Genomic DNA, 72,089 nt, shown 5'->3' with positions numbered 1-72,089 from the left:
GGGACTTCAGGATTGCGCCCTGGGCCAAAGGCAGGCACTAAACTGCTGAGCCACCCTTGGATCCCCATCTTCCACCCCTTTGAACTACCAGAACCCTAACCCCTTCTTCTTCTTAGGTCAGATTGCATATGAGCCTCAATTGCCTAAGAATCTCACATTTTTGGGGTTCCCATACATATGAAATTAACTTGTTTTTTTTTGTTGTTGTTTTTTTTCTGTTAATCTGTCAATTTAATTATTTGGCCAGTCAAAGAACCTAGAGGGGAAGAAGGAAAATGTTTTCCTCCCCTACAGCTGCATCAGTCCAGACATATCAGAGAGCCTGTTGGTGAGAGACAAGTACCCAGTGCTTGTGCAGGGTGACGGTTATGCTTCTTACCAAGAGTGGAGCATTGAAACCTCCATCTCCCTGCTGCCTGCGTGGAAGTGGTGGTCCTTGGCCTGGCCCCAAAATACAGCTACGCTGTCCCTGCCTGTGCTGACTCGGCCCTCCTCAGGTGCTGATGAAGACACTGGCTTCCTTTGCAGCTACTTTTTCAAATCAGCTCCATGGGGGCCTCAAGCAACATGAGAAATAGGTCCAAGATTCTCATCATGATGCAGGTTTTGTATCAAAAATGCACAATCAACCGACTGGAACAGGAAATAATTAATCAGGACATTACAGAGCAGTTAAGTATAATTAATTCATACAAAAGAATGTGAGTGTGCAGTTTTAGCTGCCAGAGTGATTTTATTTCCCTGCAAATTTAGTTCAAGATAAACAAACACCAGAATAATCTTTTCAGGTTTTTCATGACTCATGGGTTATTTCCTCATTTCTAGTTACAAAAACTATTATTAAACTCATCCACTAACACCTCTAGGTTGATCATATTCTGGAGAAAGAGCTCCCTGCTCCTAGAAAATAGGAAATTAACCCTGTCATAGAAATCCCTTCCTGCATTTGTGAGAATGTGTGTTGGGAGGTAGTGCTGAATAAAAGCCGGAGGGAAGTTTGATTTCTGCCCAAACATCTTAAAAGCTAAGCAGAATGCCTAAAAAATTTATGTTGTGAAAACACCATCTAAGAAAGTGACTAAATCTCAGGGGTAAACTTATTGATACCATGTGGGCTTTCCTTTCCTCTTATCCATTTTTCCCCTGGCTGGGAGTTCTTTATGAGAAAAGAGGTGAAAAATGTAAGGCAATGGGAGTTGGCTGCATGGAGTGTTATTGCTCTTCCAGTCAGTTCTCTTGTCATCATTGGGACATTAAAAAAGCCAAAAAGACAAGCCCTATAAGCAGGGTTTTATGTCGAGGGGGAAGAATTTATCATGCAGGGATATTGGAGGGAATATTTTCTCCCCCTTTGTGGCTCCAGAGGGCACAGTGTGCCTTGTCGAGCTAGAACAATAGAATTGGGTTCATGTGATGGATGCTTATTGTTTAGAAGTGCAGATCTGTCACAGAAGCAATCAGAAGCTGGGCTCCAGATGCTTGCAGGGGGCGGTGGGTGCTCGCCCTGATGAACTCACTCCCTCGATCAACCGGATCACAAATGACACCCAAAGAGCTGTGTCATCACCTAAGGTTGAAATAGTAGCGCCCTGTTATGAGACAGACATAAACCTGCTCTGGCTTCTGATCTAATTCACAGCGTAATGATACCCCAGTCTCCCAAGAGTCTAAATTCTTACATTTGGAATTGGTCTAGTTCCTGAGATCTTTATTTGTGACCTGCCTTGATTTCTACCTTCGCTGCGGGGTATAGCCTTTCGAGATGAAAGTCCTGACCCATCAGCGGGTTTTGAAATAAATGTAATAGGCCACACCCAACGCTTTTTAAACAAAGGAATAGAATTTAAAAAATCAGAATACCTCACACAAAGCAAGGGTGAGAGTGTGTGCAACTTTAGTCTGAATGATTGTATATGTGTGGAGCGGATGTGTGTGCATCTCTGTATCTAAATCACAGCACACACACCTACCTACACACCTACAGATTTGTGTGTACTTGATTATGATGAAAATTTATTAAATGGTGGTCAAAAAAGTTTGAGTCTGCTGTATGTATTGGCCATTCTAATGCCTGACTCGCTCACAGAGATATGCCGAGAATAAAGCATGACGAATCTAGTCCACACGGGGAAGAAAAGTGTACGGAGCCAAAAAGAACTGAACACATAGATGTGTACACTAATAGTGGCTACTCTGGTCCCAGCAGGTGTCTCGGCCCCAGACGATGCCCTGGGAGGTCTACTCGTACACCTGGCCCTAATCCTAACCCTAACCTGTAAGATCCTTAGGCTTCTTACTGCTTTGTGTGTCCACTGATGAATTTCATACAATATATGGAACACAATGTGACTAACCAGGGGACATATGCAGACTCTTATGACTAATATAGAAGTAGATCTTGTGGGCACAGGCAAGGATCTGTTGCTTAAAGGTCACAACCCTTTTGTTGGGTGACAGCGATGGAAATGTAGAAGTGCTGTGCTGGTGATGGCCTATGGCATGATACGACCAAGAGCTAGATGGAACCCCCTGCTGCATTTTTACCTGTACGTTTAAGTATCCCAGCTCTACACTTAAAGCTACAAACAATGTTCCGTTACAGTGATTTTTGGAATCCCCACCCCACCCCCATTTTTTTTTTTTTTAACAGAAACACAACTTTCCATAATGCTGTTTAGTTAAGGGAAATTTGCCTGGGTACACGGCTCTCACATGACTACAGACAACTGTGTTTCTGTTATTCGGGTCAACCATGTAATCCTTCCATGTAATCAGAAGGACCTAAAGCTGAACTGGAGCATATCCAACATCTCAGATTCATTATATTTTATGTAATATTTTTGAGGTAGTTTATGTAAATGGGGCAGTCATTTCAGAAGCACTGGTTTTGACTTAAGCAATCATCATCAATAACCGATTATATCCAAAGATAGGGACAATCAGGAATTCTGTAACTCCTAATGCAAGTACAGAAAAACAAAACAAAAAATCCCCCCAAAAACCCAGTCAACTCACTAAGTTTGCCCAAACCTCCAGCTCTTTGTACCTCTTTACAGGAAATAGAGAAGAAAGGGAAGGTCATGAGGGTGTCATCAGTGAATCCAAACTGGGGGAAACACTTGGACAAAGAGGACTGGTCCCTTCAACAACAACAACAACACAGTAAATAGGGAAGAACAGCATGCACTTTATTTGGATCTTTAGCAAAGGAAATATGAAGAAATAAAAGAGAGCGAGAGTGAGTACAAGAGAGACTATAGGATAATCGGGGAAATGTAAATACTCAATGAATATTTGATCATATTAAGGACATATTAGTATTGATTTTAAGGGAGTATGATGATTTTTGAAGAGGTGTGATAATGCTGTCATCACTTTTTTTTTTTTTTTAAAGGGTGATCTTTTACGACATATGTGGGAACATTTAGCAATGAAATGCCCCACCATCTGGGATTTGCCTCAAAATGATCTGGGGCAAGGAGGGATAGAATAGGAAGCAAGACAGACCGGAAGTTGAAAATACTGCGGCTGGGTGATGGGAGTGCATTATAATGCGCTATGCTTTGTTATATGTTTGAAAATTTTCCTATTACTAAAGTCCAGTGCCTCTTTTATTGAGGTATTTGTTCTTTGAACAGCACATATTGAAATCATATCACACACACAGAGTATTAGGGATGTAAGAACAGATTGGTGTTCTTCTGGCCAAACTTCTTATCATTACCCTGTATTTTCTCTTTTCTAAGATGCCGTTGATTTTGAGACACACAATTGTTTGAATTGCAGCTTTTGAATTTGCCTGACTCAAAGGTCAGAGCTCACGTGGGGTGTGGGAGGAGAAGAGAAAAGATTGCCGTGTTAAAATCACACATTGATTTTAAGACCCACCTTGATTTCAGAGTCTCCAAACTATGTATCTTAAAGGTAGAATGGTGACTCTTATTTTCTTTTGGGTCTAGAGTAAATATTTGGTTGTAAAACCTGAAGGTTTCCTTTCTTGAGAGGATATTATTGTGTTCCGTGTAACTGTGGTTTTTGTCTTTTATGGACTTTTTTTTTAAGTGTGTCAGAATCCAGCCATCAAGTTGAAATAGGTTAATCTGGTCTTATCACCAGCAAGCATGTCTCAATCATCTGGAAGAAGAGACTGACACAAGAAGTAAACTACGGGTACTCTCTCTAGAAACTATGCTGCTGGTTTAAAAGGTTTCCGGTGATTCAAGGTGAATTCAACAGTCTGAGACCAAAAAAGGTCTGTCCCACACAGCCTTCCCGGGCACAGCTGCAGAGACAGAGCTGGGGCTTTGAGCCAGAAAGAACTGGGTTGAAACCTGGCTCTATCAGTTACCAACCAGGTGACCTGGGATTGTTTCTTACCCTCTGTGAGCCTCCCACACCTCAGGAATAAAGTAAGCTGGAGAAACCTACTGTTGAGGGTTTCGAGATTTAAATGAGATAACGGCATATATAAGAGCACCTACGGCAGTGCTAGGACACAGTAGAAACTTAAGCTCTTACTGTTTTTCTAGAACCCAGTTCAGGCTCCACTAGCACACAGTCCAGGTGAAAGCTTTTGCTGCCTTTGATGGTATCTGGTCATCCTGCAAAGCTGCCATCTGGTGGGCTCATTGCCAAAGGACTGAGTTTGGGAGATGTCCCATCAGCTGGGGCCGTTAGAACAAAATGCTAGAGACTGGGTGGCTTCACAACAGTTATTTCTCACAGTTCTGGAGGCTGGGAAGCTTAGGTTCTGGCAGCTTAGGTATCCTGTGAAAGCCCTCTTCTGATTTTGCTCTTCTCTTTTTATGAGGGCGTCACTCCTACCACGAGGGCCCCACCCTATTTCCTAATCTAACCCCACTCAGCTCCCAAAGGCCCTGCCTCCCACTACCATCACATCAGGGGGCTTCAGGGCTTCAGTGGATGAATTTGGGGAGCTACACTCAGTCTGTGGCAGCTGAATCAGCTGCTTCCACACTGACTTGGAACTGCAGCCATAAAAACCTCAGAACTTTCTTGGGATTTTCTCCAGATCTGACTCATGCTCTGCAAATATGCTCCTCTGTGGATCATGTGCCCTTGGCCAGGGACGCTGGGGAGCCTCTGTGCCTGTCTAGGAACGTAACACACAGCAGGTGCTTATCAAATACGGATTGAGTGAATGGGTCTGGAGAGTGGGCCCCCAGGATCCACAATCCAGGGCAGGACTTTTGTCCCACCAATGCCAGTGCGGTGTGTTGCTCTTTTTCCAGGGCGTTTCTATACCTTCCATGCCTCATCATATTACTGATCTTGCGTCTCTGCATCCTAGTAGAGTGGTCTCACTTCCATGTCAGAGCTCGGATGAACGTTTACCCCTTTCCCCAGGGAGCCAGGTAGCACTGGGCAGTCCTACTTAGAAAACTGGGGAGACCTTCTGACCCGTCCTTGGCCAGTGGAGCCAGTGCCCTGCTGAGGACTCCAGGTCCCCCGCTCTTCATAGTCAGGCTCGCTTGGCTGTGGCCACCCCCAGGCAGCAGGTCTCTGGAGGGCGGACACCAGCAGGCCCCTCTCCCTGCACTGCCCCATCTGCTAGATGAGGGGGGACTTCGGAGAGGGGTGGGGAGGAGCTGGCCAGCTGACCCCCCGAGGGCTGTGGGTGCATACTGCGCACAGCATGGGAGAGGGGGCAAGGGGCTTGCGGGGAAGGGCACCTTGCTGTCCTGGGGGAAAGGAGCAAGGAAACGTGCCCCCCTCCACATCCCTTCTAGTCCCACTGGTGCTGGCATTTCAGCTTTTCAGCAAGTTCACTATCTGTCTGAGCCCGAGTTTCCTCATCTGTGTGAAAGACAGAGAAGATCATAATAGAAATTCATGTTATCAGAACTTCCAGTAAACAAGCTAAATTAGCTTGCCAAATCCCACCTGCCTTGAGACTGCAGGATGAGGTTTAAGTTTGCTGCAGGTGGTGATGAAGCAAGCAAGGGCTAAGGACAACCGAACTCCTGCCAAGATTAGGAGCCAAGGCAATCCTGCCCTGACCTTGGATAATTCTAGAAGAGGAAAGGCTGGATAGAAGTCACAGGCTATCTGCGGATTTCCTTCTTCCTCATTCTCCAGGGAGAGAATGAGAATAAAACGCCTTTAGGACCCAGGCCAGGCAGTGCCAGGGAGTGGAGCATGCCGGGGATGTGCACGGAGAACCGCACATGCCCTTCCACACAGATGCATTCTCTACTTGCTGATAAAGCAAATGGTCCTCTGGGTACGTTTTATTTTCTCACTTTTCGTGGATTCATGAGCACAGAGCAATTATTTCTCTATTACAAGTAAAATACTAAAATGCAGGCTCAAGTAGCAGCTGCAGAAAGAGCTGTGAAGACCCGGGGAGTGCGAGCCCCACCCGGAAGGGCAGAGGCTGGGCAACCCCGGCTGATCCATGAGGCATCAGCTTGTGCACCCAGTGTGGCCACATCTTCCCCTTTAACAGCAGCCGAAGTCCAGATTTTTGAAAATGTAGACTCTCTGGTTTTTGCTGGAATTTTTTTCTTCTTTTCTTTTAATGGTGCACCTGTTGTTCAAAACTCTATATATACCGAATAAAACCCACCTGCCTGTGGGCCATTTGCATCACACCTTTCACATAGCATCGAATGTTGGAGGGTTCTTTTGTTTTGTTTTCGTTTTTGTTGGAGGGTTCTTGACAAATTAATCCAAATGTGGCATTCCAGGTGACCCTCCCGATGCAGCTGGGAGCCTTTGGAATCCTTGGTCACTGGGAGGGCCATGCCTTTGACCTTGACTTGGGCCTTGTGTCCTCAGGGAATCCCAGGGGGCTGGACAGAGGGGAAATCTCCTTACCTCAGCAGAATTTATTTCCTGGGGTATTTATGTCACCCTGGCATAGTTGTTGGGGCAACGGCTCCTTCTGTAAGCCACCTCCTGACCTCTCTTTGGGTGAAGATTAAAGAAGAAACACCTTGCTGTTGTCCTGACCAACTTCATGGCAGAGATGACAGGCCAGCAGTGCTGGGGTGAGCCCTTGCAGCCTCTAGGCCAAGCCCCCAATTTTTACATATGTACAAGCTGAGATGCAGAAAGCCCAATCAGCTGTTGGGGCCCCCAGTTCCTCAGGGACAGCTAAGGGGTGAGATCCTAGGCTTCCTGCCTCACTGTCAAACACTCCACCTACTAGAGCAAGCCATCTCTGCCCCCCCACTGAGCACACCTAGCTCCTCCAGGCCTTCTCAAGGCCAACTGGGCATTGGAATGGACGAAATGGCCAGACCTCAGAGCTGAGGCTGGGAGAGCTGGGGAAGGCCAGAAGGAAGACAGGTGGGGATTTTTGGAACATTCTCTTGTGGCTCTCTGCATGTGAGCAGCATTTGCCTGAGACCCATCCAGAGAAAAGGTATGTTGCTTATTTTCTCACCAGGATCTGGAGTCCCCCATGCCCCTTCAACCGTGCCAAGCAAATCTGGCTCGAGGGCAGGCCTGGTGGAGGCGGTTCGCGGGGTCTGCACAGGTTTCCACAGAGTTGCTCCCGCAGGTGGGTCAGAGAGGCAGGCTCAAGCTCTGCAGAGTCTGCGGCCCTCCCTCCATCCTCCACTCAGAGGGCTTCGAGCCTGCATGCTTCTCACTCTGGCCAAGGGTTCACTTCCTCTGATGGAAGGTTTCCTGGAGGGGGTGCATGGCCTGAAGAGCTGCTCATCCTGTGGTTCCTAACCTATGATCTGCTATTTGATCCTAAATCACTCACTTTTTAAAATCAAGGGCTTAGGGACACCTGAGTGTCATAGTCGGTTAAGCATCTGACTCTTGGTTTCAACTCAAAGCTGATCTCCAGGTCATGAGATCAAGCCCCAGGTCGGAGGCTTTCCCCTTCTCCCCCTCCTCACCATCCCCCCGCAAATAAATAAATCTTTTTAAAAAGGGAGAAAAAACCCCAAGAGTTTCACCTCTATCCAACAACAATCTTTTTTAAAAAGGTATAAATAATCAAGAAATGGGGAATTGTTTGGATTAAGATTTTTTTCTTTAGCTGCTTATGATGGCGTGAGTAACATTAATGAAACCCTAGTTATATTCCAGTAAACACCCCTGTGTACCTTATTTCATGGAGTCCTCAAAACATGTCTGGAGGGAGGGATTCTTATTTTTTGTTTTTATTCTTTTTCCTATGGAACCGTTAGGGGAATCAAAGCTCAGAAACAGTACGAAGCTTACTAAATTACCCACCGCAGCTCAGGGGGTCTGTCTGTCTGATCCTGGCCACATCCCCAGGCCCTCGCATGGTGCCTGCACCGAGCAGGTGCTCATAGATAGTTGCTAATATGTTGTTATTTCCCAGGTTGAAGAGCAAGTGGGTGATGGACCTTTATGAAAGATGAACAAAGACCTCGTGGGATGAAGAAGGAAAGAAAGAGGTTTGCATAATTCATCATGAAGTAAGAAAGGACTTTGATTTATATGTCACAACTCCTTTCTTCTAAAGGCTTTGAGGGGTCTGAGAGTTACCTGGCTTATCTGTCCACTGATCCTGACAGCATTCCTGGTGTGTGAGGAGACACGAGCCCAGTGTGCAACTCAAGGATCAGATGCAGTGGTCGCCTGCTTCGATTGCTCCCGGGCCCCTGGAGTCTTCAGGCGCCCAGAGTGGGGGGGCCTCTGCCTCCCCGACCCCCCTCACTTCCTGGAAGCCGCCCTGACTGAACTCGGCGAGGAAGATGAATGAACTCAAATGTCACTTTGGGCTCTTAGTAGGTGGAGAGAAAACAACTTAAAATTGACCGTGGTAGGGTATGTAGACAAAGGACGAGGGAACAACTCCCCAAACCTGTCTTCCAATCAAAATCTGACCTTTGATGGATACTATGATTCCTAGAACACTGAAGGAAATTGAGCTGAAAAGAAGCAAAACCTCAAGTGCATGCTTTGCTACACATTTCTGTAAGACTTGTATTATCAGAAAAACTACAAACTTAACCATTTTAACCATAGCTATAGAGAGAAGCTTTGCTTATATTAGCCTGATATGGTACCTTTTTCATCAAAATCACAGGGTGAAAACAGGCGATGTGGCTTTAGAGTCACAAGACTCCCAGGAGATTTCTATACCAAATTGGAGATCTAGAGACCTATAGAAGGAAGCCGTGGGAAGTTCACAAGAGACTCCTACAGTCATCCTTGTGACGACCTGTCTTACAAATTTGGATGAGACACAGAAGTCTTGATTAAATGCAGGTGACAAGGTGTCCTGAGTTGGTTTTTCTCATTTAACATTAGACTTCCTTAATTTAAGCAGCTCAGCAAGAAACAAGATATAAGAGAGACTTGCTTTTAATTAAACATACTGATATATATTTATTTATTTACTAGTTTCACTGAGATATTGCTTCATTTCCATTAATGCTGTCAAAATTTTTTTTCTTTCTATAGAACACCATCCTTGTTAATCTTGCTTGGATGCAATTAGTTGTGCTGTGTTTATCTCCCCGGTTCCACAGTTAATTTCAGCGCAGAACCAATTTATTTATATTTTTCGCTGCTCAGAGCATCCTTCCCACTGAAAATTCATTGACCGTGCCACGATCCATGTTGTACTTTTCTTTGGGGTGGAAGGAAGTGAGGGATTGGTTTGGAGGAAGAAATGAGAGGGGGGTGACTGTAAAATGCTCCTCATCGGGTGGCGTGGAATGGCGATGGGCCTAAAGGAGGACACGGGCACCCACTCTTTGGTGTAAGTCTGGTGCTGTGATCGGCTCTCCGCATCACTTTCTGTTCCCTCGGAAACAGACGACAGACTAAGAAAAGACTCCAGGATAGTTATTGCATTTCTAAACACCCAACAAACATAAACAGCGAAGCATCTTTTAACAGACTGTGACATATTGATTCGCCACACATCTCTTGCCAAGTTTGGAGTCAGGAGCTGAAACATCGACATAGGACAGCTCAGATTCCCTCTCTATGGAGAGTGTATAATATTGTAAGCGTTAAAGGCTTAATAAAAAACCAGACCTTCAAATGTATTTGGGGCCTTTAATCAAGCACTCTTTAAAGCAAGGTTTCTGCACCCTGCACACAGGCAGGCCGTGTCACCTCCCCTGGCGTTTGATCCTCCCTTGAACTGGGCATCATCCGTGGCCATACGAGTAGGCGGAGAAGAAGGAAACAGAAGCTTCTTCCAATTCACAGCATATCTCCAGCTGCCTTTCTTTTCTTTCTTCTTTTTTTTTTTTTTTCTTTCTACAGCCACCCAGGATGGAGCAAAGACTCTAATCATTTTAGAGAATGGGCTGATTACAGTATAACCTAAGCCTTATCAAAATCCCCTGACTGCAATACTTCCATTTGTGAAATGCTATTTACCAGGCCTCAATATTTCCAACATCCATCTTCACTCCTATATGTCTGGATTTAGTTTCTACTGGTTATTAGCCTGAAGGCAGCTCTAAGTTCTTAATCTAAGTATTCTATCTAGCGTGATTGGAGGGCCTGCTCTCAACACGTTTTGAGAAGTCTTGAGAAATCAGCCACTGACACGAATGCATAAATGGATGAGCTGAGTAAAGGTGGCAGAAATGGGGCTCCAAGACCCTCCTCATGCTACAAGGACAAGGTCCTCCTCTTCCGTCTTCTTTGCATTGTAGGACAGGGTAAAGAGGAGTATCTGATGCCTTTCTCTACTGTCCCCTCCTGTACTCTGGCTTCATTAGGGGAACCAGAAGGTGTCCTAACAACAAATTTTGCTGGGAATGCACACATAGCTGCACTTGTCATATCATTGTAGACTCCCAGTCCCATTCTATTTGCTTCTTTGGCAATAACCCTGCATAGGAAAATACATACATCACTTGATGTTACGTTCATCTCTAGACTGTCACACCAAGTTATTTTTCCCCCCTCCTTCGCCAATGTTTATTAAAGAAGAGGAAAAAGAGAAATGGCTTATAGTTCCTGAGTGTTTACATTGGGTTAGGCGCTGTGCTGAGAACCTCAGGTGCTGGATCTCTTTCAATCCTCACGTTTAATCTTCATTTTACGGATGAAGACCCAGAGGCACAGAGAAAGTAGTTCACTTGCACGGGGTCACACAGCTGGGGTGCTCTGACTCTGTAATGCTGCCGCTCGTCTAAGTGTCTGCACTGAGAAGGCTCCAGGAGTTCCAGCAGCTGCTCAGATGAGATGGCATGTAGAAGCAGAGGAAGCATCTCTGCCCCATAGAAAAAGAAACTACCAGAAAGACTGAAACCTCTGTGGCCTTGTTTCAGGAGTAAGAATAAATGTGCTGAACTATGTACTTGAAGGCCCTAATAACTGGGCTGCTGAACAACGCCATGGCAAGTACTGTTTTCCAGGCTGACATGTGGCTGGTTCTCTCTCTTCTTTACTTTCAGGCTACTAATTAGATTTAAATCCCTGACAGGACTCTAACTTTAGTCACCCTGGGGGGTTCTAGATTTCTTTACTATTGCTTGCGAAGATTTCATTTTTAAAAAGCCCTTTGAAACCATAAGTAAGTTACATTCAGCAACAGCTTTAAAAAAAAAAATCTATTATCTGGTTGGGTCTTTTGAAGAACACATGCTGCTCTGTCTCTCCTCACCTTGAGATGTCAACCCTTATTTTTATCTCCAATTTGAAGAATAAAAATACCCGGGAGGACCAGGGAAGGCAGACTCCTAAAACGCTGCTTTCATCCACACCTGTATCTCTGCCAGGTTCATTTGGACCGCATCCAGGCACTTGGAATCTGTTGACTCAGGAATTTGGTTTTTTTTTCTATTGTGTTTTTTTTTTTATAAATTCTGCATAGAGTACAAATTATTGTGGTGGCTTTGCTTCCCCGGGGGGAAAAAGAAAGAACTGCTCTTTACATGAATGAATTAGTCTCTTGGCCTCTGTGCCCACTTGCTTTGAGCAAGGCATTTAGAGGCACGGTCTTGCATAGAGCTGTTTACCCACCACCCGACACCCACGGCAATTTGTGGCAGCACCAAAGTGTGTGTGATCATAAAAGCAGCTTTTCTCTGCGTAGGGGTACCTGACCCAAGCGGGCATTCTGAGTCCTTTGAGGAGCAAGATGGAATCATAGAAGTAACTGGCTCAGGTGGGGATCGCCAGCCTCATTAACACACGTTAAAGCAACTGAGTAGCCTCCCCAGGGATCCGGTCACTCAGCAAAAACCTGTTCTGAGACCTTCCTGTTGTCACTGGATTATGGCTCCTTTGGAGGCTCCCAGCTGCTTTTGAGGAGAGAGCCTGTTGGGTCTCTCTACTAAGTCTAGTCCATTCGTACAACAAAGAAAAATAATTCTAGCCAGAGGGCCCAAGGATGAGGTTTGGACATTCTTCCAGTCAAACCCTTCAGCCAAATGTTTTCCAAGGGATTGTATTTAATTCTTTGCCAGAAACATAAAAATACAAGAACATTCAATTTTTTTACTGTGATGTCTTTGAAAAAACAACTGAAAAATTGTGTGTAATTTCATTCACAATTTCCTTTAGGCAATTAAAAAATGCCCTACAATCAGCTCAAAGCATAAAGAAAAATTCCATGATTTTTTGACAACGGTTTCTGAGTGAAAGTGAGGACAATTTACACTTGTTGATGTTTTCAAATATATCTCTACGGAGGATCCAGAGTCATATTTTCTATTCCATTTAGTAATAGTTGTTACCAGAACCATCCCTGTTGATAGCCAGGCAGACAGCTAAAGATATGAGATGTGGACTCTACTGAATCCAGGATAATCACATTTTAAAAAAATCCAAGATAGATACCCAACCAGTTCAACTGTGAGAATTAAATACTCGATAACATTGCAATAAAAAAAGGATTTTTCAGGTAACCAAATATATATGCACCCTCTCGCTTGCAAAAATGGGCCTTATGAACATTACATTCTAAAAATGTCTGGTTGAATTGGGGGTGGAAATTCCCTGGAGAGTGAGAAGCATTCCTTGGGGGTGGGTGTGGTAGGCCTGCCACCACAGGACTCTCACCCAAGGCAGTGAGGAACTGAGTCCTACGACGGTTAGGGAACGAGGTGTAGCAGTGGGAGGAGCAGAGTCAAGTACTTTCCAGTTGTCCTCAGCGTGAGAGAGATCTCCCCCCACAACCTTTTACATATCCCAAAAATGGCTAAATTACTATATATCTAAAAAGTAAATACGTAGAGAGGTTCCATGGAAGATATATTCCATATTTTAAGCAAATTACACTTAAATTTTACCGATGATCCATTTGTTTACGATGTCGATCAGCTTATGTATATTGTCGGTTTAATCTTGAGGAATTTTGCAGGCCCTCAAAGAAAATCAGAAAGTAAAACAATAGTTGTCTTTTCTGGAAGGCAGGTCTAAGATCCAAGAAGACTGTGTTGGGAGGAGGATCCTCGAGCCCCAACATCTAGAAGGGAACCGTAGCAGTTCCGCAGACCTGCTCATCTAGCACGCTCCCTGGCATCAACACTGACATCAGACTGCAGTTTTCAGACCTCTAAATCATTTCTCTCCAAACTGGACTCCTCAACAAGCATGCTTCATCATCCAGACCAGGAAGAGCTACTCGGTCCTCCAGAACTGCCTATTATCAGAGCTGAAATGCTGCCTTCGAGTCAAATGACTGCCAACAGGAACAGGGGGCTTCGAAAGTGCGGTTCCAAGGAGCAAGTCCACTGTCCCTTCCATGCAGTCAGCAGCGCTGTCTTCCCATTAACAATCATCCAATGATCCGTAACTCAGGGTTAAGCACCCACCACCCCCTCCCCTGCCACTTTGGGTGGATGGGTGCTTGAGCTTGAAGCTTAGCTACACCAAGTAAACGCTGGCTGGAGAGTCCTGGCACAGCCTCGCTGCTGCCACCAACAGTGTCAGGGGTGCTCAAGTCTCGGAGCTACTGGTGAAATCATGTCCTACATAGATGGTGTTACCATAATCCAGTGTTTTCTAAAGCTGTCAAACTTGAAGCCTTGAGCTGGAAAGGCGCCGCACAGAAATGAAATCCAGTTGCATCTGGAAGCCGCCGCCTCCGTGGGGGTCCTAATCAGGTTGAGTACAGCTCCGTGCTGCCCAGAGCAGCCTTCAGCGGAGGTAGGCCATTTAAATGCTTTCTGAACTCCATTAGTTACTCCTGCTGAGAGTGAAAAAGTCCTCATAAATGCATAAAAAACTAAATTGCCTATGTGGTAAGAAATGAGGTGGTACCTTGCTGCCAAATATTATTTTCCATCCAAATAGTCTACAATCACACATATAACACAGAATCACAGAGCACATACCTGCGAGGCATGCAGTGCTGACTGGGAATGCTGTGCTCGAAAATCTAATGACATCTCATCATCTGCTAACAATCCCGACTTGGCTTCAAGTTTACTTCTCCTCGGCTCCCACCCCCACCCGGGATGGCACCCACAATCTCCATTCCAGGCTAGATGAGGGCATCAGGCCAGCTCAGTGGGAGCAGAGAGATGCCTGGCATCGGTGAGTGAGACAGAGAGGCCCAGGGCCCAGTCACAGCACTGAGGTGCATATGGGGTGAACAGGACTACTGAGAGAGAGAGATGCACTCTTTTTTTCCTCCCATGTTTCCTGACCTTGGCAGCAGGTGCGCCTGGGACCGCAATTGTCTATTTTGCCATCACAGGCAACCTCAGAAGGCAGGCAAGAGCTAGCTTGAGAGCTGGGGAGACAATGGATCCTTAGGACACCGTTTTGAGGCCCAGGATCCAGTCACGCACCTGAATTTTCAGTTATATTAGCCACTAAATTCCATTTTTCTTAGATACAAGTTTTCTTTCACTCGTAATCAAAATAGTCCTAATTGACAACCAATTAAAATGGAGAACTATTTTAATTTACATTTTGGTCTTGGAAGAGGTTTCTCTTTACAGGTGAGGAGGGGCACCGAGATGCGGGGAGGTGCTGCTTGCCGAGGTTCTCTGCTAGTCAGCAGTATAGCCAGGACCAGAAACCCAGGGCTCTTGCCTTCTCATGTGATGTTGACATGAGACCATGGGAAAATTCAACACAACACCGACGGACTTGTTTAAAACTGAGTTAAAACTTTGCTTCAATTTAAAGTTTACTTATTGGCTAATATACTTTAAAAAATAATTTACAAGTTAATATTTTTAGTGATCTTTTGCATTGTTACCTAGAATACGGACAACATGAAAATGAACTAAATTTCTTAGAAATGTGTTTGTGGTCTGCTTTGACAGCAATAGAAATAGCCCAACAAAATAGCTTAAAATGTTTTATTAAGTATATATAATATTACAGGGTAATATTTACAAAGTTATGTTTTTAAATAAAAAAAGTATCTTGGCAAAGATTGCAGATATTCAAAGCTTCAAACAGTGATAAATTGATTTAATACATATAAAAAAAACCTTTAACGGTAACACAGCTGTAAAACAACTTTGGTCTTTAAATCACTGCAAAAAATGGCTACTGACAAATAGCACACCTTTAATTGCTATGGAAAAAAGCCCCAAGAGAGGATCTTGCACATAGCAACACTGGAGTTTTCTTTATTTAGAATGGTTAATGGATATTTATATGATGTAGGACCTAAATCTCAACAATGGCTTTTTGTAAATAATGCTCCATTTAATAAAAACAGAAATGTTTCCTTCTCTCACCAACCCTGATAACAACACTTTTAAGATTCCACTGATGTTGCCTTATAGAGAAGCTTGTTGCAAATGCTCTTTTTTTTTTCAAAAGGCTAAATTTATGGGAAAGCTGGTCTTAAATGATAAGTAAGAGCTGTCAAAAGCCAAAGGCAGGAAACTTCCTGTTCACTGCTTATCTCTTAAAAGTTACCTGGATTATCCCTATTAGCCATGGAAAATGACTAAATAAAGGACCCCAGTGGGTGATGGCAGTTAGTGATTTTGAAAATTTGACACATGTGAAACTAACATCTCTAAACAAACTCTCCATTAAATAAAACATAATAAAAAGATAAAGGGTTGCCCAACAATCATTTTTCCAGTTTCCGACGGTAGGTAAATAAAGGAGTATGTATTTCCATGAACACATTCCACAGATCTGTTTTTGAATACCCCTTTTAGGAAAAAAAATATCTAGAAGGTGATATAGACCTTGATTCTTAATTAATGAGATGGAGGAGTAGTAAACTTATCACTTTTGGAGCTTTAGTAACTCAAATCACAACTCGGCTGGCCATTTATTAAATTGACTGTAACATCCTGGAATGAGCAATACTCTCAAATTTTGGGATAGCCCTATTATTTTCGTTTTGACCTCAGAAATTTAAACAAAATGGACCTGGAGTTTCCAGGTGAAAAAAATCACCTTTTAAAGTTTTCAAATTTACATGAAATTTGCCAAAAAAGAAATCTAGATCACTCTACTGAAAATAGTGGGGAATCTGCATACAGTTAACTCTCAATCATCCAACTTATGTACCGAACACCTCATGTATGCAAAACACTGCAGGAAGAGAAAGATGGGGGGAGAAAAGCTCTTGCCATAACAGAATTTCAAAATTGAGAGAAGACAAGAAAACAAAAAAACAAAGCTGACAGAAGTCAGCAGACACACATGGTGGACTGAGTGAGAAAGGTGTTTGTAAGAGATGAGAGAGGCAGCTGCATGGGTGGGGGCAGGGCTACAGATGACAGCCAGGACGGGATGGAGGGATGGAGGGCAAGATTTTGTAGGAGATGGAAAATCGGATTTGGCCAAAAATGTAAAGATTGCTGCAAAAATGACAAGTGGCACCAGCAGATGTACCATAAATAGAATCCAGTGGGAGAGTTAATGGCAAAAATTGGGAGTAAACAGCAGGTTGTTGGAAGCTGGGGGGCAGAGACATGATGCTCAAGACATTGTTAACAGTTCTAATTTGATGTGACAAGAGACTGGGAGCCACTGCAAGTCTGATTTAGAGAGAAGGAACTGGCCCAGTGATGCCCAAGAAAGGGGGCTCCTGCTGATATGATCCCTTTTCCAGAGTAGCTGACAGCTTATAAGAGCAAGAGCTGATGTCACCTGGCATCTCACCTGCCATCTCTGTGCGTCGTCTAGGGCAGTGAGTGCCTCAAAAGACAGGCAGCATTAGAACACAAAGGGTGATGGGCAGGTCCCAAGCCTGAACCCCAAATAAATGAGAGCTTAATACATATTAAAAGGTACAACTTTAGTATATATAAAAAAGTTTACTATAAAGATTTTCATGCCTGACTTTTTTCTTAATAGAGAATAGGTATCTGGATCTTTTTCAAGTTCATCTGCTTTTCTCCTCCTTTCATCAAAATTGATTTCTAAAGTAACAAACAATATTAGTAAAATATAAATATTTTCAGAGGGAAAAAGAGCAGCAAGAGCCATCAGATTTATATAAAGGAATACAGCTCCCTCGACATAGGATAATATTTTGGACAGCAACACAATTAGGAAAGAAAATGTGTATTTTTTTTCCCAAGAAGGGCTGTCTTCATGGTTTGCTTAGTTTTCTGAGAAGCATCAGCAGGTCATAAATTGAGGCTTGCCACAGGCAAACCACTTGGTCCCAACATGAAATATGACAGTTAATTTGGCATAAAAGAGGCACATGGGAACATTCAGTGGACTAAGAAGTAACTATTAGTAATTTAACTACAGGTACAAAGGTCTTATTATTACACAGACAGGAAGAGTTACTAGTATTTTTAGAGGGTACTGTGAGCAGTCAAAAAGCTTGACAAATTACCTAGAAGTTTTTGAGGTTTTAAGTGATCAAATATTTGCATCAAATATAATCCCACTCAATAAAGATCTTTTTTAATGTTGTTACTAAAAGCATGAAATTACCATTTGCTCTCCTGTAGGTACCCCACTGTTGTCCATACAGAAGATGCATGTGCCTATCTTATACATGTGCACACACACACACACACACACACACACACACACAAAGGAGGAAAATGAGAGCTAATAATCTAAAAGTACTCCAGGCGATCACGACTGTCAGAATGTTAATTTTCTTCTAACAGGGATAGGAAATGGGGGGGGGGAGGTTGTTTTACTTTCCAATCTTAGAGTAAGGGGTTTACGGAGGCAGGACTACAGGAGGGAGGGGATGAGTGTTTATCATGCAACACAGATACAACGCTAACGAAACCACCAACAAGGCGGGCTTGTTGGCCTGACGGTGACACACAGTATGTTGCCATGCAGGAGACTCATAGTTCAAATCTCAATCTTGGTTTTTCATGCCCCAGATCAGAAAAGAAGTGAAGAAACACTGTAGATTGTGCCTTCAAATCCGAGGAAGGAAATACATATGTTACAACCATCGCTATTTTTGCTGAAAAGTGTGAACATAGTTCTCTGAGAATAAGTCTGGCTCCTTTCTGCAATGATGTACCGTGTCACTGGACCATGTTCAAAGAGGAGAAAAGGTGCTACATCTTGTACAGCAGAAGCAAATAACAGGAGGACAAGACAGGGCTTAAAGGGTTGTGTGAATAAAAGAAAAACACATCCATCAGTAAAATTACCCTAAATCTGAAAAGGATTCATTACACTGTATGTCGAAGGAAGAATGTGTGAATGGCAACCCCCAAGAATGAAGACCATGATCTCCTACCGTATCGCATCACATGTAGGCGGCATTCAAGATGTTCCCAAGTAAATTCCTGTCTGTACTTAAATTTGCTATTTCCTTGACCCAGAACTGGTAGAAACTGTATTCAGCTAACACCAGCAGCTGTAACTGCCAAAGTGGCTGCGAACCTAACTTTGCTAAGGTTCAATGGAAGCCACTGTTGTTCCCAGACCTCTCTGGGAAACCACGAGGGCGTAGCACCAGGTAAGTCTCACCTGGAACCAATTTAAACTGGTGACCTAAAGTCAAGAGGCCCTAGGATCTGAAAGGCATCATTCTTGGAAGTTGGCCACTCTACTCTTGCCCCTAATTGACTAAAAATAACAACAAAAAACTGGATCTCAATTGGGCACACAACACAGATAATAATTCTTTTATTAACTAAGTTACAAATGCTTTGAATAAAAACTTAACTGTAACAATAATCATTTCAGGGTCAATGATTTACTTTCTCCCACAGATGAGAACCAGTTATTTTTCTTGTTTTCTTCTCCTGAACAGTGAATCAAGGCCATGGTGCTCAAACACAATTGTATTCCTTTCACGTCTTACTACTTTCCAAATCAGAGTCCATCACTTCACTTCAGTTACTCTGGAAAATTGAAAACGAACATATAATTGTAATTTATGTCTATTTTCTATGCATTAACAAGTTGATGTATTTTTTTTTAAAAAACTGGAATTGTCACATATAAGGTATCTAAAAATAAAGAAAAAGTATTTAATCTTTGATTTGCAAAGGTCACAGACATAAAACTGGCAACTCATTAGCCCTTTTAGTTGTAGTAAGTAAAAGGCTAATGCCAAGTGAAAATAAAAGTCAACAGTCTGATAATCTCAGTTTGCTGGGTTAGCTGAGAAGCCAAGAGAAGTTGATTTTTCAAAGCAAATGATACTGATCGCAGAATAATATTCTATCACATTCATTTCAGACCCGTATCATTCATTTGATATAAGTGAAATAAACACGTTGACTTGGTGTGAGTGGAAGAGAAAATGGCACTGTGATCACTAGAGTGGTAGTCTGAAACTTACTGACGAGGCAGATACACCGTGAGCATCAAGCCCACCAGAGACACAGGTTTTTGTTTTCTTTTTAAACCAACAAATTCTAAACAGCTAAATATTAGCAAAATTAAGGGAATTTTAAAGGTCGTCATAGATTTTGTGTGCTACAAACACACAAAAACTACTATATCTACTGATACAGTGGTTCCAAAAAGAAGAGGCATTCAAGGTTCTTACACCAGTTTTCTGAAAACAGAGAAAAGGAGTTTCATTTCTTCAAACTACTACAGAAGAGTGACACCACAGTAAGAAAAGGGCAAAGAAATTAAAAAATAAAACATGAGAATGTAAACATGGACAAACCCTGCGACAATTCCAGGTACCAGTTCTTTTTTTAAATGTCACTTAATTTATTCCTACCAACCACAGTTTTTTTTTTATTTTATTTCTTCTTTTAGGAGGGTTGTGGTGTGGTCAGCAAACAAAACATACATTTTTGTGATAAACGCTGTGGCTACGACACAAACTTACAAAAGTGGAATTGTTCTGTGATTCCTCGTGAAATTTGGCCTAAGCATTGTTTTAAACTTTGTCCATCAACATATGATTGGTTATTTTTTAATCTTATGCAAAAACTAATTGCACTCAGGGGAATATAGCCTCTTGCACTCTGCCATTGAGGTGAGGAGGTGGGTCACAGATGTTACAGCAGTAAAACAGCAAACTACATGATCAAAGAATAACTGCAAATATCACAGGTATGAAGAAATTTTTGATAAGATAAAAACATAGTTATTAAAATGTTAACAGAACTGAAGTATCGCAGCATCTTAAAGTAAAATCAAAATGAATACTTATAGTACTCAGTGTCTCAGGCTTTTAAAAATTAACAAACATGTCTTTGAAATATTCAGTAAAAATTAGAAATTAGCCCAGAGTTCCAAAACAAGAAGCAAAAGCTCGAGTGACAGAACATTTCTCTTTTAAAACTGCCCCCCAAAAGAACTGAATCCTGCTTTAGAAAAGCAGATAGTAAGTCCCTATGAATTAAATGCAACAAATTCCCAACACAAGCACCAGAGAAACTCTGTCACGATGATCAAGGTTGGTGCCAGATTATCTATGTGTCTTATAAAAAGCATTTAAAAGTTACAGTCACCAGATGCTGCTGCTGAAAAATGTTTTTTAAAAAGCACTAATTTCTCTTTGCTATGAGCAATGTGACTGGAGGGTCTGATTAGTGACACCCTACAGCTTTTAGAGCACTTGTTTTGAAACTCTTAAGAGTAGATTTAAGTTTTATAAATCAAGACATGCAGACCTTTAGAATTTTACAGTGTCCCTTTTACATATAAAAAAGAGCATACTTTCAAGAAGCCATTTGATTTCTTTTCAACGTTCATATTTTAACCAATCTATAATGTAGGTGCATTTTATACTTACCATCATTCATCATTCCTTTTGATTCTTTAAATGCTAAGAATTAGTAACAAGCCAAGCAGGCAGTTAGTAAGGTTCCACAATTAGAAATCATTTCTAAATAAATAAATATGCAGTAATATCATGCTAACTATTCCACAGCTCTAAAGCCAAATTAATTTTAAGTCTATTACTTTATTACAGAAGCCTTCCTGTGGATCATACCCACAGACTCCACAAAGGAAACAAATTCAGTTGGGAACATAGATCTAGATTTAGGGAGAAAGAAAGTGAGATGCTTGGGTCTCACTCTGTGGTAACAGCCTGAATCTGAAACTTATAAATGAGAAACTGAAATTAATTGAGATTCTTCTCTCCTGGGGGTGTTATGCTTCATCTTGGCTAGTACAAGGCAATGGTCCCCTTGCTCAAATACTGCTTAGCCGGTGCAAACAACTACTGGAGGGATACTGAACAGTGCATTTTTCTCAGAGGTAAGAACATTACAATAGCAATACTCTGAACAATCAAGAAAAGAGGGGTCAAGGCAAGGGACAACATTCTAACTGCTTTGGGAGCCTGTTCAAATTATGATCTGGTAATGGATCAAGAAGAATATATAAGTTTGTAGTAACCACATACCATTAAGGGGCTCCTCTACAGCTTTCTGGAAAATATTTAAAATACATTTACATAAAATGGAACTTAGTTCATGTGCTCTTATACTAAAATTTATATATGCTAACATTTAAACTATAAAGAGTGAATCTTACAGTCTAAAAGCAAGGCAACAAAGATTAGAAAAACAAAACTTGCCAAGTTTACCTAATAGTTTAATAATAGCTGTATTAGTCTTAATATTTTTTCTATGCAGAAATTCCCATCCATTCTGCCTCTTTTAGTTCAAGAAATTCTAACTTCTCAAAAAAGTGCAAACATAAATAGCAACACAATAACAAATAAAAGAGTTAAGCAAGAGATGTGACCAAAACAGAATCATTTTCAAATCATGCAAAGTGAATTCAGTAACAAGGAAAGAAAATGTGTTAAGATTTAAGGGTTCAATGGTTGGATTATTTCCAACAGAGGCACTTTTAATACTGCTGGCTGTTGGTGACCACTGTAGCTATAGCACCAATCTTTTTAGGAAAAAAGGCATGTCTGCTGAGGCTCGTCAGGACTCAGGAGTATATGTAATCTCCACTTCCTGCCACAGACAGGAGTCTCCATTTTGGCATTCAGATAGAGCTACCATTATTCCTTTCTAGAAAGGTGACCTCTCCAGATCTTCTTTTTCTTTTTTTTTTTTTTAAGATTTTATTTATTTATTCATGAGAGACATGGAGAGAGAGAGGCAGAGACACAGGCAGAGGGAGAAGCAGGCTCCATGCGAGGAGCCTGACGTGGGACTCAATCCGGGGTCTCCAGGATCAGGCCCTGGACTGAAGGCGGCACTAAACCGCTGAGTCACCGGGTCTGCCCAACCTCTCCAGATCTTCTTTCCAGAAAATAGTTCTTACGCCTGTCACATGACGAGTCTCTACACAGGTTTTTTTTTCATGTGCTCATTCATCCATTTCAGTGTATCTCCTAAATTTGCTCCTTTTCTTGGAATTTTCTTAGATAGCTTATTAAGGAATCCAAGGCAGAGTGAAAACTATAGTACTGTTTGGAGGAAGAAAAATACTTATAAAATGAGGGAAGAAGGGAAATAAATTATAATTCAGAACAGATATGTTTCAGTGAGATCTACATTCATTTTATAAATTATTTTCAATGAAATCAATTTCATATAAATCTCTCTCCCTCATTTTAAAGACTGAAATACCATTTTGTATATGCACATCAAATGGAGCCAACAGGTGAGGCAGTATATTGCAATCCGCTTCCTTCAGCAGAGATAATAACCATTATTCTTACACATGAACTTTCCAGTTCTGAGAAAGTAAGAAGTCACTTGAGGTATCAGCACAATCTTAAGGAATCACAGATTCTATCCTATTGCAACTAAAATGACCAAACATATGTTTTAAAATAGAGTTGGAACTATTCATGCAAAGTCATGAAATGACTTCCGTATTCTCTCAATCTGTGTTATGCCACTAAACAGAGAGCAAAAGGCTTCAATATCTCAATTACCATTCCTTACTCAAAACCATCAAGTGATCATTCCCAATTCATTTTAAGAAAGTTTAACTTACCCTAGGAGGTTGTATAGTCTTCTGATTGGAAGCTGATATAATTAAAAATTGAGAAAATGAACTGAATAAATTAAACAAATCAAGGCAATATAATGTTTCATTTCAATGACTACATAATGATTAATTTCAAATAATTATATGCACTGATAGAAAAAAATGATCAAATAATCCACCTACATAAAATAATAAACAGCTACATTCTCTCATTTGTATATGCTATATTTCCACCAAATCAGCCATCTGTTACATTTCTTAGTGAAATATGTTATGTATTCACCCCTCACTGTGGACTCTACACCCCTCCCTATTCAGCCCAATCAGAATGTAAACAGAATGTGGCAATGACCAATCTCCACCCTACTCCGTTGTCTGTCCTTAGCTGACTGTTCTGGTTCCTTGCAGCCCAGTCTTTTCTTTTGCTTCCATCTTTCCAGTTTTCAAAGCTTCAAATAGCTAACACACTAAAGAAAATATTCAGATCCTTCTGAGTTTAATGAATTATTCTAAGCAGCTAGTTTTAGCCACAATCACCCTCTTCTCTATGTATTCCTTCTCAGCTTTCCAAGTTACCCTTGGCACTGCTTCTGAATGGACTGGTTAATGGAGATTAAGGAATGTAGGGCATGAAGAAAGTGGCAAAGGGAAAAAATAGTACTGTAGTTGCATAGAAAAAAGAGAGAACTTCCTTACAAAAACCAAGGGAGGTCCCAGAGCAGCTCAAGCCAGTCTTAAATACAGAATGAGTCCTACATACACAAAAGCATCAACCAGCAACATTGTGTGAGCCGGTTGATAGGAGGGTGATGCTACAGGAGAGTCAATTATGCTGTCCTGTGGGTTGGAAGGAAGCCTCGGTTTGCTTGAGAGTAGACTCAGGCAAGCCCCTAGAACTGCTCTAGTGTTCTGTGTTCTTTACTTACTGCTACTCCTCCCCACCCACCCCTATCAAGTTTCCAAAGCTGATGGGCAATGGGAATGAGATCCTACACAAGGGCAGCCAATGTACAAACTAGTCAGAAACTGACAGGCTCTCTCAAACAGAGACCATAGTGACTGACTAGCCTGCAAAGTTTCTCTCCCCTTCTGGAGCCTGAAGGGGAGAAACCAAAAGAAGACCAGAAAGTTGGTGATAGAAAGGTGACCAGGAGACAGCAAACTGGGAGAAAAGCTCAAGGCTTAAAGACAAAGGTAAGACAAACTATCAGTGAGAAGACAAGAATAAAATACAAGATGAGGGCATAAAGAGGAGGATAAGCTTGTAGGGGAAGAACCAGAGAGGAATTCAATAACCAGCAGATGGGCACTGAGTAAAACTCCTATTAGAGGCAAGAAGATGGCTCAGTTCTTAGGCATTGGATCCTTCTGATTCCCAAACTGCTTACTGTTCCAGCCCCCATGAGGCCTGGCTGTGTCCCAGCTCTCAGGAGAGTCCCACCTCTGTTAGTGTCATGTGTGGCTTTAAAGGAAATCTCCCTTCCTAGAAGCACTTGGGGAGTGGTATAGTCCTGGCAGCCAAATAAGGAAAGCACTTTTTAAAGTAGCATGGAATGGGGCGCCTGGCTGGCTCAGTCAGTGTAGCTAGCATGTGATTCTTGATCTCAGGACTGTGAGTTTGAGCCCCATGTTGGGTGTAGAGATGACTTAAAAAATAAATAAGGTCTTAAAAACATAAGTAGTATGGAGTGAAATGGTTTGGGAATATGGGTGGGTTACATTTAGCAGCCTCCCAAAGAAGCCAAGGAACTACATTTCTGTCTTAATAACATGTAAAAAGAATAGTTTCTGAGTTCCAATTCTTAGGTCCAAGGAACACCACAGTTTGGCTAGACCATTCTGAAAAAGAGCTCCAGAAAGAACAACGATTTAGAGGGATATCAATCAGCTGTGCTCCCTATAATAGTATAAAACCCAAAAGTGCACAAGTTAATATCACTTGAGTTAATCTTCTTCCATATGGGCATATGATCTATGTGATAAAATAACTGGTTTATCTGCTGCTACCATGGGCCTAAGGCACCGACAACTACACATATATAGTTTAAAATATATATAAAACATATTACAAATATATATGTTAAATATGGTTTTATAATATATATTTGACAATCTAAATATATTTTATATATCTTATATAACATAAATATATATTTATATGCATAAAATATTTTATATATTATACAAATGTATGCTTATATATAATACACATTTTATACAATATATTTTATAGAACATATATTGCATGAAATATATATTTTATATAAAATATATATTATATAAAATTATACCTATATACTTATTATTATATAAAGAATATTTATATAATATATATTTATTTATTTTTAAACCACAAGCCTTAAGGATTCCATATGAGCTCCCTATAAAGTTTCATTTTGATTTTTACTCCCTGAAACATCTGACCACATTGCATCAATGTATTTCTAGGTTCTGAATTTTCAGGAATATTTTTCCTACCGGTATCAGACTCACTTCTCCCTAACAATGGGCTACAAAATATCACTGAATTTTATATATACATTCCATGTCATTCTAAAATAACTAGGATGTTGTGATAAATATGGTTTCTGATTACTGGTAGGTTGATCTGTAACAAAATATTTTATATGCACTTATGTTGAAGTGATAATGGCTTAAAAAAATGAACAAGTATTGACTTTTATAAATAATGGATATAAATGCCCCATACAAACAACAAGCCTAACACTAGTGAGTTAGTTAGTCCTATTTAATTTTCTGTATGATCTCACATTGTTACTGTTTCTAGCCCCCATTTTATTTTGCAAAACTTAAATGCTTCCAGTAACAAAATGAAATCCAACATGGTTTAAAAAGGCCACAGAAAATGAAATTTAAAATCTTATTTCTAAAGTAACGATTAAGGCTACAAATTTAAACTTGGAAATAATAAAAACAACAAAAGTTAAAATTCTCATAGGGCCATTAACTTACTCTTACAGAGATAGCTTGGATTTTAACAACAATGACAAAAAACCCCTCACAGAACGCCCCGAGGATTTTATTGCATTTAAGTCAAGACACATTCATTAAGCTTTTCCAAAACAGAGATGAGTAAAATATATTTTGGAAACATTTACAATTTTTACCTCCTGATAAAAATGCTACAGTTTGCAACCTTAATGTTACATATACTTGTATTTACACATTCAGATTATCTAAGGAAAACACAACAATTTTCCCATTCTACCACATTATCTAAAGAGCAACTTTCCTGTACCTTTTCTCTTCTTGCCCTTCAACTGACCGAAGGTGTGTCTCTGAATTCTGGCATTAGACAAGTTGATTTCGAAAGTTAATTTAGAATATTCTCAAAATGTCAATAAAACTGGACTAAATTATTTACTTACATGATATATTTACATGTTAAACCATGATAAATAAAAAATAATATTGAGAACTTTTCAGGATTTCACTTTCACTTTGATTTTTAAGGTGAGAACAGTATGTGTATAATTGAAGTAGTTTCACAGGCTGCTCTGGGATGTAAACTATGGAGAAGAGAGAGTAAGGCCAAGGAGGTGGTACTTAGATGACGCCTATTTCCACCTGTGTCAGCACTCCAGACCCACTGGTGACTCTACTGAATATCATTCTTCAGACATGGAAGGCATGGGGGAACATGGGAATAAAAAGGGAGGATGATGCAGATAATAAGGAATATGAAGAACAAGAGCTGACCATTAGTCAACGATATCTCATACTACATCATGTTGCAGGTCACATGCTGTTCTCATGCATTTAGGGAGCAACATAACCAGCAGTGTCATCTTCAACTACACAAATACACAAATGGTGACAGAATACTCAACAAAAATAGAGTATGTATTGGCATTCATAATGTGAGGCTTCTGACAGCTACCAAATGAACACCATTCTGCTGAGAAGTCTTCATTGTGTTTTATGGACTTATATGAGTCACGAACTAAGAAAATTTCACTGAGGAAACGACTCTGACTTATGAACACGTGAACCAAAGATAGGGAGATTTAGTTAAGTATTTTAATGGTTTCTCTAATAAAAATTAACTAAATAGAGACAAAGAGTATGCAACGAAATTAGACTCATCAATCAGTCAGCCAAAGCTGCGGTTCAGAAACAAAGGTAAAATTTCTTTGAGAGTATTATGTAAGTCATATGGAAAACTGACTGTAACAACTCAAGGCTTAATTTCTGGAAACACAGTAAAGTCCACCTAAAGCAGAAACTTGGGATTTTTTTTTACTCCATTATTTGGCAACTTTTGATTACTTTGCCAACTGTTTAAGAGCTTGCTTTACCTCTTAAATAAAAAACAAATTTTTCTAAAAGATACTAATGTAAACCGATTATAGGGAACATTTTTAGCTTAAGTAAGACAACATATGAGGTAAAAGCACCTACCGCTATATACAAAAAATTAGAACTTACATAGAAATATGTTATTTGAAAATTGGCAGATTAAATATGAAGTTCAGAAACAATTAGCTAATTTCAGTTACTAACAATTGATTTTAAAAGTAGTAAAAACAATATGGATGGCTCTAGAGTGTATAATGCTAAGTGAAGTCAGTCTGAGAAAGACAGATACCATATGATTTCACTCATATGCAGAATTTAAGAAACAAAACCAAAAAGGAAAAAAAAGAGACAAAAAACAAGATTCTTAAATGTAGCGAACAAACTGGTGGTTGCCAAAGGAGCTGGGTAATACAGGTGATAGGGATTAAATTAAAGAGTACACGCATCATAATGAGCACTGAGCAATGTACAGAATTGCTGAATCACTATATTGTACACGTGAAACTAACATAACACTGTATGTTAACTATACTGGATTTTAAAAACAAATCAATAAATATATTTTTTAAAAGATAGGAAGAGCCTATATTTTAAAACTTCGTGTTTTTATTATATTAGTTATAACTAAAAATATTTGAAAGTCAAGTGAAAATCAGAGGACATTGTTCTTTAACAAAAGTCACAGATTTTGAATTTCAACCTGTCTACTTAGGGGAGTCAAGGTCTGTAAACAGTCTGCAAGAACAGCAAGTAACAAATAGGTCTCTGTGAAAGAACTCTCTCATAGAACAAATGGAACAATTAAACATGTTTTTCTATTAAAATGAATCCTCAACATTCTCTCCTTTTAGTTAGTATAAAAAAGTCCGTACCTTCTAAAACAAAGCCATTTTCTTTTAAACTAGTTTATAATCTAAACTTTTCATTAATTCGTATTACTCTTACCCCCTTACATCACCACCAAATCACTCCAACTTTATTATATTTTATTATTTAAAAAATACAGCTGCTGCATTCACAGTATTTTCTCATTTCTGGAAATACTGATAAACTTCTTTAGTCATAAGTTTTAAGAGCCCATCAATAGAATTTTCCAAATAATGTATTTGAAATTCTTGGCACAGGCTAACAAAAATAAGATTGACTTACCAACAAGTTTCATATAAACTAATCCAAGTAATTCTGCTAGAGCTATAATACCCAAACCTGAAATCAGAAGAGGGCCATGCACTGGGGTGCACTCTGTAAAAACAAGTGAAATTTTATATTAGAAATCTGTAGGAAATAAGTGAACTTTTCAAAAGAATCAATGATAACAGTAATAATATCAAGTTTTAAGGAGAATAATTTTTTTCTAATTATTAAGAAATAAAAGTTATCTACATATATTCATTATTAACTCAATCAGTGAAATTACTCCAAATTATTAGAAAAAAAAGTTTTCATTTGCATAACATGTACCTATCACATCAAGACTAATGCAAAATAGCATGTAAAGCCTATAGTTCCAACCAATTGGAGCCTGGTTATTCAAAAAATTCTCCCATGAATTTAGGCAAAGCAGTTTGGCTGCTAGGATAATCAGTCCACATACAGCCATATACAGCCAATATTCTCATGGAAATATGGAAAGCACTATTCTCAGAGAGAAAAAAATGAGAGTTAAAAAAAGAAAAGCTCACAAAGCTCACAACACCAAATGCTGGCAAGATGCAGAGCAACAGGAACTCTCATTCACTGATGGTGGGAATGCAAAATGGCACAGCCACTTTGGAAGACAGTTTGGCAATTTGTTGCAAAACTAAATATATTCTTAACAATCCAGCAATCACACTACTTGGTATTTACTTAAATGAAGTTGAAAACTTATGTCCGCACAAAAAACATACACATGGATGTTTATAGTAGCTTTATTCTTAATCATCGAAAACTGAAAGCAGCCAGGCTAGGCTGTCCTTCAGTAGGTGAATGGATAAAAAGGAAGAAGGAGGAGGAGGAGGAGAACTCTGTCCTAGAGAAATTCCTAATAAGATAAATTGGGACTAGAGAAGAATGTGACTCTTACCTGAGACACAGAGGCTTAGTCCAACCACAGAGAGCACATAGCCCAGTACCTGAAGGATTAATATGGCAATGGTGAAAGGAGACATCCAAACACCTGGAGGAAGAAAGAGTGAGTTGAGAGCATTTAAGAAGCAATCACACCCACTTGTATTCTGTGCAACCAAAAATTACATCCAGTGACTAAAGACCAACTCTGGATTTCCTTGTCAGATGGTAGATTCCTTCCCAATGATCTAAATTTCACCTTTTCACACAAGTAGTTAGTTTCAGATTCATACACCCAGCAGTCTTTTATATTCACAGTGAGCTCAGCTGGACTGGTGCTTTTCACCCAAAATCTTAGAACAGTGCTGCTTTTACCACACTTGTGCATTTTACAGTATGAATGGCTATTATGCATGACTCTGCCACATGCACATAAAATTGTTCTGTTGGAGAGAACAGTGATACAAACATGTAAACATCACAATCTTTGTCTTGTATGTCTAGAGCTGTGATTTCATAACAAGTTAATAACTTTCCAGTGTACATCAAGCCAGGGATAAGCTCTAAGACCAAGAGTTAAATCCACAAATAGAAAAAAAACATAGACTGTGATAATGACAAAAATACATTAGTGATTGACTCCAAAAAAAGCAGTAATGATTATATCAACTACAGGCTGGGTATCTGTATCATCTTTTAAAACTAAAATGCTAAGATCTGCCAGTAATTAAAAATGATATACATTTCCACTATTTTAAATTGAAAACCTTATTTTGTAAAATTACTTTTCTTTTGCCTATGTTTAATATCTACTTATAACTTGAAAAACTGAAATATAAATATGAAGATAATCATTAAGAAATTATATAACACAATTTGAAAAATCCACTGTCTAGCATCAAATATATATGAAAATTGCTTTCTACAAAATAACAGAATGCCTTGAAAACTGAAGCTCAACTTAAAATTAATCCACATGGGGAAAATGTCACTAAGAATAGCTTGGAAAATCTTTTAATAAGCCAACTTTTATTGAGTTGCCAAAAAAAATCATATAAGAACTATTGTTTTTTTGGTTGTTCTTAAAAAGAAAAAGGTGGGCAAAAACTCATGCTATAACAAATACTCACCTATCATAAACACACAGTACTGAAGTAATGTTAATATTACTGTAGGAATTACAATTAAACCAAGTCCACAAGAATTCTTTGTTGAATATTCACCTGTTAATAAAAAACATATTTAAAATATTAGCCTACATACTTCCTACTCTATAGGAAGTTAACGTACTTAAACTTACTGAATGTATTAGTCTCAATACTCCTCTTAAAAATATATTTCCCCCAAAGCTTCATATAAAAAATGACTATGTTTGGATTAAGACACTTCAGGCATCTAAATGCCAACATCTAAGTCTCAACATGTCAAATCCTTGAATTGGCTTTATCTCCTCAACTACCTTATAGAATTTCAGTGAGAAACTCTGGAGTCACTTCTTAGCATTCCCTTCACTTGCTATGTTCAATATGTCCCATACATAGTCAAAAATGTTATTCTCTCAAGTTATCTTTAAAATTCATCTTCTTCTTCCCTGTGTCCTAACTCAAGAGGCAAAAGGAGTTGCCAAATTTATGTTCCTAAACGTTACTCTATTACACTATCCTCTATTCAGCCCCAAAATAACAATGGCTCTCTCCAGTCTATACTGTAGGTCCCAGGCTATTTCTGCTGTCCTTCCATGTGCCACACAGACTTTCTCTCCACTCCCATCCCCATCCTCCAAATGCAAGCAGTTTCAGACAAACTTCCCACATTCATTCCCACTTCCATGTCTTGGCAAATGAAATCTGCCTCTGTAGTAGGTTGAATGATGGCCCTAAAGATATGTCCACCTTCAAATCCCTGGAATCTGTGAATATTAACTTATATGGCAGAAGAGTATTACATTATATAGCAAAGGATGATTGAGTTAAGTAAGGATCCTGAAAGGAGGAGTTTATCCTGGATTATCCAGGTGGGCCCTAAATGCAATGACAACTGTCTTTGTAAGACAAAGGCAGAGGGAGATTTGACAAAGACACCATGGAGAAAGAAACTGGAATTATGGTGCCACAAGCCAAGGAGTTGCAGACTGCCAGCAAACGCCAGAAGCTAGAAGAGTCTAAAAATGGATTTCCTCCTAGAGCCTCAGGAGGGATTACAGCACTGATGACATCCTTACTTCAGATTTATGGCCTCCAGATCTGTGAGAAAATTTCTACTGTTTTAAGACACCCACTTAGTGGTAATGTGTTACAGCAGCCCTAGGAAACTAACACATGCCCCCACCCCCACCAAGCCCTCATCTACATCAATCCTGTCTTCCTCATATATCTCTGTATCTTACCTGGGACGAAAAGAATGGCTCCGACAATGACAACTATAGTGAGCACTAGTCCACCAACAAATAAAAAAATGGTTTTCTCCTTCATAATACTGGATTTATATTTAATTGCTTAAAAAGAAAACAAAGAATTAAATGAACCCAATCGCAGAAAGTAAAGCCATTTCTGTAACTTATAAAGTGCACAAACTGATAACTTACTATAATTTAATAATCTTTGAGGAACAACTCCTTTGTATGTCAAACCACCTCAAATCTTTCTCATAATAAGTCAAACTCTAAATATTATCCTGTCAGTATAAATATGGATACTGAATTTAAAGGTAATGCTTTGTTCCCTTATACTTTAAGAAATAAAAATTATGTATATCAGGCTTTCTCAATTAAGGCCTTATTAATAACATTTTGGGCCAGATAACTGCTTGAGGGGTGGGATTGTTCTGTGCATTATACAATGTTTAGTAGTATCCCTGGCTTCTACTAACTATATGCCATTAACAGCTCCTCAGTGGTGTCAATCAAAAATGTCTCCAGACATTGCCAAATGTTCCCTGAGGGGCAAAACTGCCTCAGGTTTACAAGTGACATATATAACACTGATGAAAAATAACTGGCTACTTAGTAATATTGAGAAAAAGAGAACTTTATTTCATCTTATAGAAAATTAGGGAAGCATATGGAATTCTAGGCAATTTTATTTTGAATTAGAATAAACACTGGACAAATCATACCTTCTTGATATCCTGGCAGTAAAAGTGCTCAACTTGTTCAATTAAAATAATTTCATGAAATTAAACTATAAACAATAGCATTCATCATACATGTTACTGTTTTTGATGCTAGCTCTACTGACAAGTATCTGGTACCTTCCCTGAAAGAATAGAATAAGCTTAAAAATATTATAGTTGCTCCTTAAATAACATGGGCTAGGGGCACTGATCTCCTCTACCCTGAACAGCTAAAAATCTGAGTATAACTTTTGACTCCTCAAAAATTTCAGTACTAGCCAATGTTGACCAGAATTTTGCTTTACCAGTAACATAAAGTCGATTAACACATATTTTGTATGTTACATGTATTACATACTGTATTCTTATAATAAAGTAAGCTAGAGAAAAGAAAATGTTATTAAGAAAATCATAAGGAAGGGAAAATACATTTATAGTATTGATCCATAAAAAAGATCCATGTATAAGCAGACCCAGAGTTCAAACCATGTTGTTCAAGGGTTAACTGTATTTCTTTTCCTATATATTTACCTTTTGGGTTTTGTTTTGGCTAATATTAAAATTAATTTTTCACCAGGAAATTTGACAAGAGTAACCTAAAAGCAGACTGAGTAGCAAACGTATTACTGAAATTCTGCTGTGTTTCAGACAGATGATATTTTTCATGTCATTAACCAAGGAGTGTCCTGAGGGGAAGATTTTTAAAAATGTTATATTTAGCATTTAATTGGCTCCATTAAAATGACAAATAGGTCAAATATACTAAAAAGAATAAGTAAACCTTTAAATGACCATAATAAAATCTATGTATAAGGTATTAAAACCTAGGATCCATTATAACCTATGGTTAAGATGTTAAAGTACAATGCAGGCACCTGAAGATTTTTTAAATCTCTATCTGTTTTAGGTTGCATTCATACTTTAGATTGTAACCTCAAATTTATTCTCTTTAGGGGCAGATGGAGGGTTAAGCAATAATCGGTCCTGAAGCTGAGTAATCGAATTCACATTCACCAGAAAAGAGTGAGAATCAATCTGGCAAGTTCCCCAAGCTTTCATTTGATCCATCCAGCCTTGAAACTTATAGGACTAGACTCAGTTATGCTCCTGACTTATTATAAGGCAGATTTTCACATCTTCCTTATTTTCTAGGCTCAAACATGGTCTAGGATGCAATTCCACATGTAGTCACAAAAGGCACAAATACAGTTAAGAAAAAAAAGAAGCTTTCTCTAGACATGTGTCAGGTTTTCCATTTAATCCTATGCATACTGCTAACTAAATAGAACTTGAGAGTTCTGCAAAGAGGTCATAAAATAGGAGCTGTGTTTCAAATGTACTTCACAGTCAATCAAACATTCATAAGAAACTCTTCCAGGTTTAGTTCAACGTATAAAAGAGCTGCTAAGATCAAGCAGCAAGAATTCACCATAGAGTACAGTAGAAGTTCATGCAAAAAGGCAGACATATTACTCTTAACAAAAATCAGAGTGTGAATCTCATATAAAATTCCACCGTCACTCACCAGAACGGTCATCTTCTACCAAGGATGACCTGTACTGCACGTCATAATCATCCAAAGTCCCTGGTTTGTCTTAGGGTTCACTCTTGGTGCTGTACACTCTTAGATTTGGACAAATGTGTAATAACATCCATCCATCATTATGATTCCATACAGAGTATTTTCACTGCCCTAAAAATCCTCTGTGCTTTGCACCCCTGTCAACCACTGATCTTTTTATGGTCCCCACTGATGTGCTTTTTCCAAAGTGCCACATAGAGTCATACAGTATGTAGCCTTTCAGATTGATTTCTCTGACTGAGTAATATGTATTTAAGGCTCCTCCATGTCTTTTCATGGCTTAACAGCTCATTTCTTTTCACTGCTCAATAATATTCCATTGTATCGATGTGCCACAGTTTGTTTATCCATTCACCTACTGTAGAGGAATAAAGCGGCTATAAGTATCTGTGTGTAGGTTTCTATGTGGATATAAGTTTTAAATTTCATTTGGATAAATACCAAGGAGCGCAAGTGCCAGGTCATATGGTAAGAATATGTTTAGTTTTGTAAGAAGCTGCCAAGCTGTCTCCAGAGTAGCTGTACCATTTTGAATTCCCATTAGCAATGCATGACAGTTCCTGCTGTCCTGCATCCTCATCGGCATTTGGTGTTGTCAGTGTGTATATTTTTAACACAAACTTATAACCCTAGTCCCACCACAAAGGAATACCAAATATATGGGTAAACTATCACATTTCTGACAACAAATTAGGAATTCTAAAATTTTCCTCTTTTACATCTTCTGTAACTATATAGCAAACTACTTCTCAGAAATGAGCTAGATTGATTAATTCATTTGTTTTAGGAATATTTACCATGTACCTACAATGTAGCAAGCCCTTTTCTTAGCCCAAATCATGCCAACTGAAGGAAGGTAAAAGTAGAAGATTATGCAATGATAACTGATTGTGCACCTATGTGCATATTACCTATGTGATAATCACTATTCTAAATGCTGGCACTGAACAAAAAAACTAAATACTCCTGCCTTAAGGCCCTTATACCTTACATTTCAGTGTGTGTGCGTGTGTGTGTGCGTGTGCATGTGTTGGGAGGAAGCAGCAGGAGTGAGGATAGAATGTTACTCCCTGATCTTCTTTCCCAATTCAAGAAATAAAAGGTATGGGTCTACTCTAGACTAAAAAAAGCCCCAAATTAATGTTAATAAAAAATGACATGTCCCTCTAGCCAACTGACGCAACAGCTAATGTTATGAATAGATACTCCATTTAAGTTTTCCTGTCTCCTTGTGACTGCTATAAAGGACATATAACACAAAATGTAGGTTGTGGTTGATAAAATCTAGTGCAATTACCATATCAACCTAGAGATCAAATAAAATCTACCATCTTAGTTTTCATGATACTCCAAAGATGGGATTCAATATGCCCATATAGGTCTATGCAGACCTCAATCTATCCAATCAACAAAACCTAAAAATCTAGTAATTCAATACCTGCTTACAGACAGGACATTTAAATGGTCCCTTACTGAGAAGAAATGTGTGGGAAATATCAGAAAGGGAAACAGAACATAGAGACTCCTAACTCTGGGAAACGAACTAGGGGTGGTGGAAGGGGAGGAGGGCGAGGGGTGGGGGTGAATGGGTGACAGGCACTGAGGGGGGCACTTGAGGGGATGAGCACTGGGTGTTATTCTTTTTGTTGGCAAAGTGAACACCAATAAAAAATAAATTTATTATAAAAATAAATAAATAAATGGTCCCTTACTGAGTGATTAGTGAGTCAGATAAAAAGGCTAACCAGTAAAGGGTAATGCATACCAGATTAAGAATAAATCATAAAGGGAGACATGTTTGATTTCATTATTACAGTGCTATTTTCTGCCATCTCCAGGAGAGTAATTGTAGGATATTTTTGGTATCTGTTAAGTTGCAAATCGATATTATCTTTGAATCAGGATAAAGCACATCTGATTGCTTTTAAATGAAATTACAATTTCAAAATTTTTAATTTAAATTTAAACTTAAATTACTATTTTATAAATGTTTAACATACTCATTTAAAAAATAATGAAGGCTATGAATCTGGTGCTGGAGAAAAAGAAATATTAATGCCAATTAAAAACTGATTACTGTCAAAAGGCAAGTAAATGAATCTTACAATAAACTCCATATACTATCCAACTGGCTTTAATGAAACAATTTTGTAAACATGAATACCGACACATTCCTGATCTATAGGAACCAGAAATAAAAAATGTCAAGCCACTGTGCAGTAAGTACTTTGAATACAAAAGATTAAAGAAGTGCTCGCTTCGGCAGCACATATACTAAAAAAGATTAAAGAAGATGTCCAACATGCTAACTGCCTTTCCTTGGTTCCAAATGTTCCCTGGTCCTGTGGATGGTGCCATAACTTTAGAACGTATGTAGTAAGTTGGGACGTTTGAATTTGGAAAGGGTCAAAGGAATAACAACTACATTTCTACAAGATTTACACTGCTGAGCTGTAGTTTTGTTCAGTTCCACCTACAACAAAACCAGGGCATAGAAACATTTAATAACAGAACTGTGATAATTATGTGGAGAGGACTACTGGAAGTTCAAGATTATTGAACAGAATTGAGTAAACTTAATAACAAAGTCCTATTAATAGAATCCATCAACCAGGTCACAGAATGATTCTTTGTAATACTATTTATTGTGATGATATTTTTTACCTTCCTGGACAGAAGTTTTCTAGTGCAAGTTAGTAGATGTCCTCACTTCTTCAAAAACGATTTTTCTAATCTACAAAGAAATTCTCTGTTCCATTACATTCTTATTATGCATGCTCATGACCTAATTACTTTCAGTGTTAATAAGCTAGTCCTAAAAATTGGATTCAAGGACTTAGTAGGATCTCAAAGCTGTTCTGAGGATTTTTTTTCCTTGAACTTCCCAATAATGATTTCTACAGGAACATATAACCAAATACTTCTGAGCAGTAACCAAAATCTTTGTGGAATAATCTTGAGCAAGGATTAGAAAAGTTAGAAAAGGACACAAGGATGCCTAGAATGCATGAATCTGAAATAAATTAACAGCAGTCCTCACTTGGCCTACTTCCGATAATCATGAATTTCAGTTACCATGGTTTAAATAACACAAATGCCCCCAAATCACAGTACAAATTTCAGCCATCACAATATATTAACTGAGTACTTGCATGAGGTGCAAACTTCACTGCCATCTCTTCAGTCCATAAATCACCCTGTTAATATCAGATGCATATCTTGATCAATGACCAATCATGTCACTTCTTTCAAAGACTGTTGGTGACTACTCACTGAATATGTGTTACTCAGTTCATGCACAGACAGCAAAGCATGTGTTGTATAACTTCCTTGTCTCCCAGTAACAAATCAATGTGGTATTTTATAATGGATTATCAAAGGAGGAAATTGGGCAGCAAGGAAGAAAGAATAAAGAAATAGAAAGGAATAATGTTGGAAGAAGGATTCAAATAAAACGTAAATGATATCACAAAATAGCTGAATGTGGGAATGTCAACATTACTGCCATTCAAGAGACTCTAAATAGTCAGAGAAACTCGTAAAAGCGAACTTGTTGACATAAACGAGGACAGTGAGTAGGTTGTGACAAAAGGAATGCAGATGTCCCAGAAGTGGTGACTCTGGCAAAAAAACTTTACATACAAGAAATTCTTGGAGATATTGTATAACACTATAAATGCAAAGGATAAAATGCTGGAATCTGATCCAAACTTAAAAAGGAGTATGACAATTCACTGAGGCATAAAAAAAGATGCTTGCTCTGTATTCAAAGTTATATAACGAGGAAGGCAAGCACTGTTCAAACTACTCTTGATGAAACATTTTAATTCTCAGTGTTTTTAATGTTTCAATTTGCAATGTATTAAATATCTTTACTTTTTTTCCATTTCCTAGTAGTGTTATTACTAACAGTAAGGAGTTTTTGTCTTAACAAAAATTTTAAAGGGCATGGAGCAACAGTCATGTTTTGCATTTATTTTAGATTGCTCTTGCAGAGCTTCAGCTTACATGATCATGTTTATGGTCTCATAGTTTTGCGTAAAGACAAGTTCAAAGGAAGGAATGGTAAAATTGATATGCCTAACTCAGAGAATTTCAGAATGTTGTAAGTCCCTGGGATGGAACTGAATCTTCACCCTAATGGAACCAGAGATCTTGGTGGGCAACACTTGAAATCACTTATCAAGCATCTTAATGACAGAAATGACCTGGTGTACTGCCAAAGACCAAAGAAGAAGAGCCCTGGAAATCAGCTAGGAACTTAACTGCCAGTGACATGGGGAACGGGGAGGTGGTATAGCTTTCAGAACAAAAACAAAGTGCCCCTGAAATGTAATACTACTAGAGATTTGTGACTTTAGTTAAGACTCAGTGTTTGATTCTAGTTATCTCTGAGCGGTTTGCTAAGCATTAAGATTCTGCTTAAAAGTTTGTAAGTTACAGATAAAGGCAAAGGTATTTAGGAACATTTCCCTGTAAGAAACCTTTGTCTTCAAAACATAGTCTAGGGCTCACCAAGTCCTGGCTTGGCTTCAGGAATTTAAAAGTCTTCTCAGGCTTCTTCCTCAGTAGGATCAATGGCATCCCGAAATACAGTTCAAGACACATTTCTGGTAGAAAGTAATTCTTTCTCCTAAAAATGAAGGCATAACCTGTTCTTTACCACACATTTAGCCTATGGAAAGTCCAAGTTGAATCCTGGACCACCAAAAGATTGACATGCAGAATCAGAGAAACCACTAAGGGAAACTTCCTTTTGTAAATTATAGACCATAAATGGTAATCTGAAATAGTTAAGGACAACTAGAAATCTAGAAAGTGAAAGTCATGGGTATGAGTTAGTATGAATAACTCAGGGGCTACACGACACCACACTCTAAAAAAACACATAACTGAGCAGCAAATGGAAAACAGAGGGGCTTTCCTGTTTGGTGGAATCCCCAGGCCATACATAGGAGTCCTCATAGAAAGGGTACCAAAAAAAAAAAGGGGGGGGGGATTGAATTATATCCATGACTCCCAAAAATGGGACAAAAGGCATATAATATGCACACTTAACATGTCTCAACTGAAATGTGAGTGCTACAAAGCCAGGGACGATATACATTTCACTTCCACATCTCAAGCCTATAAGCTGGTGCCTAACAACTACTAGGCATCCTGTCAACAGATGAATAAATTAAACAAAGTAGGTCTACATTCTGCTCTGTCAATAACAGTTTCATTTACCCAGATATAGGTTCACTCAAAAGAAGTTCAAGACAGGGAGGTAGTATAGTGTAGTGGTAAAAAGTACTGTTTCAAATCCCAGTAGTACTAGAGAGGATCTGGGCGATTGTGGGCAAACTGTCTAAACTACCTGCACCTCAGTTTTTTATCTACAAAACAGGAATGGTAACAATGGCACCTATCCCCACTGAGTTCCTGCGAGATGTAAATGTGACTGCAGATGCTAGTGCTTTCCAACATCTATCATACGTAGCAAAGGTTCCACAAATACTTAGGTACTCTTATCAAAAACACTTTTACATGTGAGTCCAGACCAGGTGAATCAAGTATAAGGCCCTCTTCCACATCCACCTCCCACATTTACTTGTTTTAAGGAGAGCCTACATAAAAAATTGCCACCAAAATATTTTTTAGCTTCATAACCATGTTCTTTAAAATATTATCAGTGAAATAAATATTTAAAAAGAGCTTTCAACCTAACAACTGAAAATTAAAACAAGATTTTTTTCACCCATCAAATTATTAGCAAAGATTTTAGAATTATGTCAGGATTATGAGGTGAAAAACAGATATTCTCATCTGCAGTAACTGATACAAAGTTTTGAGAAAACATTTTGGCAGTATGTATCAAGAGCCTTAAAATATCTCTACCATTTCCAGTCTTATATATCTTTAACAGAATTCCATAGTATCAAAAAAAAAATTGGAAACATCCTTAATATCCATCAAGATGAGAATTGAGTAAATTAGAGTGCATCTATAAAAGTGGAGCAGAGGCAGCTATAAAAAGATTTCTGAAAACAAGGAGGGAAATCAGGATATAAGTATGTAAGTTATATGAGTCCATTTATGGCTTTCTTTTTTAAAGGAAGATAACAAAAAAATGCACAGAAAAAAGAAAGTGAAGGAGGAAATTCACTAGAATACATTATTTCTAGGTTGCAGGACTTCAGATTTTTGTTTTTTCTCTATAATTTCCTATATTGTATATGGGTTTCTAAAGCATATTTATTATTTTTTAAGTCAGAAAAAAACTGTAAAGCCTATTTTGTAAAAATATGGCTGATAGTGAACAGACTAACTCCTGGTTCAGTCAATAAAAATAATGTCACTAATGATAATGCCATGATCAGCAAACTTCAACCACTTCCATGCAACAAATCACACTACTGTGAAATAATTTCATAATCCTAAAAAAAAAAAAAAAAGCTATTCTCTACCTCAATCATATGACATAGGCCTAAGTCTGCCAATAAAGATAAAGGCTTTCCCTAACATCAGGAAAGCCTGAATAGGTCTTGATGGTCTATCAGTCTTTTTCGTGATATAAAAGGCTTACCAAAATTCTAAGAAAATTTCCACAAGAAGTCTAGACACTTTTTTGAAAATAAAAGTTGTGAAATATCTTGACAGTTGTCACTGTTAGCCCTTTTTTCCCTTTCTTTGCTTTTAGACAAAAGTTGAGAACACCTTTGAAATCACAAAGCATTTTTCAGAGTGCCATACATTGAGAAGAGCCCACAGAATACATAATCGGTCATCTCTCTTCCATTTTCATATCACTTTAGATTTCTGAGTAAAACTCATGAAATATACAATAGACCAATCCACTACCACATTTTACTAGCTTTCACTTTTTTAAAGGTTGCAGAATGAAATAAATGAGATTACCATTATTCACACCTTGCCTTGTATAAATGCTAACTGGCCTTCAATGACTGACCATTTCATTGTACAATAGAGAGATAAAGAATAAATCTTACATGTTAAAAGTTTAAATATTTAGACTGTCACCTCAGAACTTCGCCAATTTAGTAAATTTCTGTTACCAATCTGGTAGGGAAATAAAGTATAAGTATCAACCAGAATACATAATACCTTTTCACCTAGGAGTGACAACTCCACATCGTAGATGCTAAATCTGAAATAGCACCAAGATTTACCCTGAGAAGTTCAGTCACATGATTATTATAGCAAAACATGATCAAAAACCACAATTCACCTGTGGCTACTTCCTTAGAGGCTGCAGACTCCTAGTGAAGATGACGAAACACAGTTCAAATGAGGCTTTTCCTAAAATGAACACATGTACATAGACAAGTGCAAACTGGGAAAATAAAGAGACAGAAATCTTAATGCTCAAAAGTGCAATATCCTATCCTAATACTAATGTAGGGCTATGATCATCTCTTGGCCAAAATAATGTGTGTGTGTAAATGCTCTGAAAACACCATAAATGAGTTTAAGGTATTGTTATTATTAGGATTCCTACTATTCATTCTTAAGAAGTTAAAAAAAAAAAAGTGTAGGAATTAAAAGTAAACTGCAGCAAACTGTGGGGGACAATAAACACTTCAAGAAGAATACTGAGACTGTATATTATTATTTATCACATTATCACACTTCCTAATACAACTTACATAAAATATTTCACTAATATTACTTCCCAGAAATAACCTTTTCATCATTAAAACATAAATGAAAAATAGAAATACTTACTCACAATACCAAACTGTCCCCAAGACAGAAGTACAGCCAAAATTGGGAAAATAACAATGAGGATATTTTCATTTGGAGAAAACCATGAAACTGGGAAGAGAACAAAAATCACAATTAATATTTACTATAATCATGTTAAGTCCTGCCACTGAATAGTCAACAATACTTTTATTGTGAAGATAGAAAATAAAAATAATTTATTAAAGCTGTGGCCTTAAAATAATTACAAATTACACAGTTTACTTACACAACAAATTCTATTTATGAAACAAGAAGCTAGTTTGTTTTTTCCCACATTTTTCCTAACCTATGATTTATGGAAGCAAACAGTATGGCAGAGGGGCTGAGAACAGGGCTCTGCAGTCACACGGCCTGGATGGATACCTAACTCTACGTTATAAGCTTTCTGAGATTGGACAAAGTGTTAACACTTCTCTGTTTTCAGTGATCTCAACTGTTACACCAATTCAACATAGTTCCTATGCCTTGAAGGACTATTGTGACTATTAATGAGCTACTACATGAAAAGAGCTTAAAACAAAGCTTGGCTCTGTACCACATACTCAGTCAACCTTCACTACAATGATTATAACCTTAGGTATTGAGGAAACTTCTGTTAAGTGAGTCACATGTTACCTAGTGAAAACAGCCACACGGTCTACATGACGGAAACTGTGACATTAAGACTTCACATAATTTGAGAACTTTTAAAAACTTAAGTTTCACTACATCTTAAGGCACTGATTTTATCTATGAAATTTCTTAACAATAAAGCCAAATAAATGCACCAAAGACATTTCAAAGTTTGCGTGTATGAAGGGCATTTGCTGTTTGAAAAACATTCCTAAACACTGCCCAGAGCAAGCATTCCTCTGAAATCAACCCTATTCATTCAAATCTTCTCCAGCTCTGCCATTCCATATTAGCAGGTAGAGAACCTTGTGGGCTTTCATACCACAATGATGCATTTCTTGTATTAACTTTATGCTAAAACCTGGTCAATGTTCACAATAATATAACAACAGAATATAATTACATTATAAATTCTGTCTTAGAGATACCAGCTTTTCAGAATCCAGCATTTTGTCCTGTACACAGCAGAGACTCAATAGGTTTGCTGTTGAAGGTTCTAATGGTCATGAGACAGTTCAGTGAATGAATGGAAGACGGTTTCATTTTTTGCAGATCTCTACCAAGAGACAGATTTTTCAGATACTTTGAATCAATACCTTAATTTCCAACTGTATTACCGAGTATCTTCCTGCGCCAAAGAAAACCTATTTTAATTTGGCCTCAAATCCTACCAGGGAAAAATTTTGTAAATAATGCTTAGGTTTTCATATCTAATGCCCAAAGGATTTGATAAAAGCTCTATGATCTAATGACTAGTCCTAATCAATTTATTTTCTCTATCCACTTTCTCTATTATTTTGTTTTGTCTACATTAACTCCTCAAATTCTCGCAATTATTATGTGAGGAATTATTAACTCCTCCTTAATGCTGAGGAAACAGAGGCACAGTGAACCAAGGATCTCAGGTATCTTAAGTTTTCATGTCCCAATCAGACTTCTGATACCCCTCCACCTACTCCTCCACCAAATTTCCCCTCTCGGGTTTCTTCATTTTGGTAGTGCTGAATTTTCCAATTATTCAGACCAAAAACCTTAGAGTCATCCTTGACTCTTTGGTCTCTCACACCCCATGCCCAGTCTCAAAGCAAATCTTGTGGGCTCTACATTCAAAATGTAGCCATTATCTGATCTACATGATCAGTAGATGTTTAAGATGAGCTGACAATGAAATGTTCTTTCACAGACCTCTCTTCCTATGCACCAAAACAATCTCAGGATATATTGGTTGAAACCTATTAAAATGAAGTGTGTTTGACCATAGTCTGACCACTCATTTTTCACTTCACAAATACTTATTGAAATCACACCATGGATAGGGTATTCTAGATACTTAAGGTCTGAGACAGTGAACATGGTAGGTGGGGCCATGGGTTTGAACAGGGGAGGAATTGAAGGTCAGATTTTTGTGGGTAGTAAGGAGAGGTCTCTGGGGTGTGAAACTGGATCTGAGCCACATGAAGACAGGGAAGAAGAGATACCAAAGGAATAGTTCAAGCAACTAAATGGTGGCCACTGTGGCTAGAATTTAGTGATACAAGAGGAGATGGGAAGAATCTTGCTAGGGCAAGATCATGCTGGGTCTTAATAGCTTGTTATGAGAGTTTGGATTTTATCGTAAAAGCAATGGTAAGTGATTGGGAAGCTCCAAACAGGAGAAAAATGACCATGATTCATCTAAAATCTTTGCCAGCCAGGTGGAGAATGGAATACAGAAGCAGGATTCATCAGAAAGTTGCTGCAGCAATCGGGTAGTAGCAGGAAGGTAGGATGCAATCCACAAACAAAGCCTTGAGTATAGTGTTACTCATCACATTTAAAGACGTAACAGGGCATTGTTCCAAAGAAGGTGACTAGAATGGGAATCCTGAAACCATAAGCAATGGCTGAAAGAACTGGGGATTTCAACTTTATAGAATAAGAAGCTTGGGAGAGAAATAGCACAGCTCTCCTCTTGAGAGAGCAACTACAGGACTGCAAATTCTAGCCTGACTTCAGTTAGAACTGGAACTCCCTACTAATAGATCAAGATCCATTGGGAAGAGAGTTTCCCCATATCAAGCGTTCAGGTAAAAAAGTCTGAATAACTTCCTGGGGCATGATAGAAGTAATTCATGAATTAGACCATGAGAGAGACTAAATGCCTACTGGAGGACTCCAAACCTCTCTGTGGAAATAATAAGTGTGAGAGACATTTCCATGACATACAAAGGGTGGGATTATAGAGCAAAAAGTACTATGGCCTAAGTGATTCTTAACTGAAACTTATCAGAAGGTTTAGTCAAACTTGAAACACTCTCCCCTCTCAGCCCCCACCCTGAGATTTTAATAAATTCTCCATGGTGAGTATGTGTGTGTGTGTGTGCGCGCACGCGCATGTGTATGTGCATGCATGGACGGAGTGTTCAGTCATTCTTTCAGTTCAATATCACTGGTGTACACCTCTGGCATCGTTTATTTCCTTTCACTGCCATGAATGTGTTCCTTCTCCCTAATTTGTTAAGGTGGAGAGTCTGAGGATCACCAAATTGGATATTCAAGAACCAAATGAGATGCTAGGAGAAAAAAAAGGGATGTTTTATATAAAACCACTTATATGCCCATTAAGGTATTGATTTGTTTTGGTACTATTGTCAGATGACTTTAACTCTTGTTCCTCAAAGTGAGAAAGGAGACAAGATACTTCTCCGAGGTCCTTCTCAATTATGAATGTTTATGGCACTACGAAATAAACTTAAAATGGACTAAGAACAATATCAGATATTTTTCCACCTTAGGATTAAGAAAGATCATCCAAAGGCAATGTTCTTCCATTGAAGCTTTGTGGCTGACAACTCTTCCCATTACTCTTCCCCAATTCCTGTTCAGGTAGCGTGGGTCTCAGGAAGATGAACTCATTAGTGGAAAAGCAAAGAAATGATATTAAGAGGGTATGGTCTATGAATGAGTGTTTAAATTTTGTTTCCTAGACTAAGTAAAAACCCAGTACTTCATTTCCTTTATCACTGTGTACAAAATGGGATAATTGGAAAAAGTGAAAAGATCATTCTAATCCATATAAGTGTGCCTTTCCTTCAGATAGACATGTGGTAAACCTTCACAAACACCAGTTTCCATAAAAGAAGATCACAATAAAATATACAACACTAAAATTCGAGCCAAAATTTTACTTGATATTTCAGGATTGTGATGATTTTTTTGATGTGTTGATTTGACCCAGCTATAGTCCCTGGTTACTTAAACAACCCAAAATTCTAAGGTGGTTTCCCAAATCCCTGCTCCCTGCAATCAGCCTTTTGTAATTTCCTCCCCTTGAAGAAAGCATGGGATAGTGAACATGATGGATTTCATTCCCATGATTACTTTGTGTCATACGTCAAATGGGATTTTGATGATGTGATGAAGATGCCCAATCTGTTGGCTTTACAAAAGAGCAACTGCCTTTGGGAGAGAGGGGGCATCTAATCAAATGAGCCCTTAAAAGGGTCTGTGCTATTCCTGGAAAAGAACATATGAAAGGGATTCTATAAGAGGATGGATCTTCTCTGCTGGTGATACATATGGAAGAGGCCGTGTGGCAAGGAATGAGGCCACCTCCAGGAACTGAGAGAAGCCTCTAGAAGACATCCAGCAAAGAAACAGAGACCTTGGGATGCCTGCGTGGCTCAATGGTTGAGCAGCTGCCTTCAGCTCGGGGCATGGTCCTGGGGTCCCAGGATCGAGTCTCACATCAGGCTCCCTACATGGAGTCTGCTTCTCCCTCTGCCCATGTCTCTGCCTCTCTCTCTGTGTCTCTCATGAATTAATAAATAAAATCTTAAAAACAACAACAATAACAACAACAACACAGAGACCTCTGTCCTATAATCACAAGGAACTAAATTCTGCCACAATCATGTGAACTTAGAACAGGACCCTGAACTCCATATGAGAGTCTAGCCAACACCTTGATTTTAGCCTCATTAAGACTTGTGTGGGGAACCTAGTTACACCATGACCAGAACTGTGGTCTACAAAACTGTGAGCTCCTAAGTGGGTGCTGTTTGTTACACAGCACTAGAAAACTAATACAAGGATCTTGCAATGCCCTCATGTCAACATTATGAGCATAATGTGTATCATGTTGATGGATGATGGAAATGGCAACCCTACTGAACTTGAACTTACCTTTTTAAACAAAACCTTAATAACTTACTTGGAGAAATGTAAGATTTTAAGCCTCCAAGTTTGTATATTATTAATATAGATATCAATAACAAATTTTTAGAACTATTATTTACATTTAGTATTTTATTATTTACAAGGTGTTTTCAAAGAAACCATAACTGAGGTGGTAAAAATCTTGGGTTTTGAAGACAGATCTAGGTTAAAATCCTGGCTGTGACTCAAACCTTGAACAAGTAGTTTAAATCTCATCTGTTTGCTCATCTGTTAAATGGTAAGACCTATATCTACCTCCTAGAATTCTTGACAAGATCACATGACATGACAGACATATGTGGTATGTGCTCAAATAAATATTAGGTTATTTTATTGCTTTTATTTATATTGTTATCATTTCCTTGAAAGTCGGGTCATATCTTAGTTATCACTGAATCCATAGTGTCTCGTACAGTGTCTGGCACATGGTAGGTACTCAATGAATCTTTTTAAGAAAGAGAGATATTAACTTATATACATCCCAAACAATTCTGTCATGGAGATGGTATCTTCATTTTACAGATAAAAAACTGAGGACCAGATAGGCTGTTTTCTCAACCAAGTTTTCTTAAACTATAAAATGGTGAAATAAAGGAAAAGCTTTCTAAATTCAAGTCCTGTGCTCCTTCCATGGTATGATACTATACACAGATACCAGAGGTATATAAAACTCTAATTCATATATGATGTTTCCATATATTCAGTCCTAGTGATCGAAAAAAGGAACACAAATGGTCACTATTACTCCATATTCCACCAAGTAGATTCTCTATGAAATACTTTCTATTCCTTCTTTATGCCTACATTTGCAAAAAAGCACAATATAGTAAAAATGGATTCTATTGCCTAAGTCCCCAAAGTCCATATGATGGGTAAGTATCACTACTACAGTAACTCTGTTTTCTACAGTAAGAGTCCTGCCTCAAATTAACATTTTTGAGCAGAGGAGGTTTATTTCTTCTTCTAGTCAAAAATGGGTATAAAATAGAGACAACACCAGATGCTGGCAAGGATGTGGGGAAACTAGATCGTTCATATGCTGCTGATAAGAATGTAAAATGAAAAAACCACTCTGGAAAACAGTTTGGCAGTTTCTTTAAAAACTAAGCATATACTTACATATAACCCAGTAATTGTACTTCTGGGCATTTATCCAGAGAAATGAAGAAGACTATGTCCACATAGAAACCTGTACACGATTGTTCACAGCAGCTTCATTTGTAATAGACAAAAGCTGGAAACAACCAAAATGTCCTACAATAGGTGAATGGTTAAACAAGCTGTGATATACCCATACCATACTAGTACTTAGTCAAAAGAGAGAGACAGAGAGAAAGAGAGAGAGAGAAAGAGAATGAACTATTGATACACACAACTTGGATAGTTTTCAAGGGCAGTGTGCTGAGTGAAAAAAGCCAATCTCAAAATACTGTATGATTCCACTTCTACAACATTGTTGAAATGACAAAATCACAGCTACAGAGAACACATTAATGTTTGCCAGGTCAGGGGTAGTTGGGGGGAAGTGACTATCAAGAGGCTGCACAAGGGAGATCTTTTTGTGTCAATGGAGTAGTAGTTCTGTATCTTGACAGTGGGGCTACTTACTTAAATATACACGTGATAAATGACAAAAAAATATACACACGTCGTACCACTGTGAACCTGCTAGTTTTGATATTTTACTACAGCTACATAAGAAATCATCATTGGGGGAAACTGGGCAAAGAGTAGACAGCACCTTTCTGTTCTATCTTTGTAATTTTCTATGAATCTTCAATTATTTCAAAAAATAAAACTCAGTACAAGGCCCAACGTCTGAGACTTCTGGTAGAGTTTTCTACTTTCTCTGCAACAAAACAATACCTTCTCATTTTAATGGCCCGAAAGGTAAGCACACCTCATTTTTTTCATAGAGTACTTTGAAAATAAGCCAAAAAGATAAAATAATCACACTTTTATAAAATTATAAGCTTCATCTTACATATTGATATTTCTTTCCTATCTTCATTCCATCATCTAGCTTTTCAAATTTCATATATAGAGTTTAGCAGTCTGCCTCTCAGTGACTGACACTACACTCCAAAATTACTGCTCCCTGTCTTATTTCTTCGATCTCATGAAAGTATTCCTTCAGAAAAATTTCAGCTAGGTATTAGATTATCTAATTCCAGCCACTCACAGTGCAAACACTGTGATTAGACCCTGCTGAAAGGTATATGTTTTTTTTAAAAAAGCTCCTTAGTCCAAATTAATATCAAATTAATAAAAGTTACAATATAAGAGGAATAATAATAATATAATAATATATATAATATATATAATATATATAATATAATAATAATAATATAAGAGGAATAAGCAGAAACACCTTCCATATTCTGCTAGCTAGCTCTAAGCTACCTCCTGCCATTCGTCATTGCACAAAAATCCCTCTCACAATATCCCAGGCAAGCTTCAACAACTTGATATCTTACTTTATAAAATAAACATCCCAGGAACACAACCAATATCTGCAAAGCATTTTGGTTTACATAGAACTTACAAGAAAACTCAGTTGATGCTCATTACATTGTAGAACACATAAGAGCAGGTATCTATTTTCATCCCCATCCCAGAGATAAGGTAATTTGAACTCAGAAAAGAAACTTCTCAAGATCATATAGGCAAATAATTAAATTGCAGAATAGGGGATAGAATTCAGATCTCCTGATTCCTAATCCTAAACCATGTCAAAATATTCCATCAAACTAAACAGCCCATCTCAATCTAGTAACAGACATTTTATAACTATGAACACTACTAGAACAATAGAGGTCAAAGAGTTGATCCAATTAAATTGTTCTGGTCCCATCTAAAGCAGAGGTTCTCAATGTATGGTCTAATCCTAAAATCATGTCTAGTGACTGTAAACAAATATTTCAAAACAGAGAGTCATAATGCACTTGTATGTGGTTGAAGAAATCAGCTGGCACAGAAAGAATAGAAAAGAAAGCAGGCTGTTTACTTCAGCTAACTATTGCTTTATACAACTCACCAAGCCAACTTTGTGAAGAAAGGGCAGACTCATGGTGCTATAATCAAGGCTGAATTCAAATACACTGAATTGGAACTCTAGTTCTTCTGAATCTTAGCCAATGAAAAAAACACCAAAACAAAGCTAAGCATAGGAAACCTCAAGGACTCATCCATGATAATCTGATTTTTTAATCTCCTGATTCTTCTATTCTATTCTTTGCAAAGGGGACATGTCTGGGACTTGTCAACCCTTGATCAAAGTAAAAGGATTTTTAAAAAGGCCAAATAATAGGTAAGAGGCTGGAAAATAAATCACATGAAAGAAAGTACTTCAATGACCTCAAGACTGCTCACCCCAACAGAATAGTCCTTGGACTAAAAAGTTTGAGAACCACACAATATACAAATTAACAACAAAAGTTTTACTCTGGAAGATAGAAGGCAAATACAGTAAACCTCATGATCTTAAAGGTCCTAAACATCACATCAACATTTATTATTAATAGCCTGCTTTTTGATTCAAAGGAGTATCCAGCCCTATTTTGCCCCCTTTCTAACAGGATCAGGATGCTACAGGACAAATAAATGGAAAGGTTTTATAGAGATCTTACCAATTCGATATTTTAATTCTATGATGGTTTCGCCTTCTCTGCTTAATTCAGTAACTTCACAAGTATAGTTTCCTACAACAGCTTCTTCCTTACTCATCTCCAAAGAGGCAATGCCATTCAGTAATTTCTGTGGTACGATTTTTGTACTCTTAAACTTATCACCGTGAGTGGTCTTTTGTACAGCTCCATCAAAGGTGAAGATGTCTTTTCCTCTAAATTTCCACTTTACATACATCTCATTAATGTTTGTGGCCTCCACATTATTAACAAAGCATGGGATGATAACACTTTCATTGCAAGCAGTGTATTCTACAGATTTGGTTATGTTAAATATTAGCTGAGCCGAACCTGAAAAAGAAAAAGAAAATTGTTTAATTTCATTATAGGATTCTACACTTTAAGTTGTTACAGATACTTAAGATAAAGAGCAATATTTCACTTGTTCATTTAAGCAAACAGTAAAACTATAGGGAAGACAGGCAAGGTGAAAAGAAATCCAAATTATTTTAATATTAATGTGCACAGCTGGTAGACAACATTTTAACTTTTCCTTATTCAATCTCAGTAATACAAAGTATACATTGCCATGCATCTTGGGAATAAATTCAGCAACTCTGTTGGAACATGCAGGTGTAGTATCTGGCTTTGGAAGCTTTGAAATAATCATTACTGCTTACTGATATATGTAGAAAAATACCGTTCTTACCATGGGAAAATTTTGAACAGAAAATCAAACCAATATTATATTCAGTCTCAACTTTGTATACTTCCTCCAAATAGAACTTGCTGAACTGATAGGAAGTTTATCTCTATCCTTATGTTGCATTTCCAAAAAAGATGACTGGGTCTACTAGACTTTAATACAAAAAAGTAAACCAAATGAATCACATCACATCTCTCCAGAAGGAAGGAAAGTCTTAGAATGCTAAGGAGAAAAAACATTCTCTGTGCCTATTTTCCCATTGCAAAATACAGACAGCAATAGTCATTTTGTATGTAAGTATTAGAAAGGATTATATACAATAGAAAGGCATTTTCCCACCCCTATATTTCACTGCAACTACGGAACAATAATTTCCAAATATATATTACAGGTATTCTTTCCTCCTAGAAACCATAAACCACTGGAACAAAAACTAAGAAACGAGTTACTACCAAGAGCAGATACTGCTAATAAATAGGGTATACAGTAGTCCTCTCTTACCCATGGTTATGCTTCTTGTGATTTTAGTTACCTGTGGCCAACCTCAGTGTGGAAGCAGATTATCCTCCTTCTGACACACGGTCAGACAATCTATAGTAGCCTAAGTCTAGGTCACATCACATTGCCTACATCCTTCATCTCACCATGTAGGCATTTTATCTCCTCACTTCATCACAAGAAGAAGGGTAAATACAGCATAATAAGTAAGTACATTGTAAATAAGTACAATGAAAGAGAGAGACCACATTCACGTAACTATTATTACAGTGCACTGTTATAATTGTTCTATTTTATTATGTTATTGTTTATCTCTTACTGTCTCTAATTTACAAATTAAGTGTTATTATAGATACATATACAGTATATTTTGGATTGGTACTGTCTATGGCTTCAGGCATCCACTGGTGGTCTTGGAACGCATCCCCTACCAAGAAGGTGGGCTACTGTATTCCTTCAACTCTTCCCTCTAGAATGAACTATCGTCGCCTTATAAAAGAGGGATTGGAAAAGTAAATCCAATCACTTACCTTTCATCTAATGTACGAGAATATGGAGAAATTATAGCTGTCTTCCATACTGTTCAGCCATTTATCAACTCTTTTACCTAAGTAGTTAGCTGGCTCTTCCCTCAAAAATAAAGCGCTAACAAATACAAATAAAACATCAACTTCAATAGTTCGTCCTTAAGATTTCTTCTTTCCACGTTTATAAAATGGGAATAAAAATCAAGGGCATAGGATGTTATTATCCTAGGAACATAATTATTATTCAGTAACTGAGATGAATGCTAGGATGCATAGTAGAATAGGACTTGGACAATCAGAAAGCCTGAGTACAAATTAATGAGTTTATTTAACTTTTCTATGCCTTAGTTTCCTCTCTGTGAGTGAGGGTCAAAAACGAACACTGGGCTACTTCATGGAATTGTGATGAGCATCAAGAAGAAAATACCTGGGCAAGTGCTAACAATATTATGCTATAAAAATGAGGATCAATACTGTTAAGTTAGGTGATATAGCATTTTAATGTAATGATCTGGACTTTCTCTGACTGGCAGGTCCAAACTGTTTTATTTCTGGGGATTTGCAGTTTGAACTAGCCATGGGGATGCCCACAGCTCACCTCTTCCCACTTCTCTACATTTCTTGCCATCAAAATATTAGGAAGTGTCAGGCAAAAACTGGACTTCCAGCTGCATTTTTCAAAGTCTTGGGCTTGTGAATTATCTTCCCTGAGAAAGAAGCACTGGGGGTGGGTGGGTGGGGGGAACTAGTGTGTACAATAAAGGAGAGAAGTCAGGGCACCTGGGTGGCTCCGTTGAGTATCCGACTCTTGATTTTGCCTCAGGTCATGATCTCAAGGTTGTGGGATCCAGCCTCGAGGCAGGCTCCACACTAAGCCAGAGTCAGCTTGAGAGTCTCCCTCTCCCTCTGCCCTACCCTGCCCCCCAGCCCTCAGCCTAAGGCTCTCTCTTAAAAAAAAAAAAAAGAATAAATCTTTAAATAAAAGGGAAGGGAGAAAAAGTAAGATGTTGGAATCAGAAAGAAAGGGAAGTGTCAGAAAATATAGTGAAAGCTTTTGCAATGGACAAAAAGATTACTGAGTGTCCTTTCAATGGAGTGCTGGGAATTGTGTGACAAATTCCTTAGGAATATCTCATTCTGTAGGGCCCTGTGCCTTTCACTGTGTTTATCTGTCTGAGCTATTTTATAATTTTGGGAGGATTAATGGTAATGCAAATGATTTCCGTCCACAGAGATGCAAATAAACTTTGTTCCACAATTCACTCCTCCCTGGTGGAAGAAGAGACTTCAAAAAATCATGTTTTATTGCCATGAGGATAATATTGCATCTATTTGAAAATTCATTTCAGCATTCCTGATTGCCTATAATTGTGTCTGGTCTCTCAATTTTCTTTTAAAACTGAGAAAGTTTTACCATCTTCCTTGTTTACTTGTTAATTAATGTGTAAAATAAAATCTTTGATACATGGTCATTTTGTGTCTGAGTCAAGATTAAAAAAATTATTTCTAAAAACCACCTTTTAATAAAATAGATACAAGTGAAGAGCTCAGTTATCCTAGCAAACTTTTTTAGAAGGCTCCAAGTAAGGAAGTGGTTGGTGAAATCTCCACAATTTCATTTTTTGTTTAGAGAATGAATTTTCTAAAGAGTACAGAAAGCACTAATTGCACTACATTATCTGTTGCAATAAAAGAATCTTATAGCTGAAGCAATTTAAGTAGAATAAATGCTATCAATAAAATTCAAAGTAAAATTGACCTAGATAAGCTGTAACTTGAATAACCCTTGCACTAATTAATATAGTCCAAAAATGTCACTCCACCAGCTGTTAACTACAACTTCATCCTCTATAAACATTTATCAAAACAAACAAAACAAAACAATTAAGTAGTAAAATTATCTGATTTGAGTTTTCTCTCTCTTTTGCCTACTGCTTTCTGTTGAAACACCAAAGTGAAAAAAAGATTTAAAATATAGAGAGCAAATAAAAGCACATAGATAATTAATACAGATAAGGAAACTGAATAATCAAAATATGCCTATGGCTCCATGACGCAAGAGCTACACATAAATTAATAAATGAGGAAATAATTTTATATAAAATGCCAAAAATAGTAGACTTCACAACTTCTGTAAATACAGACCACCAACAAACCACTTCAGACTGCAGTCCTGAAAACAGCTACTGTATGTTGCAGAGAAGGCTCAATAATACATGGTAGTCACAGCAAACAAACCTAGCTCAGAAATGTACAGATGCAACATTTATTGAGGATAACCTGATCTGAAACATTGTGATATGATGAGGGGATACAATGATGGAAAAAAGGGATCCCTGGGTGGCGCAGTGGTTTGGCGCCTGCCTTTGGCCCAGGGCGCGATCCTGGAGACCCGGGATCGAATCCCACATCGGGCTCCCGGTGCATGGAGCCTGCTTCTCCCTCTGCCTGGGTCTCTGCCTCTCTCTCTCTCTGTGACTATCATAAATAAAAAAAAAAAAAAAAAAAATTAAAAAAAAAAAACAATGATGTTTTTAGCTTTCAATTCTCATTCTGAACAATGATATATACTTTTTATAACAGGAGGTCGTAAGTGCTATCCAATGGCATGAGCAAAGTGCTAAAGATGGGCAGGAGGGTAATCAGTCTTATAGATTTCTAAGAAAATTTGCATTGCTACTAGGGGAACAAGAGAAGATTGTCATAGCACCCATCCATTTGGGTCTTGAATCATTTATCTTTTTACATGTTCCATGCAAAACCTATCTCTCCTTCATAACCCTTAAATCACTGCCCTTTTGCAAAAGCTTATCCTATACTCTCCAAAGAAGCTATATTTCTTACTTTGAGTCCTTTAGATGAAAAGCCAGAAGCTTCCAATACTTCCCACCTATAAATTTACCTGCAATCCCCATTATCCATATCCCTCTCATCTTCTTTTTACAACTGCATCCCTTCACCAGTTAGTTCTCATTTCCACACCCACTAATCTCCCCAAAGACTTTCCCTAGTTCATGATCAGCTCCTACATCCCCCATACATTCATAGGTGTTTTTTTTAACATATAAATAAAATGCTTATTAGTCAACTTAAAAAAATCACTCATACTTGTTTCCTCCCTAGCATCCTAAAATAATAATCTAAATGCATTTCTTCACCTGATTCACTTCTTAAATATCTGCTTCCCAGCCTCTATCTCTTCTTCACTGCAATAGTTCTTACCGAAGCCCCCAATAATCCCTTGGGAAAAACTGAATGTGCAGTTTACTCTCTTATCTTGACTACTCTATAGGTCCTGAACCAGTAGGCAGCTCCTTTCTTGCTCTTATCTCTTGGCCTCTGTTACAGCTCTTGATTCTGAATTTCCTCTGCTTTGTCCACCTCATTACAGCTTTCCTTCTTTATTGAAATCTATTCCTTGATTTACAGTTAATATTAGGGTTCCCCTTAGAACTTCATATCCAGCACCGACCTCCCAACTCCCAATTCCCCTGGGGCTCAGCATTCTCTCTTACTCCACAGTTTTAACAACCTATACACTTTTAAACTAGGCCCCAATAACTGCAGACCTAGACAGCCAACTGTCTGCTGTGTACTTCCACTTCAATGTACTACAGTTAATTCAAAGTCAACATGTCCAAAAATCAACTTACCCTCCACCTAACCTCCTCCCAAATCTTCACCATCCCAAGTATTTTTTTATTATCAGTTAACCAGACCTGGACCTAATAAGAGTCATGCTAGATTCCTCCCTTTCCTTAGCTATGAGAATTCTTAATAGGCTTAATCTACTTAATGGTTCCTCAATGTCTGTTGTATGAATTAATTTATCATCTCTCTTTTAGGATATTGCCATAACCTCCTAACTAGCTCCCTAACTCCAGCCTCAATGTTTTCCCATCTCAGCCCCAATATATTTTCCACAGTTCTCAAAATAACTGTTCTAAATGCAAATGTGCACTCTTTTGCCTAATATACTTTAACAACTCCCCCCTCCCTGTTTCAAGCTAAATTCTAAGTGCATTAGCATGGAATACAAACTAGGTCTTTCATGATCCTGTCCAGTTCCACCTCCTGTACTCCCTCATTTCCAAACCAAGCTCCAACCCTAATGACCTCCCGCAATTACATGAATATGCAATGCTCTCTCATCTCCATGCCTTTGGACAGGCTGGCAAACACTTCTTCACCAAGTGTCCAGGTAAGAGCACACATGTGGAATCAGACTTTGGCTCAGAACTTACCACTTTCTAGTTGTATAACCTTTGACAAGTTATTTGACCTCTGTAGTTCAGTTTCCCCAACCATAAAATGTGAACTGAGGTAGTGTACACCTCACCAAGATTTTGTTAAGACTTAATGAGATAATTAATATTAAGGTCTTAATGCAGTGCTTTCACATACATAGGAAATGTTCAATAAATGGCAGCTATAGTTTACTAACTTTGGTTCTTCCCGCTAGAACATAATGGAGATGTTTAGTCCTATTCCCCTTTCCTACCAATGCTCAATCATATTCATTCCCTGCTCATTGACCCTCCCATTGCTCCCTGTTCAAGGGTTGTCACAGACTTACTACTGAATCTTGCAATTACTGTTTTACTTAACTGATCTCTCCATTAGGCTCAAAAGGTAGACAAACAAGGACAATCTCTTCAATTGGTATCCTATGGATCCAGGGTCCAGCAAGTATGAATCAATACATTCCTTATAAGTGAAAAAAATTTAAAGTATGAATCCCAAGGAAGGAAAACTGTGAACTGTATCAGAGAAGACTTGCTCTTCTTCCATATGTCAAAAGAATCCACCACTGCTTCTCACTTCAATAGACCTGATTATGGAATCCAGAAACTACATATTTTAATGAAAAATCTTGATCAAGTCAGTTGCAGACTGCATGGAAGAGTTTCTTAAAAATTACACAAATGTGTCTAGAATGATCTTCCTAGAGGATGATGTTTAAACTAGGTCTTGAAGGATGAGTAGGAATGATATAGAAAAGGAAAGGCTTTCTAGGCAGAGTACATAACACGTGCAGAGGAATGAGGAAAGTGAATAATTGGAGGCAGAAAATTCTTCAAGTGTGCTCTAGGAAAAAGGGATGGTTAAGAAATATTGTAAAGGCTTCCTTGAATGTCATTCTGAGGAACTGGGACTTGATATTATAAGCCATAGCAAACCATGCAGATTTACTTGTATTTAAGCATCATGAAAGGTGAACTGAGGACAAGAAGGGAGAAGGGAAAGGGAGATACATTAAGAAATCACTGCAATGGTCCAGATAATTGACACCTGGAGAGATGGCCGAAACATTACAGTAAAAATTACAATATCAACGTAAGTTGGATGTGGGAAATAAGGGAGAAGAGAAGGAATGAATTAAAATTGTTTACTAGAAGTATGTGTAACTAGTTAGATTGTGGATTTTATAGAAAAAAGAGATTTTGCGGATTTACAGGGGAATATTCTTTCAACATTTAATAGGCTGAGTATCAAAATACCTGTGGTACAATGAAATGAAGATGCCCAGTAGATCCCAGGACATATGGATCTGGATTTAAGAAGAAAGGTCAGAGCTACGAAGACTTCGGAATCACTAAGATCATAGCTAGTAAGTGAAATTGTGAACATAAACAAGATTGCCCAGAGAGTCCCTGCAAAGCAAGCAGAGCAGGAATCAGAGAATAAAACATTGGGGAACACCAATATTTATAGAAAAATCATTAAAGAAGAATAAATCAAGGAAGTGAGAAAAAGTGAGAGACGCAAAAAAGCACCACTGTGGACATCAAAAAGAGAGTCTTCATGTGGACTGAACAGATGGTTAGTTTTTACTAAATGGTATTAGTAAAAAACGGCCTGTAGATTGAAAACTTTATCATTAGCTTTTTTATCTACAATGTCAATAGACTAGCAGGATCAAAAGTCACACTGCATTTGGGAATGAATGGGAAGGAAGAATGAAGAAGCATTCTCCTTCAATACACTTTGCAGTGTAAAAAAGCATAGAGGAAAGACAATAGAAAAAGTGTAGAGACAGGGACTAGGGCAAGGGTTTTTTTTTTTTTTTTTTTTTTTGGTTCTTCTTATTTATAATTTGGGGTAAAACCTGAGCATGTGTGCAAGCTAGAGTGAAGGAGCCACTGGAGAGGGAAAGATCTAAGGTGAAAGGCTGAAGAAGAATTAAACTGATTGGGCAGGTCTCCAAAATGATGGAAGTGAAAGAGCTGTAGACAGATGAACCCTTCCTTGGAAAGGTGAATAGGTATACTTCTGAAACTGGGAGAGGGAGGAGAATGAGATGGTTGCTTAAGATATTGTAGATAAGTTTAGTAATGGTGGGAGGGAAGCTGAGAGAGTCCACACCACACATCACTATTTTTTGCAATAGAGTAGGAAGTTAATTATCTGCTTGAAATGGATGTTCAGGAATGGGGAAGGAGCCCAACAGTTACTAAGGTAAAGGAAGCAAAGCTCGTGAGTAAAGATACCTGCTTAAAATGAATCCTACCAGTCTGGCCATCAGATCAAGCCCCTGGTATGAAGAACTAGAGTCTCAAATCAGATCGGGTTAGAATTAGGGTCAAAAAGGAGGATTTAGACAGATCTCTCCTCAATAGAGACAAAATAAGGTCTGGGGTAAGGTAGGCATGTCCATAAGGTGTTTAGTTCTCACTCAAAGTAATCCCCCACTAGATTTAAAGTGGCCTTTTTAGAACAGAAGTGATAAACCTGGAATTACAAGGGAGAGAGCAGTTTCAAGTCAGTAACATCCAGAATCATGGGCTTATTGAGCACTTAAAACATATTGAATGTCATCAAGAGATTAAAACAAAGATCGCCACTCTTTACAAACTACATTTTAAGTTATTGAGAGGCATAGTCTGAAAATGTATGTTTTACCCAAGAGGGCCTTGCAAAGTACTTAGAACATGGCATGGGCTCATACACGATTGCAATGGAAATAGTTTTGACAGACCCTGCACTTGCCAAATGCCTTGCCTTTAACCCATTAAGTGTGACATGTATTCAAATATGCACATTTATTCTCTTAATGTGAATTTCAAACACTGGGGTTGACCAGATTCTGAGTCTTATATAACTGTCCCATAGATAATGAATGTAATATTCAGAGGAGAGTATAATTTATAGTTTCTGTTTCAACTCCACGTAACTAAGAAAAGGAAAATACCTAGGTTCTATATTGCTTTAGTTTAAGTATATCAGGATCAAATTTCTTGAGCTTTATGTATTTTTTGCTTTAGCACTACAATGAGTTTAAAAAATTCATCCTACACTATTATTCTTGTTCTTTTAACATGGAAGAACTATCTGTACTAGGACACAAAGTAAAAGCTACCTTATGACAACCCAAGACTGCATTATATTAGGCTGAAACACGAATATCAAAATACACAGATTTTTATCTTGTATAAAAAACTTACAGCAAAAACCTAAAAGGTGCTAAAATAGTTATATGAAAACTGTATCACAAAAAGGACATTAAAGTTTTAAAAACAATGCTTTTACAGCTATAGGTAAATTAACATTAAGAAATGCAAACTTGGTTTTAATAACATGAGTAATTATTGTGAACTTAGAATATTTATCACACTTGGGGAAAAAAAAAACACCTATTTTTCTTCTTTAGAACCTGGCCTTTCAAATCTCCATTAACAACTCAGTGGCAAAGATAAAACATCTGCCAAAATACAGATGACAGCATGAGCAAGTGTCCTAATGGCAGGCATTTAGTGTAATGCTTTAACACACTGCTTCTAGACTGCTGAGGTGGCCCCATTAATAAATACTTTTAAATAGGCATTTACTTCCTTAAAATGGCAACTTGTGTTTAAAAGTAATATTCTTTAAAAGAAAACATTTTCGTTTAAGCAAGACAAATTACTACTCGATTTAGACAATAAGACTGTTTTTTAATCATGTGTACCCTCGATTTTAAAAACTCATTGTGAACAAGGAAAAATCATTCAACCACTAAAAAGACCGTCCATGTCACTGTCATTATTTGAGTCAAGTTTTGTTTGCCAGTTACTAAAAACTACTGGAACTGCTGATGTGCTTTTAAACAAAGTACAATTGGATTTGCAGGGGAGGGGGGAGGAAAGGAGCATAGTAATTCATTCTGTGTCTTATAAACCAATAGGGGAGTTGCAGTTTGCCTTTAAGTAGAGGGAAGGAGCATGTCAGGTAGTTTCTTTTACCACACAGGTCAACTGAAACTGAGTGGCAAAGGCAAAAAATGACTTTATCAATCATCTATAAATGAAACTGAAAGCAAAATCAAACTTAAGTACAAATAAATGTACAAATCTGTGACTTTTTTACTCATTTTGAATTCTAAATTCAGTCTCAAATACGCTGGTCGATAATGACTGGTGTTCTGAGACTATTATATCTTCATACATGTGCTTTTAAAACTACATATTAAACACACACGAAACCTATTGTAGCTTATGACAAACACTATCACTTCCTCTTTTATATTCAACACTTAACAGAAGTCAAACGTATAATGCCTCTATTTTTTTTTTCAGGTTATTATTAACTAAGTACAATAAAGTACTATAAATTACGAATTCTGTGACTCTGTAGGGGCTTGAGCACATTAATATTGCATGTAAATGAGTGCTAATTATATGACTTAACTATTATTAAATAAGGCCTAGCAGAAATCCTATTCCCCAAAGTACTATTATAGCAATTCTTTTCCATCTGCTTGGAAACAGGACCACTGCTTTTTAAAATAGTAAATGATTTACATTTTTTATTCTTTAGCTTTTGTTGCCAGTGGTCTGAGTGATACTTTATTAAAATGTGTAATTTGGTTCAATATGAAGCTTTCTGATCATATAACAGGTTTCCGAGAGTACTATTTTCGCTATACTAATAGTAATGGCAATAAGCCATTAATGATGATGACAAAAACTACCTTATCTAATTATCAACACTTCAGATAATAAGGATGTCATCAACAGCTCCAACAACCCAGGATGTTTCAGAGATTGGAGAAAGTGGCAAGCGAGGACCTAAAGGAATACCTGAAATGGCTTGAAATCACAAGCGTTTACAAATGGCACAGTGAGGCTAATAATCAGTTTAAAACGTAATTAACTTAGCTTTCTAGAATTAAATGTAACAACTGTATTTTACCGTTACTCAAATTCAATACTGGATCTTACAAGTTCGCAGAAGACTATACAGCTGTAAAGTGTGACAGGCACCGCAGAACCACGAAAATTCCCATTCCTCACTTTTTACACACGAATCACACGTTTTGTTTTGTTTTTAAAAAAAAGCATAATGGATTCCAAAAGCCTGGGGGGGGGAGGGCGGGGAGGGGGGGGGGAAGCAAACGCCTTTGGCGTTGAGAGACACCAAAGCCCACTCTGCTGCAAATGTGTTTTGACTGGAGGTTAGAGTCTTCATATTTCAAGCGAAATCCGGGTTGCTATTAAAATGGCTCACCCAAATAAAGCGGAAAAACTTGAACGTACGATTTGAACTGTACTAAGTGGCTGATAGGGCGTGGGGGTAGCGAGAGTTTGCCAGGTAGCTTATTTCTAGGGTTTAAATAAAATAAAATAAAATAAAATAAAATAAAATAAAATAAAATAAAATAAAATAAATAAAAAGGCGGCCAGAAGATTCTTCTGATTAAATGCTGGGCTGGAAATGCAACTTAACTGCTCCTTTAGGTCTCCTTTAAGTCCTCTGCTGCTGTGGGAGGGCAAGCGGGAGAAATCCCGTCTTGCAGACTTCGCCAAAATGCGCACTTGTATCGCAAGAGGCCCGGGCCCTCCCACTCTCCCTCCTTCGCCCCCAAATACGCTCACGCACCGAGGAAGAAGAGGGGCGCGAGGAGGGGGCCCTCGCCGCTCACGGTTGCCGCCCCTCGCCTGCCGTCGCGCCCTCCCCCGAACAGTCCAGCGGGGCGCGGGGCGCGGGGCGCGGGGCTCGGCGGCGGCTTCCTCGGGGCGAGCCCGGGCGGCGCAGGGCGCAGGGTGCGGGGGGCGGGCATCCCGGCCGCCAGCCCCGGGCCGCCGAAGCCCCGCGGAGGGGAGGAGGGGACGAGGGGACGAGGGGAGGAGGGGAGCCCGGGCCCGCCGCCTCCCACGCTCGCAGCCGGGCGCGCAGCCCGCACAGCCGCGGGGCCGCCGCGCCGGGGGACAGGGGCCACTCACCGCAGCTCGCCGAGCCCAGCAGCAGCAGCGCCGCCAGGGGCCACATCTCCGCGGCCGCCGCGGGGTCGCCGCCGGCGCCGCCGCAGGTGTCTGGAGCAGCCGCGGCAGCTGGGAGAGGCAGGATCGGCCGCCGCCACCGCCGCCACCACCGCCACGGGCAGGACCGGACGCCGCCGTCCGTCACGAGCAGGACCCGCCGCCCAGGCTGCCTGGCCGCGCGCGCGCACGCGCGCTCCCGCCGCCCCACGCCCGCTCCCCTCCCTCCCTCCCTCCCTCCGTCTCCCGCCGTGCGCGCCGCGCACGCGCACTCGCCCCCGCCCCCGCCCCCGCCGCCGCCCCCGCCGCCGGGATTGTTGACGCGACGCGCTCCTGCTCCGCGGGGCTCCGGTCCCCGCTCCAGTCCGCTCCGACGAGGCCTGGAGCCCACGCCCACGCGCCGCGGCCCCCGGAGGCTGAGTGTGCCCCCCCCCCGCCCCTCCGCGGTTCTCCCCCTCAGGCCCGCCCCCTCACGCTTCAGGAGCGCCGCCAGGGGCCGCTCCCCGCTCCCCTCCCGGCCCCGCGTCCGCCCGCGCGCCGCGCCCCCGCGGTGCCCCCGCCCCTCCCCCTCGGCCCACGTCGCGTGGGGGCGTCGCGACGCTGCCCGGCGCTCTGGGAGCCCGGGGCGGGGGGCCCGCGGGGGCGGGGGCGGGGGCGGGGGCGGGCTCGGCGCGCCTTCCCGCCTCGTCGGCAGCGGCTTCCTCCTCGCCCCGGCACCTCAGACAGCGCGGCCGCGGGGGCGAGCGCCTCCAGGTGTGGCCCCCGCCGGCCCCGGGCGGGCAGGCAGGCGGGGTGGGACGCGACGCCCGAGACTTCCCGCCCAGGACCCCTGGAGCCCGGTGAGTGACCCGCCGACCCGCGCAGCCCTGACCGCTGTCGGGGGGCAGCGTGCTTGCAAGGTGGGTTCCAGAGGTGGACGGGGACTTCGGCCGTCGCACCGAGTCACGCAGGACGCATCGTCCATCCCGGAGCAGACGCTCCGCCTTGAACACTTTACCCGAAATGATGAACTCTCTTGTCAAAAAGTCAGGCTCTGGCGGCTACTCTAATGGAGCGCCTCCCTGTCGGCTCCCTTGGCCGTACCTGAGGGAGAAGAATGCAGTTTCCCACCACAACAACCCACTCCTCCCAAATCCTCTCAATCCGTGTGACTCCTTCATTGCACCCCATCCCCACTGTAAAAAAAAAAAAAAAAAACACCAGAAAATAAAATTGCCCCTCTCTGACACTGTAGCGGTCTATTGTATACTTGTGTGACTTTTTCCTATAGATTTTGTGTGTGTGTGCGCGTATGGACCTCTTCTTCAGGTTTGAAAGAATCCTCAATTCTTTCAAATCACAGAATATTTTAAGCGTTCCCTCCTCCACGACTTCCTGTAGAACTGGGAAAACAGAAGGGGCTTAATAAATGTGTTGATGTGACTTGAGGCAAGCGTTGTTCCAGGGAAGTGTGATTGTTTTTTAATGATGAGGAAAAGAAAGAAAGACAATTGCCTAGCAGATATCTCACTAAAACAATGGTTAATAATTATGGTGGTAATGATTTGAATGGCAGCCTTGACACCCTGAGGCTACCAAAGGGACTGATGGATTCTCCTCCAACTGCTGCTTATATGGATACAAAAGAATCATCCACCAGACTTTGAGCATTCAGGACATCGTGTATCACAGAGCAGCTGGTTGGCTAAATAAGGCTGTCAGCTGTCCCTGAGACCAACCGACCCCCCTAAAGCTGAAGAGTGACTGGGAAGGACTGTCCCCAATCTTCAGAGGTAGAGATTGAGGGATGCTCCATTTCATCCCGAGAGCTGCTGAGGCTGTGTGCTTAATGTAGCTCTGTGCAGAAAATGCAGTAGATTTAAGTCCCTGAAAGACAGGCCACCTGCGTGACCATCTCTACTCTTGGGAATGTGTTTCGATGGAGCAAGAGGAGGCCTATTCCCGGAGAGAGAACCCAAGTCTCTCTTAGATAACCTTGGGCTCCTTCATCCAGTATTTAACCACCTTACATTTATGTTTCCCTCTTAATGCCCCCAAGCCTTTTTATTTGGATTTTGAACTCATCTGATCTTTATATAAGGGTTTTTTTTTTTTTTTTTTTTTTTTTTTTTTTTTAGTGGGTTGTGGGGGGCAGTGGTGGAAGGCAAGGGAGTAATATATTTTAGAATGTTTCAAGCAGAGGTAATTCACATTAGATTTATCATCTAAATGAATCTTTGTAACAGCTTGGAAATGGGTATTATGATCTCCATTTTAGCAATGAGGAAACCAAGGGAAAGAGGGATAATGAGCATTTTGCCCACACTTATATGTGATACTTCTCTCTCTGTCTCTCATTTATGTCTGTGTCCCTTCTCCTCTTTTTATCTCCTCCAAAAAGCCTTTCTCAATCCTACTTTTCTTCTTTCCTAGAAATCTCCACCACGTAGGCAGTCTAATTACTTCTTCCATTATACTTTGGTCATGTTACTAATGTGTCAATACATATTTCTTTCTGCATATCTGTCTCCTATCATGTCGGCTAGGAGAAAACGAATGTTTTCCCCAGGTATATTTGCATCTCCAGGGGCTGGCACAATGCCTGGTCAAGACCTAAAGGCTCTATGTATGTTGGCTCAATCAAGAGAAATCCGTGCGGGATGTAGTATACAGAAAACTTTAGCCTAGGTTTGAGTTACAGCTCTAGCCATATACTACCAGGTGACCTTCGACAAGTTATTTAACCTCTCTTGAGTCCTGGTTTCCTCATCTGTAAAGCTAGATGATAATAATAGACATTAACTCTTCAAATTGCCTCGAGAGTGTAAGTTAACACTTTTATAGTTACATGGGACAGAGCGCAGTATATGCTAAGCACCCAATATTAGCTCTTATTATTACAATCTCCTTATAGTGAGGTGGTTTTCCTAGAATGGCAGTGAAAATTATTATTAAAACAATCACTGGTTGCTGGTCTGGAACCTTAAAGAAGTACTGGGACTTGGCAAAATTTCTACAGTTTGATTCAAGCTAGAGGCACATGTCTGTACCCAGTGGGTAGCCCTTAATCCTCTTGCTTTTCTGCACACTTTGTTAGTGACTGAATGCTGAGTGGCCCACATCTCCGACACCTGGCTCAGGGCCCAGTGTCCCAGGGTGTTATTTCAACTTGACCTAGTTATTAAAGCATAGGAGCTTCAGTCATCAAATAAAGCAGTTATAGCAAGGAGGGTCTGTGCTCTCTGGTTAAGGACTAGGTTTGGTTGGTTAGGCAGCTGGAAGATCTGCCATGTGGTTGGAGAGATGGAGTTGGTTGGTGCAGGGAAACAGAAGGAAGGCTTTAGCAGCAGGAAATGACCTGCCTAGACTGTGCTTCAATTAGAAGCAGTTATTAGAAACTGCCTCCAGGTAGGAGGACGGCAGGACTTGAGGGTTCCAGGTAAGGAATATCCTACCAGAGACATGACAGTCAGCTCTAGGGTGAGTTTCCTTCTGGATGTCAGATGTGCACAGGTTTGTTTTGCCTAAGTCGGGGGAAGCACAGCATTTCCTGCCCCACCTCCTGGTCCTCCTGCAGCTGGAGGCTCATCATGTAGGGCGCCCACACTCAAGACAGCTGGAAAGCACTAGAGAAAGCCAGCTTCGAGGTTAGATTGCAGAATCACAGCAGGCTTACGTCTTTGAGAGCACATAATGTTTAGGGTCCTGGGATGGCCCCTCTGTATCTTGGCTCCTCTGTGAGTGCAGATAACACACATGTAGTGGGCACACACTATGCACCAAGACCTCACTGTACTAGTGTATTTATTTTCTATTGCTGCCAGAACAAATTACCAGAGATTTAGGGGCTTAGGGCAACACCCATTTATTATCTTACAGTTCTGTAGGTCAGAAGTCCACTGGACTCAGCTGGTTTCTTTGCTTCTGGTCTCAGAAGCTTGCTGCTTTCCCTTCTGGAGGTGCTAGGGGAGAATCCATTTCCAGGTTTATTCAGGTGGTTGCCAGAATTCAGTGTCTGAGGTCCCCATTTTCTTGCCGGCTGCTGCCTGGGGGTTGGGGGTGCTGCTTAGCATCTAGAGGCCTCTTTTCGGGTCATTGTGTTTTTAGTTGCATGTGGTCTCTGAACATCTCAGAGCTAGCAGTGGTATGTTAAATCCTTCTTACGTAGTCATGTCTCTTCTGCCTCCCCTTCTTCTGCCACATTTGTGTGAGGGACTCTTCTGCCTTCCTCTCCTCTCCTACTTTTAAGTGCTCGAGTGATTAGATTGGGCCCCTTGGGTAATCCAGGATAATCTCCCTATTTTAAGGCCTGTAGCCTTAATCACATCTGCAAACTCTCTTTTCCCATGGAAAGCAACATATTCACAGGTTTGCAGGAATTAGGGCTTGACAATCTTTGGGAGGCATTATTCTGTGTACCACAGTGAGGTTCTTTGAGGTTCTTTTCATATTTATTCCCTTAATCTTCGTAACAGCCCAATAAGGGAAAAAGCATTGTTCAGACCCACTGTGTATGAGGTTCAGAGAGGTTTACATCACCTGCAGAAATGCTGGACTAGAGTTTGAATCTTGCTTCAGAGCTCATGCTCCTTCTTCTGGAGACAAGAAGTATAGGAAGCAAAGCAGATGTGTGATCTGTCATTCTCACTGCAGTTCCCACTACTGGTCCGGTAGTGCTGCTTCTCAATTTAGTGAGGGTGTCACCAACGTGTCCGCCAGATTTCCAGCTCTCCTCCTAGGCACAGAGATGTGTAACCACTGGGTCTCAGAGAAAACAGATGGCATGCTCAAATAGAGTTAGAGGAGATTAATAAAGGGACTGTTTACCAGGGTGTAGGCAGGGTTAAGGGAAACCAGTAAGGAATGGCCAAGTGCCGTTAGCTAACAACAGCTGTTCTCCCCTCCTCCACACCCCAGGTGTCTGGTCTGGAAGAAGTGGTTACCAGAACCCTGAGAGAAAGGAGGGCTGTCTGGCAGGACAGCTTTGGTGGAGGAACCCAGCTACTACCAGCCTTGAGGAGAGGAAGGATGGCAAAGTAAGTACTCCAACTTGACTCTCCTCCTACCTCTGAACTCCTGCTGTGGGTCAGTCTCAACCAGAAACCTAGAGGGAAATGAGGCTGTTCATACAATTCTCAAAGCTTAGCTTCCCAGGCTCAGAGCAGAGGAGAACTGACCTGAGGGGAGTACCCAGCACAGCTGCACTGTCTCTTCCTGTACCCTTGAGCTTGGGTGTGATGATGTGACTTACTTTGCCAAGTGTATTAGCACCTTAGAACTATCTTAACAACTACAAACGAGGGGACTTAAAACAAGAGAAATGTATTCTCTCATAGTTCTAGAGACTAGAAGTCTGAAAATAAGGTATCAATAGAGCCATGCTTCCTCTGAAAGCTCAGATAAGAATCCTTCCTTGCCTCTTCCTAGCTTTTAGTGGATCCTGATGATGTGGTTATGGAATGTGATTGGGGTCCAGAGCCAACCGCCAAGAAAGAATTCTTGAGATGTCTCATGTTCGGTGAAAAAAAAAAAAAAAAAGTGGTTTTATTAAAACCCAGGGACAGGACCCAAAGGCAGAAAGAACTACTGCACCAAGGTTGTGAGGAGTGGCTGATTACAAACTTGGGAGTTGGGGGAGGTAAGGACAAAGAGAAGTATCTAAAAGGACTTTCATATGCTAAAGAAGATTCTCAGGATACTGGAGGCCTGGCTGTAGCCTAGCAAAAGTGTCCCCCGCCCCCCTCCCCTCCCCTCCTCCCCCACCCCCAAGGCATTAACATTAGGATAGTTGGAAGTTTCAAAGGAGAAATGTTATATACTCTTCCTATTTCAACTATTTGTCAATGAGCTGCAGGTTATAAAGAAATTTAATTTGGGGGTTCCTGAGTGGCCCAGTCGGTTACATGTCTGCCTTCAGCTCAGGTCATGATCTCTGGGGCTTGAAATCAAGCCCCACATCAGGCCCCTGCTCAGTGGGGAGTCTGTTTCTCCCTCTCCCTCTGCTGCTCTTCCTGCTGGTGCTTCCTCTCTCTCTCTCTCTCTGTCAAATAAATAAAACCTTAAAAAAAAAGAAATTTAATTTTAATTTTATTTACATTCCTTTTTGACTTTGTTTCCTACATCACTGTGGAAGGGATGGTGATGTTAGGGCCCCAGGGAATTGAGTCAATGGGTTTCCGAAAGTTAGGCTATTGATAAGAATGCTTTTTCCTTATAAATCACTAAGACATTTGTAAACTGATGGAGACTAATGTCCTGTGGGACTGTGATCTCTATCAGTTAACCATTCATTTTTTTCCCCATTCCCTTAGTTTTAGGGCAGCCAGAAGTGCCAGAAGAATGTCACACATAGCCCACCTGATTGTGTATGTATAGGGGGCAAGGGAGGGTTAATGGGTGCTTTGCCCTCAGCTTGCCTTCTGCTCCCTCATCACTGGTAATCCTTGGAGTTCCTTGGTTTCACCTGTAACATTCTAATCTTTGCCTCTATTTTCCCATAGCCTTCTCTGTCTCTATGGCCGCCTTCTTCTTCTTATAAGGATACCAGTCATTTGATTCAGGGCCCACCCTAAATACAGTGTGATATCACTTCCAAATAGTTTCCAATTAAATACATTGGCAAAGATCCTCTTGTAAAATAAGGTCACAGTCTGAGGATCTGGGAATGGACATGAATTTGTGAGGGATAGTGTTCAACCCATTGTAGCCAGTAAAGTGTGTTACTTTCGGACAAAGCATAAAACCTAGCATGTAATTTGCCATTCTTTCTTTCCCTCCACCATGGCAATCAGCAATGTTCCAGACAGTGGCTGCTCCCTCAGCCTGGGTCCTAGAGTAAGGATGAGGCAAATCATAACCCTAGCTGACCTACAAAAAATACACAAGAATAGAAATAAATGTGTCATGTCTCCTGACAGATCATCTACAGTATTTAATGACACAGTCTAGCCCTTCAGAAATATTCCCACAGCTAAGGCAGCTCCCCACTCCCTTTTTTACATACAAAAACACCCTTGAATACTGGCATCAGCCAAAACCACTCTGTGGCCTTGCTGTTCCTCTTGGTCCCTACTTCATTGGCAACATTTTACTGCACTATTGTTCCTCTATGGAGCAAGGTGTAGAAAGAAATAGATTTCAAAGCCTTCCTTTTGTATCCTTAGAGGGGCAAGTTTTCTAGGAAAAAAAAAAAAAGAGTGAAGGCTACAGCATATGAGTGTCCTTTGAAATTAGCTACAGAGTAGCTGCCTGCATTTCAGGCTGATAGTCTCATCTCCATTTTCAAAAGAGTTCCCCACCTGCAACACCCAGGAAGTCTGCTGATAGAACTTTCTTCTCTGCCTAAACCAGGGCTCTCTAGGTGTGCTCTCCCTTGCCTGTACATGGCCACTTGTGCAAAATCACTCAAGACACCGTCGTGCCTCATGAAGTTTGCTTATTGATGCTACATGAGTTCTCTGGCTACATCTGCCAATCTGCTCTTCTCTAATACTGGTCTAATTGCTATGGGTGTGGGCCAGCGGACTCCAACTATCATCAGATGGGCTTTAAAAGTGGAGTGGATAAACTAGGATCAAACTGCCAGACAAGACAGATGTACATATTTGGAATCATGAGAAAGGTTGCCTGATTCCATGTGCCTGTAACCCCACTTATTTGTCTGTCGTGAATGGCAGCCTGGACTTGAAGGCTCCCATGTGCCAAGTGCTTCTGTGGCAGCTGTGACTTCTACCCCATCTTCCCCAACAACAGGCCCCATGAGCCCCAAGGGTAGGAGGAAAGGAAAAAGTTACAGAAATGTTACGCTTATAGGGGTAGCTCTCTCAAAGATCTCCTTAGATCGGCAGCAGTTGTAGCTCTTGGGAGAGTTAGATGCGAGTTCTTGGCTCTAGCCCAAACCTACTAAACCAGAAATTCTGGAGTGGGACCTAGCAATCACTGTTTCAGGGAGTCTTCCAGGCCATTCTGGTTTGTGCTAAAGAATAAGAGCCACTGGTTTAAGGCCTGACCTAGGAAGTCAGGTGGTCCTCCTAGAAGGTAATCCATCTTGGTAAAAATACTATCAGTTCCTCGGTCTCCTTGGATTTGGTAGGAAAGACTCACCTATGTATGGTACAGTGAGGAATCCCTGGAAACCCTGGTTATCTCCTTCCTGGTCCACAGGGCATTTTGTATTAGCTGTGGGTCATAAGCACTGGTCTGGCTGTGGCCGAGCCCAGGAGACAACTCAGCAGCTAGCAGAGAAGCATCTCATGTGGAACAGCTCATACAACAGCTCATACTGAAAGAGCACCCATTCTACATCTGTTCTGATAAAAAACCAACGTCTACTTCACAGTGACTTGTGAATCACCTTAGTCCTATAGTTAGTGGGTTTATAAGTAGTTTAAGAAACTGACTTCATGGTAGTTTACAAACTGCCTTTTTGTGTGTCCTTCAAGGTACTTAGTATCTGAAACCTGGGTTAATCTTTTGTGAGTTTCCACTTATAAGATGCCATTTTGATAAAACGTAGAAATCTTCCATGTGGCCACATAAATGTGTCTCTTTGTCTAGAGAAGGAAGTAAACGAAACTGGGGATTCCCTGGAGGAATGACAGATCAATACCCATTTCACCAGATGACAAATTCAGAGACACCTACGGGCAGTATGTGGAGTAGGGGAGAAACAAGTTATACTCTATCATAATTCAAAAGAAAATTATTTGTTCATTTTCGACAGCCATATGGGCTAGACCACCTGGAGTTGGTTCTGATGAACTAAGGTAAAGGGATCATCTTAATCTGCTCTATCCTAGAAAGGTAAGCGGCATTCTTGCCTATGGAGTATACATGAATGCTCTTTCCTCTGGATGGAAGAAGGGCTCCTGGTGGACAAATCAGTCAGATTTCCTAATGGATGTATTCCTCCTCTTCAGTTGTTTAGAAGATTCTCTTAATTTTCTCTGGCAGTTCTGGATGACCTGAGAAAGTCTACTGCTTTCCTTGCGTAGCACAAATTCTTATGAACCAAAAATTTATTGTTGTTGGTATTATTTTTTGGTGTAAAGGTTGCATCTCTCAATCTTTTCCTTCTTTCTACTCTGAACTTTCACTGTGTTTTGGAACATTGTAAATATGGCCCCAGAAGACCAATGGAGCATGCTTGTAATTTGTGCTCCAATAGTCATCTCCTTTCCATGTCTCGCCTCTTTGGGGGCTGAATATTATGCCTATCCAGCTTCCTTTTCCTTCCCAAGTGGTGGCTTTGTGCTAGTGGGACCGCAAGCTAGATGAAAAGCTATCAAAGCGCTAAGGGAAGGAATCAATATAATATATGTAAGTGTGTACATATATCACAAGTGACAGGTTCATTTCCATGCAAGTTAAGATGTTCTCGCTGCCTCTAATTGACACCCTGTGTATCTGTGTGCACACATAGTCCAAAGGGGATATACATGGCTGGATTCATCCTATAGAGGCAAAGTGGACAGCTGCTGATGGGCTGTGATTTGATTTTGCTAGAGGGACCTTTCCATGACTACCCCAGCTGGCCCAGGCCTTTTGCCTGCTGGGAATTCCCACATCACTGGCCTCTTTGGATTGAGGCACTGAAAGTTGTTTAAATGCAAATTATTTTCTAGGAGGTAGAGACATTATTATTCATTAATATTTGGGCTTTAATGAATT

General features: G+C 39.7%; 1 protein-coding gene across 3 annotated transcripts; it reads right to left on the bottom strand.

Annotated features, from left to right (window-relative positions):
• Positions 1-18,949: 18,949 nt before the first annotated feature.
• On the bottom strand, positions 18,950-62,661 carry CD47 (CD47 molecule). Of its 3 annotated transcripts, XM_072812033.1 has the most exons (11): positions 62,406-62,661; positions 50,476-50,823; positions 42,017-42,106; positions 31,982-32,089; positions 30,726-30,818; positions 29,612-29,704; positions 28,696-28,788; positions 23,233-23,264; positions 21,674-21,698; positions 21,056-21,088; positions 18,950-19,196 (listed from the first exon to the last, which is right to left on the bottom strand). In XM_072812033.1, the coding sequence occupies exons 1-11, from the start codon at positions 62,449-62,451 to the stop codon at positions 19,192-19,194; spliced, it is 966 nt and encodes a 321-aa protein (XP_072668134.1). In that variant the 5' UTR covers positions 62,452-62,661; the 3' UTR covers positions 18,950-19,191. The 3 variants fall into 3 exon arrangements, with proteins under 3 accessions (XP_072668134.1, XP_072668135.1, XP_072668136.1); XM_072812034.1 differs by lacking the exon at positions 21,056-21,088; XM_072812035.1 differs by lacking the exons at positions 21,056-21,088; positions 21,674-21,698.
• Between the last annotated feature and the right edge of the window lie 9,428 nt (positions 62,662-72,089).

This window comes from Canis lupus, chromosome 35 (genome assembly GCF_048164855.1).
Source record: "Canis lupus baileyi chromosome 35, mCanLup2.hap1, whole genome shotgun sequence".
Lineage (NCBI taxonomy): Eukaryota > Metazoa > Chordata > Mammalia > Carnivora > Canidae > Canis > Canis lupus.
Note: the sequence above shows the minus strand (reverse complement) of the source record. Positions and strands in the feature narration are given on the sequence as shown.

Coding starts and splice junctions, on each gene's coding strand:
- CD47 (XM_072812033.1), bottom strand. CDS start 62,451: ATGTGGCCCCTGGCGGCGCTGCTGCTGCTGGGCTCGGCGAGCTGCG. Junction 30,819..31,981: donor AGCCATTCTTTTCGTCCCAG/GTAAGATACAGA, acceptor TTTTATTAACAG/GTGAATATTCAACAAAGAAT. Junction 21,089..21,673: donor TGTAGAGGAGCCCCTTAATG/GTATGTGGTTAC, acceptor ACTAATTCTTAG/CATTTAAAGAATCAAAAGGA.